Here is a 72,089-nt window from a genome sequence, read left to right as displayed (position 1 = left end):
CAGCACTAAAGGCACAATCCACAAACAAAAAATTTATAAGCTGTATGTTAAAATTAAAAACTCCTCTGAGAAAAGACAGTAACAAGAGAATGAAAAGGCAAGCCACAGAATGGAAGAAAATATTTGCAAAAGATATATTTGATAAAGGATTTTTTGTGCAAACTACACAAAAATCTCTTAAATCTCAAAACAAAAAAGAAACAACCCAATTTAAAAATGGGTGACTATCTTAACAGATATCTCATCAAAGAAGCGATACAGATGAAAATAAGCATATGAAAAGATGCTCCACATAAGTCATCAAAGAAATACAAATTAAAATAACAATGTGATACCACTAAAAACCTGTTAGCATGGTTACCATCCAGAATTCAACAACAAATGCTGGTGAGGATGTGGAACAACAGGAACTTTCATTCATTGCTGATGGAAATCAAAATAGTTTATATATATATATATATATATATATATATATATATATATATATAAATTTTCCATATCATTAAGATGTTTTGACATCTTAAAAAATCTTTCTAGCTAGGACTAGCCAATTCTTAGAGATAACAAAAGACCCAGCTGCAAGCATGCCTTTGATATATGCACACTACAATCCAGAGCCATTCCTCCTCTAGTTGGCCTATACACCCCAGGAGGCAGTATTCCTCTGCCTTAATCATCCCTGAGCCAGGTACCCAGCAATTAGTGACCACCTTTATAACTTAGAGGCCACCAAATTATTCAAATTATCCAATCTTAAGTTATTCACCCTGCCTTGCTTTGCCTTTCTTATAGAATCCCGGTTAAGGCTCTGGCCTAATGCTTTCCCCTTGCTCCTCTCTTATGCATCCTGACCACCCTAGTTTTCTTCCATACCTCCAGTCTCTAAGACCTGTGGGAATAGCAAACCTTGTTTATTCCTGAGCCCTTCCCCTGTCTCCTCTTGTGGCCACACTTAACTGACAACCTCATAAAAGGACATAGAACATATAGCCCCTTAAGAAGGCAGTTTGGTGGTTTCTGACAAAAGCAAACGTACTCCTACCGTACGATCCAGCAATCATACTGCTTGGTATTTACCTAGAGTTGAAAACTTATGTCAACACAAAAACCTGTGCAGGGATGTTCGTAGCAGCGTTATTCATAGTTGTCAAAACTGGGAAGAAAACAAGATGTCCTTCAGTAGGTGATAAACTTTGGATAAACTGTGGTACACTCAGATAATAGAATATTAAGGGCTAAAAAGAAATGTGCTATCAAGCCATGAAAAAACATAGAGAAAACTTAAATACATATTACTAAGTGAAAGAAGTCATACTGAAAAGTTACATATTGAATGATTCCAACTATATGTCACTCTAGAAAAGGCAAAATTATGAAGAAGTAAAAAATCAGTGGTTGTCGGGTTTGGGGGGAGTGGGGCTGTGGAAAGATTAGGTGGAGCAAAGAGGATTTTTAGGGCAGTGAAACTACTCTTCATGATAGTATAATGGTGGATACACATTATTATACATTTATCCAAACCCACAGAATGTATAACATGGAGTGAACCCTAACATAAACAATGAATTCTGAGGGATTTGATGTATCAAGGTAGGTTCATCAACTATAAAAAAATACCACACTTGTGGGTGATATTAATAATGGAGGGATATGCATGTATGGGGTCAGGGGGCACATGGAAATTCTCTATACCTTCTGCTTAATATTGCTATAGACTTAAAACTCTAAAAAATAAAGTCTATTAAAAAATTCAAGTGTTGGAAAATGTACTATGCAAAATATAGCAAGAGTTCAAATGACTCAGTAACAGGATAGACTTCAGAACAAGAAATATTACTAAGTGATAAAGAAGGGTGGTTCAAAATAATAAAAGGGTAAATTTATAAATAAGTTATGTAAATAATGATAATGAAAAATAATCTTTTAATATTTGAGGGAGATCTTAAAGAAAGCTTTATAGACTGAAATATTTAAAATTGAAGAAAAATCTCATGAAATTATCTACTTTTGTACCTTTAGAGGCTATGAAACAAAAATATGTTAAACCTAAAATAAATGAAGAGAACTAATAAATAAATAGCAAAAAGGAAATAGAAAATTTAAAAATACAGAAAAACTATGAAATCCAAAGCTGTTTATTTTTAAAGATCAAAAAATCTATAAATTTCTAGTTAGATTGATGAATATGAAAGGAGAAATGAGGCATATTACCAATAGCAGAAACAAAAGAGAGGCAGCCTTAGAAATCCTAAAGATATTAAAAGGTTAGAAAAGGAAATATGATAAACTATGTGCCAGAAAAATTGGTAAATCAAAGGAAGTGGATAATCCCCCAAAATGTAACAAATTACCAAAACTTACACAGGAAGAAAAAAATATGTGAATAGAGTTTACTCTACCAAAGAAATAAATGTGAAGGCAAAATCCTTACCAAAAAAGAAAGTTTGAAGGCCATATGGGTTTATTGGTAATTTTACCAATGTTTACCAAAGAAGAAATAACTACAATCATATGTACAATTTTCCCAGAAGTAGTGGAGAAGAAAACCCTCCTTAACTCATCTAGTGAGACCATCATTATCCTGATGCTGTAACCCCATAAAGTATATAAAAGAAAAAAATATTGCCAATATTTTTCAGCATCATGAAAGTAAAAGTCTTTAACAAAACATTAGAAAATTGACTTCAACAATAAAAAGGATAATACATCTTGAACGAGCAGGAGTGTAAGCTTGGTTAACCTCAGAAGACTAATCAGTGTAATTTATCATATCTAGCCACATGATTATCTATATAGATGCAGAAAATTTTGACAAAATTCAACATCTATTGACATTAAAAATTGTCAGCAAGACACAAATGAAAGGGAATTTTCTTAATTAGATACAGGGCATCTAAAAATAACTATAGCTACCATCATAGTTAATAGTAAAGTTAATCAATTTCCCCTAAGATCAGTAAAAATGCAAGATAAAGAAAAGTCTTGTGCATTTAGAATGAAACTCACTAAAATAATTTTGAGTGAAAAATCCAGATATAAACACTTTATTTAAAGTTCACACTATGGCAACACCAAAGTGTTTGGTATGTACACTTAAGTGGTTGTATTTTAGAGAAAAGCAGAATAGTGATTATTATAAAATCTAAGATAGTAACAAATTTGGGGTATGAGGGGGACAACATTCTATTTACTGATCTGAATAATGATTACATGCTTGTTTACTATAAGTAATTTTTAAGTTGTATACCTTTTTACACATTTGGAAACAGGAGGTTAAAAAGAAAGTTAAATGAGAATTTAGTGGGGTGCACAGAGAGTGCACCTATAAAGGCTGTTTAACCCTATGCTAGTCTAAAAAAGTAGAACAAAGTTTTCCATGTTACCTAGTCTCTCTCAGCTAGGGAGGAGTTCAGATGGAAGTAGACTATATTTCTAACCAGAAATTAAGTGTGACTGTTGTTTGAAACATTCTTTGTGTCATATTCCTGGGGCAGCTGCCATATATTACAAAATAATATATAATATTACACATTGCATATGCTATATTATATGCTATTTTATATATCATTATATTATAATATTCTTTATTTTTTATTGGAGTACAGTTGATTTACAATGCTGTGTTAGTTTCTGCTATACAGCAAATAAATATACAAATATCCACTCTGTTTTTAGATTATTTTCCCTTATAGATCATTACAGAGTTGAGAAGAGTTCCCTGCACTATACAGTAGGTCCTTATTAGTTATCTACCTTATATATAGTACTGTGTATATGTAAATCCCAATCTCCCAATTTATCCCTCCCCTGCCCCTGCTCCCCACCCCCCACCCTGGTAACCATAAGTTTGTTTTCTACATCTGTGACTCCATTTCTGTTTTGTAAATAAGTCCATTTGTACCATTTTTTTATATTCCACATACAAGCAATATCAAATGATATTTTGTCTTTCTCTGTCTGAATTACTTTGCTCAGTATGACAAACTCTAGGTGCATCCATGTTGCTGCAAATGACATTATTTTGTTCCTTTTATATGGCTGAGTAATATTCCATTGTATACATGTACCACATCTTTTTTATCCATTCTGCTGTTGATGGACATTTAGGTTGCTTCCATGTTCTGGGTATTGTAAATAGTGCTGCAATGAATATTGGGGTATATGTATATTTTTGAGGTATCGTTTTTTCTGGATATATGCCCAGGAGTAGAATTGCAGGGTCATATGGTAGCTCTATTTTTACTTTTTGAGGAAGCTCCATACTATTCTCCATAGTGGCTGTACAAATTTACATTCCCACCAACAGTGTAAGAGGGTTCCCTTTTCTCCACACCCTCTCCAGCACTTATTTTTTGTAGATTTTTTAATGAAAGCCATTCTGACCAGGTGAGAGATACCTCATTTTAGTTTTGATTTGCATTTCTCTAATAATTAGTGATGTTGAGCATCTTTTCATGTGCTTTTTAGCCATCTGTATATCTTCTTTGGAAAAATGTCTATTTAGATCTTCTACTGTATTTTGGTTGGGTTATTTGTTTTTTTGATATTGAGCTGCATGAGCTATTTGTATATTTTGGAGATTAACCCCTTGTCAGTCTCTTCATTTGCAAATATGTCTCCCATACTGTGGGTTGTCTTTTGTTTTATTTATGGTTTCCTTTGCTGTGCAAAACTTTTAAGTTTAATTAGGTCCCACTTTTTAATTTTTGCTTTTATTTTCATTGCTCTAGGAGGAGGATCAAAAAATATCTTGCTGTGATTTATGTCAGAGAATTTTGCTTATGTTTTCCTCTATGCATTTTATAGTATTCAACCTTACACTTAGTTCTTTAATCCATTTTGAGTTTATTTTTGTGTATGGTGTTAATTTCATTCCTTTGCATGCAGCTGTCCAGTTTTCCCAGCAGCATTTATTGAAGAGACTGTCTTTAATTAATTGTATAGTCTTGCCTCCTTTGTCATAGATTAGGTGACCATAGGTGTTTGGGTTTATCTCTTTCTATCCTGTTCCACTGATCTATATTTCTGTTTTTGTGCCAGTACTGTACTGTTTTGATAACTGTAGCTTTGTAGCATAGTCTGAAGTCAGGGAGCCTGAATCATCCAGCTCCATTTTTCTTTTTCAAGATTGCTTTGGCTATTCTTGGTCATTTGTGTTTCCACACAAATACTAAATTTTTTTTGTTTTAATTCTGTAAAAAATGTCAGTGGTAATTTGATAGAGATTGCATTGAATCTGTAGATTGCTTTGGGTAGTATAGACATTTTGACAATATTGATACTTCAATCCAAAAACATGGTATATCTCTCCATCTGTTTGTGTCATATTTGATTTCTTTCATCAGTATCTTATAGTTTTCTGAGTACAGTTCGTTTGCCTACTTAAGTATGCTTATTCCTAGGTATTTTATTCTTTTTGATGAAATGGAATGGGATTGTTTCCTTAATTTCTCTTTCTGGCCCTTCATTGTTAGTGTATAGGTATGCAAGAGATTTCTGTGTAATAATTTTGTATCCTGCAAACTTACCAAATTTACTGATGAGTTCTAGTAGTTTTCCCAAGCCTCTAGGATTTTCTATGTATTGTAACGTCATCTGCAAACAGTGAAAATTTTATTTGTTCTTTTCCAATTTGGATTACTTTTATTTATTTTTCTTCTCTGATTGCTGCAGCTAGGGCTTCCAAAACTATGTTGAATAAAAGTGGCAAGAGTGGACCTCCTTGTCTTGTTCCTGATCTTAGAGGAAATTCTTTCAGTTTTTCACCATTGGGAATGATGTTTGCTGTGGGTTTGTCATACATGGCCTTTATTATTTTGCAGTAGTTTCCCTCTATACCCACTTCCTGGAGAGTTTTTTTATCATAAACTGGTGTTGAATTTTGTCAAAAGCTTTTTCTACATCTATTCAGAGGATTATATGGTTTTTGTCTTTCAGATTGTTAATGTGGTGTATCTTGTTGACTGATTTGCGTGTATTGAAGAATTCTTGCACCCTGGGATAAATCCCACTTGATCATGGTGTATGATCATTTTAATGTGTTGTTGGATTCTGTTTGCCAGTATTTTGTTGAGGATTTTTGCGTCTATGTTCATCAGTTATATTGGCCTGTAATTTTCCTTTTTTTGTGATATTTTTGTGTGGTTTTGCTATCAGGGTGATGGTGGTCTCATAGAATGAGCTTGGGAGTATTCCTTCCTCTGTAATTTTTTGGAAGAGTTTCAGTTGGATAGGTGTTAACTTTTCTCTAGATGTTTGACAGAATTCACCACTGAAGTCACCTGTTCCTGGACTTTTGTTTGTTGATAGCTTTTTAATCACAATTTCAATTTCAGTAGTTGTGATTGGTCTGTTTATATTTTCTATATTTCTTCCTGCTTCAGTCTTGTAACATTGTACCTTTCTAAAAATTTGTCCATTTCTTCTAGGTTTCCCATTTTATTGGCATATAGTTGCTTGTGGTAATCTCTGATGAGCCTTTGTATTTCTGTGGTATCAGTTGTAACTTCTTCTTCATTTCTGATTTTATTGATTTGAGTCCTCTCCCTTTTTTTCTTGTTGAGTCTAGCTAAAGGTTTATCAATTTTCCTTATCTTCTCAAAGAACCAGCACTTAGTTTCATTGATCTTTGCTATTATTTTCTTCATCTCTACTTCATTTATTTCTGCTCCAACTTTTACGATTTCTTTCCTTTTGCTAACATTGGGTTTTGTTTGTTCTTCCTTCTCTAGTTGCTTTTGGTGTAAGGGTAGGTTGTTTATTTAAGATTTTTCTTGTTTCTTGAGGTAGGATTGTATTGCTCTAAACTTCCCTCTTAGCACTGATTTTGCTGCATCCCATAGGTTTTGGATCATCATGTTTTCATTTTCATTTGTCTCTAGGTATTTTTTGATTTCTTCAGTGATCTGTTGGTTGTTTAATAACATACTGTTTAGTCTCCATTAGTTTGTGTTTTTTACAGGGTTTTTTTTTCCTGTAATTGATTTCTAATCTCATAGCATTGTGTTCAGAAAAGATGCTTAATACTATCTCAATTTCTTAAATTACCGAGGCTTGATTTCTGACCCAAGATGTGATCTATCCTGGAGAATGTTCCGTGTGCACTTGAGAAGAAAGTGCATTCTGCTGCTTTCAGATGGAATGTCCTATAAATATCAATTAAGTCTAACTGGTCTAATGTGTCATTTAAGGCTTATGTTTCCTTATTAATTTTCTGTCTTGATGATCTGTCCATTGTGGTAACTCCCACACTATTATTGTGTTACTTTTGATTTCCCCTTTTATGGCTGTTAGCATTTGCCTTATATATTGAGGTGCTCCTATGTTGGGTGCATATATATTTACAATTGTTATATCTTCTTCATGGATTGATCCCTTGATCATTATGTAGTGTCCTTCCTTATCTCTTGTAACAGTCTTCATTCTAAAGTTTATTTTGTCTGATATGAGTTTTGCTACTCCAATTTTCTTTTGATTTCCATTTGCACTGAATATCTTTTTCCATCCCCTCACTTTCCATCTGTATGTGTCCCTAGGTCTGAAGTGGGTCTCTTGTAGACAACATTTATATGGGTCTTGTTTTCATATCCATTCAGCCAGTCTGTGTCTTTTGGGTGGAGCATTTAATCCATTTACATTTAAGGTAATTATCGATATGTGTGTCCCTATTGTCATTTTCTTAATTGTTTTTGGTTTGTTTTTGTAGGTCTTTTTTCTTTCATTCCTCTTTTGTTCTCTTCTCTTGTGGTTTGATGACCATCTTTAGTGTTGCATTTGGATTGCTTTTTCTTTTGTATGTGTGTATCTATTGCAGTTTTTTGTTTGCATTTCTCATGAGGTTTTGATATAGCAGTCTATATGTATCCAAGGTTGTTTTAAGTTGCTGGTCTCTTAATTTCAAATACAATTCCTGTTTCCTGCATTTGTACTCTCCTCTTCACATGGTTGATGATTTTGATATCATATTTGTGTGTGGATGATTTCCTGCTTTTACAGTATGTTTGCCTTTACCGGTGAGCTTTCCCATTTGTGATTTTCTCATTTCTACTTGTGACCTCTTTTTATTTATTTTTTCCCCTTGCCTAGAGAAGTTTCTTTAGCATTTGTTGTAAAGGTGGTCTGGTGGTGCTGCATTCTCTTAGCTTTTGCTTGTCTGTAAAGCTTTTGATTCCGCCATCAAATCTGAATGAGAGCCTTGCTGGGTATGGTATTCTTGGTTGTAGGTATTTTCCCTTCATCACTTTAAGTATATCATGCCACTCCCTTCTGGCCTGCAGTGTCTGCAGAAAAAAATCAGCTCATTGACTTATTGGGAATCCTTGTATGTTATTTGTTGATTTTCCCTTGTTGCTTTTAATATTTTTTCTTTGTATTTAATTTTTGTTGTTAGTTTTATTAATATGTGTCCCTCCTTAGGTTTAGCCTGTCTGGGACTCTCTGTGCTTCCCAGACTTGGGTGACTATTTCCTTTCCCATGTTAGAGAACTTTTTGACTATCATCTTTTCAAATATTTTCTCAGGCCCTCTCTCTCTCTCTTCTTCTTCTTCTGGGACCTCTGTAATGGGAATGTTGGTGCATTTAATATTGTCCCAGAGGTCTCTTAGACTGTCCTCATTTCTTTTCTTTTCTTTTTTATTCTGCTCTGCAGCAGTGATTTCCACCACTCTGTCTTTCATCTCACTTATTCATTCTTCTGCCTCAGTTATTCTGCTATTGATTTGTTTGAGTGTATTTTTCATTTCAGTTATTGTGTTGTTCATCTCTGTTTGTTTTTTTAATCTTCCATCTCTTTTTTAAACATTTCTTTTATCTTCTTGGTCTGTGCCTCCATTCTTTTTCTCAGATTTTGGATCATCTTTACTATCATTACTCTGAATTCTTTTTCCAATAGATTGCCTGTCTCCACTTCATTTAGTTGTTCTTGTAGGTTTTTATCTTGCTCCTTCATTTGCAACATACATCTCTATCATCCCTAACTTACAGTGTTTATGGTCTCCATTCCACAGGCTGCAGAATCATAGCTCCTCTTGCTTCTGATGTCTGCCTCCTGGTCTGTGAGATTGGTCCAGGGGTTTTTTCAGACTTCCTTTTTGGAGGGACTGGTGCCCGTCCTTTGGTGGGTGGAGTTGTTTCTTGTCCCTCTGGTGGGCAGGGCCATGTCAGGGGGTATGTTTTGTGATGGCTGTGAGATCAGTATGACTTTAGGCAGCCTGTCTGCTGATGGGTGGGGCTGTGTTCCTGTCTTGCTGGTTGTTTGACCTGAGGTGTTCCAGCACTTCAGCTTGCAGGCTGTTGGGTAGGACCAAGTCTTGGTGCCAAAATGGGGACCTCTGGGAGAGCTCATGAAAATTAATATTCACTAGGGCCTCTGCTACCAGTGTCCTTGCACCCATGGTGAGGAACAGCCAACCCTCACCTCTGCAGGAGACCCTCTAAGACCCCTTTGGTAGATCTTGCCTAAGTTTCTGTGGAGGTATTGCTTTGTTCTGTGTTCCAGGCCATGTGAGACCTTGTGTGCACCCTCCAAGAGTAGAGTCTCTGTTTCCCCCAGCGCTGTGGAGCTCTTATCCTCAAGCCCCACTGGCCTTCAAGGCTAGAGGCTCTAGAATTCTTCCTCCCAATGCCAGACTGTCAGACTGTTTTGGAGGGCTATTTTTATGTGGGAACATCTTTGTGTAGTCTGCATGTGTTAAATATTATTGTTATTATTATTTTTTTTTTTGGTGCAAGGGCTCTTTTTAGTGTGGATGTCTGCCACCTCTTTCCTCAGTGTATGCTGGTCATTATCTCCTTGTTAGGGGGTTTGACTGGTGTTGTGGTGATCACAGCCTGCCCTGGACATTGAGCAGGACCTCCCCTTTGCTATGTGTTTGTCACTGACTGTGAGGGGTGGGGTCTGCTCCCTAGTTGGAGTAGAGGTCCCCAGATTTATTTCTTGCTGAGTTTCTGATCTGTGGTGTGAGGTAGGTGGGACTAGAGCACTGCCACTGGGAGAGAAGCCACTGACTATTCCTCTTCTGGAGCTGTTCACCTGTGAGCATGCTCTGTTGTGCCACCTTTCACCCCTTATGTGAGCTCACAAGTTACTCTGTTGTTGGCACTGCTCTTGTCCCCACCTTAAATGTGGATATACCAGTAATTGGCCCTGGTATCTCTCAGACATTGTTTTCACCAGGCCCCCAGCATAGATACACTGAATTCAGGTCCCAGGATTGCAGTAATCATGGATCTGGACCCATTGTGCGTGCTACAGGGGCAGCTCAGACTCTGACCTCACCCCATCCCCACATGTATGTGCACACAAAGTCCACAGCTGCTAAAGCTAGACCTGTATCTGTTGTGGGAGCACTTGTTGTGTGTTCAGATGTTCTGCAGGTGCTCAGTTTACCAAGCTGGTCGTGATGGTTTAATCTGTGGTTCACACAGCTGCAAGGAGAGATTTCAGCTCTTCTTCCTTAGTCACACAGCCCCCTGGGACTCAGCTTTGGTATCAGGTCCACCTCTGCATATAGGACACACACAGGTGTCTGCCCCCCACATAGAAGAGAGGGGGACAGCAGCAGTGACCAACTGGGGCACTTGTCCTCACTCAGGCAGGATGGGGAGGAGGTGGCAACCGACTAAGGTGACTTACTGACATGCACAAACCCGATCCGGCGGGAGTCCCCCTCCCCAGGTCTGCTCTCCAAGTCCCACATTCCAGCATCCAGACTCCATCCACACCAGCGGACATGCACCTCAGTCTGGGTTGCACAGGGCTGTGGCACAGACCATCTCTGTAGGTCTCACTCTGTCCTGCCTGCCACAGACCGGTTGCTGCACTCTCCTCTGGGTGCGAAGTTCCCCTTCTGTCTCATCTAATCTCCCCACTGGTGAAAGGGCATCCCTGGGTGCAGGAACCTCTCCCCTCCTTCAGTTCTCCCCCAGGGATGAGGTCCTGTTCTGCTTCCTCTTTTCTTTGTTTTTGTTTTCTCCCTTTCATTTTACCTGGCTACATGGGGATCTTTTCTTGTTCTTTTAGGTGTCCGAGGTTCTCTGCTAGTGTCCAGCAGGTGCCTTGTGAGGACTGTTCCATTTGTAGATTTATTCTTGATGGCCCTGTGGGAAAAGGTGAACTCCACGTCATCCTACTCTGCCATATTGACCCCTCCTATATATATTATATAATCACCCAATGAAATATTAAAATGGAGTGAAAATTAATGAACTTCTGTTATAAACAACAACATGAATAAATCTTAAAATCATAACATAGAGTGGAAAAAGCAAACACATAAGATTACAAATAGTAAAGTATTATTTTATAAAACTCATACTAAGCAAAACTAGACAATATAATGTACACATACACTTATACACATACATATATACATATATAAAACTGAAAACTGATTAAAAAATCTAAACAATGTGTTCAAAATTCCAGCTAGTTCTTTATTCCATCCTAAAAAAATTAGGATGGAATAAAGAACACACAGGTAGAAAGGCAAAGGCTTTGAGAAATTCTAGTTCTTGGGTTAGATAGTAGGTTTACAGATTTTTTTTCTGCTACAGTGTTTCATGATATGCATGTATAGAATGCATATAAGTAAAGAAAGAAGTTTTGCCTGTATCAAATATTTCTTGTTGAAAGTTTTAAAAAACAAGCAAAACTAATAATATATTTCTTAGTGATAGAGACAAAGAAGCTCCTCCATTAGAGCTATGTCAGGTCACTTCCTGTCAGTCTCATTGAGCATTATATGGCAAAACCAAATCACACATGGCATTTAGTAGAGTTCCTAATGAAGACATTTATCATTACAAAAACAGTACTAAGTTCAGTGCCAAACCACTGATTTAATGGTTGAGAAAATAGACAGAACTATTTTACTTAAGTAGCTGCTGTTAGTGAGCTGAATTTAGATGATTTCAGACAAAATAGGCAAAGACTTGTCAGAATGGCATGCAATGACTTTATAATATAAAGAAGTGGAAAACAACTGTAGTGCAATCTGTTATGCAGAAATCAGATAGGCCTTTTAAATTCATTAAAAGGTACTGATTTTCCTACCATAGAACAGTTAACAATGTGTCTTATAATCTTTTTATTACAGTTGCTAACCAAATGAGAACTTTCCAAGTTTTCTATTGGAAGGCTTTTTTCTTGGTCATTGAACTTTTTTAGCAAAACTCATGCATATGAAACAAAATCCTCCTAACAAAATTCTTTAAAAGGCTCCAAAACATCTAATTTCAAAATTTATTATTTAAAAATCAGTTTGCTTTTACAATTTTCAGGTAAATACTAAATGCTTTCACACTGTAGTGGAGTATATACATATAATTTCACAACATAATCATAATAATGATTTGAACGGGGTTTTATACTCTCTGATCAAACTTAATTATATCTCAGTACCAATTAATAGAAAAAGACAGTAGGGACATAGTATTGGCTTATTTTAAAATATTAGCATTAATTCAGAAATAGCAAGTGGGAAAATTCAAAGGAGAAAATGTGGAGAAATATTTCATGACAATAAACATTAAGGGAACATAAATTGAAATAATATGGTACCACTTTCCCTCTGATATTAGAAAAATTATAATATGATATGTCCATGATTACTGTAAGTCTATTGAAACTGATGTTCTGTGCATTGTTTGTGGCTATGTGATTTAGTGCCATAATTTTGGAAGACGTTTAGAACTTGAAATATTCATAATTTAGTCTATCTTAAGGAACTAAGCCAAAATGTAAATAAAACAGTCACAGAGAAATGCACCATATTCATGACTATAACATAAGAAACAAAATAGAAATCATCCAGATGACCTAAAATGGAGAAATAATTGTATAAAATATGAAATATAGCATATTCACTCTGTGGAATATAAAAAAAGTACTATGGTAATAAAGCACTATGTAGAAACATAAATATTTATTATAAGTAAAATATTTTTAATTGCAGGATACAAAATTTTGAGAAATTATATTTATAATTAGGTAAAATAAATATGTAAAAGCAAGTTGGAAGTAAGGCAAAAGATTCTAATGATGTTTGTGTAACTAGTACATATTTTTCTTATTCTTATAACTTCTTTATATTATTGGATTATTTTTGTACACATTCCTTAAAAACTTATTGAAAGTGAATTACAAGCACATTCCACATAGCATGAGCTTTAATAAGATGCCCATTTATTACAACAAATTGAAAACAGTTAAAGTACATATTACAGTTACCTAATTTCCTGTCCCTCAAAAAATATTCATTCATGTGTCATGGCATTTTACCTAAAACATCGAAAAATATAATTAAATGTGTTTTCTTGATTTTAATCAGTGACTAAAATGAAATATTGATAGTTAATACCCATTTTGTGAAGGTACTCAGGAAGGAAATTTGAAGTCATAGGCCAGCAGAAGGAGGAAGACAACTATATGAAGTGTAAGGTACTTTCTGAGAGCACTGTGTCAAGAAAGTGAGTGGGCCTTTGCCATCAAATGCAGTGATTTTGCAAGTGCCTGTCCTTACCTCTCAAAGACAGGGATTGAAATTTGTTCATCTGTGTAGTCACAGCTCCTGGCAGAATGATTGGCATAGAGTAGGCATTCACAAATGTTTGTTGACTAATGTATATACAGTTAGCTGAAAATTAAATAAGTAATAAAAGACCTCTTTCCTGCCACCACCCCGGATTTTTGGATGTAATAGACCAGTAAAATTTCAACAAACATTTCCAGTTTGCCTGTTGTCCCAGGGTAATTACTAATTTTTCTCTCAAGTGTGTCCTTTTTGGATGGTAGAGTATATCTGACCTCAAGCCTATCTGGTGACAGGAAGTGAGGCACAAAAGGATTTTTTGTTACATTTAGGTCTTTAATCCATTTTGAGTTTATTTTTGTGTATGGTGTTAAGGAGTGTTCTAATTTTATTCTTTTACACGTAGCTGCCCAGTTTTCCCAGCACCACTTATTGAAGAGTCTGCCTTTGCTCCACTGGCCTCCTTTGTCATAGATTAAGTGATCATAGGTGTGTGGGTTTACCTCTGAACTTTCTATCCTATTCCATTGATCTATATTTCTGTTTTTGTGCTACTACCGTACTGTCTTGATTACTGTAGCCCTGTAGTGTAGTCTGAAGTCAGGGAACTTGATACCTCTTAGGGGAAAACATAGGCAAAACACTCTGACATAAATCTCAGCAATATCTTTTTTGACCCACATCCTAGAGCAATGAGAATAAAAACAAAAATAAACAAATGGGACCTAATTAAACTTAACAGCTTTCACACAGCAAAGGAAACCATAAACAAGATGAGAAGACAACCCTCAGAATGGGAGAAAATATTTGCAAATGAAGCAACTGACAAAGGATTAATCTCCAAAATATACAAACAGCACATGCAGCTCAATAACAAAAAAACAAACAACCCAATCAAAAAATGGGTGGAAGACCTAAATAGACATTTCTCCAAAGAAGACATACAGCTGGCCAACAAACACATGAAAAGATGTTCAACACCACTAATTATTAGAGAAATTCAAATCAAAACGGCAAAGATATATTACCTCACACCAGTCAGAATGGCTATCATCAAAAATATACAAACAATAAATGCTGGAGAGGGTGTGGAGAAAAGGGAACCCTCTTGCACTGTTGGTGGGAATGTAAATTGATACAGCCATATGGAGAACAGTATGGAGGTTCCTTAAGAAACTAAAAATAGAACTACTATATGACCCAGCAATCCCACTACTGGGTATATACCTTGAGAAAACCATCATTCAAAAAGAGTCATGTTCCACAATGTTCATTGCAGCTCTATTTACAATAGCCAGGACATGGAAGCAACCTAAGTGTCCATCGACAGATGAATGGTACAGAAGATGTGGCCCATATATACAATGGAATATTACTTAGCCATGAAAAGAAATGAAATTGAGTTATTTGTAGTGAGGTGGATGGACCTAGAGTCTGTCATACAGAGTGAAGTAAGTCAGAAAGAGAAAAACTAATACTGTATGCTAACACATATGTATGGAATCTAAAAAAAAAGAAAAAGAAAAAAATGGTTTTGAAGAACCTAGGAGCAGGACAGATATAAAGACACAGATGTAGAGAATGGAGTTGAGGAAACAGGGAAGGGGAAGGGTAAGCTGGGACGAAGTGAGAGACTGGCATGGACATATATGCACTACCAAATGTAAAATAGATTGCTAGTGGGAAGCAGCTGCATAGCACAGGGCGATCATCTCAGTGCTTTGTGACCACCTAGAGGGGTGGGATAGGGAGGGTTGGAGGCAGACTCAGGAGGGAGGTGATATGGGGATATATGTATATGTATAGCTGATTCACTTTGTTATAAAGCAGAAACGAACACACCATTGTAAAACAATTATACCCCAATGAAGATGTTTAAAAAAAAATTAAACTCTACACATTAAAATTATTTTTTCACATGTGTATGAAAATTACATTCTGCTAGAATAGTATAATGTGTAGATCTAATTCATCTATTGTGCCTGATGCTCAGTGGAATTTTTTTTTTAATTCTAGAAATTCAAACACTTCACATCTGTGCAATTATCTGGTATGTGTCCATTGATGATTTCCTTTCTTTCATGCTTTTTTAAATGTCCTCCCTCAGCCTCCTCTTTATTTAAGATGCCAAGGACAACATTACATTGAACCTACTGGATTGATCTTCTAATTCTCTCATTTTTTCTCCCTATACTATCTCATTTTCTCTTTGCTCCTTTTTTTCAAAGATTTTCTCAGCTTTGTCTTCCAATATTTCTATTGAATTTTTTATTTCTACTCAATTTTTTAAAAAATCAACATAATTTTTGTTGTTCTCTGATGTTATTTACAGCATTTTAAAATTATTTTATAGATTCAGTATCTTATCTTTTTGAGAATTATAATAGTTTTATTTTCAGTTTTCCTCAATATTATTATTTATCTAAGTTCATTTTTTATCTTTGTATTTTGTTACCAGCTGTAGTCATAAAACAATTACAGTATTAATTTTTGGTATTGATATAATGCTTACTAAGTATGTATTTCCAATTTGCTCATTAGCTTCATACCACTCTATGAGCTGGGAAGTTAATAATCTTCATTTTAGAGATAAAGAAAATTAAATGTATTGCCCAAGGTACCCACAGCGTTAGTAATAAAGTTGCAATTTTAATCCAGACAGTGTACACCTGAAATCTAGGATGTTAAACATCACAAATTTGTATTTCCATTGGAAGATCATACATGGTGTATACTGTATAAGGAAGGAGTAATGCAAATTCTGTTTTGGAAGGTCTGGGTATTAGGTAAGATTTGTCAATTTGATTTCCACTGTAAGATCATCTGAGGGGGCCATCTTTTAGAGAACCCAAATGCCATTATATTTAGGTCTTTCACCTTTGGATAGAAAATTCCAATACCCTGCCTCAGCTGTAATTCTCTGGTTGTGTCAGTGTTCTGGGAGCTGATAGAGCGAGACAGTTGGGGGTAAGTTTGGCATTCAGCATTCATTTGGCAAAATCAAGTGCCTCTTTAATGGAAGTCACCAAGAAAATTTGAGACAAAATTAAACAATCTTATATAACATCTCTTTGTTCCCTTCTTACCAAGATTCTGTCTCAAAATTCTCATCTCCCCTAACTGTGTCCTCAACTCATTCTGACAGGCTTCAATTTCACAATTCTTTTGAAATTGTTATTTTTAAGGTCACTGGGAGCTCTATGTTGTCAATGTCAATGGTATCTTTCTTTCTCTCAACTTTATCTACTCTCAACCATTTTTGACATAACTGAAAATTCCTTATTTCTTGCAATTTCCTTTTTTTCTTTCATATCATATCCTTAGTTTCTTTTATATTTAGAAAACTTTATGTATTAATTATGTTTTTCATTTTCTGTATCATTTGATGCTTTGACAACTTAGGACTTTGCTGATCTAGGAAAGCCTGCTCCTCACAGGGCTGACTAATTCCTAAAGATAGCAAATTACTGCTCTGTGAGTGTGCCTTTCATGAACCAATCAATCCAAAGCCCATACCTCCAACCATCTCCTTTACTGGGCTCTCATAGGGCTCTTAAACTGAAAGCCAATATTCCCCTACTCTAATTACCCCAAGGCCAGGAACCAGACAACTAAGGACAACCTCATACCCCAGAGCTTGCCAAAATTATTCCAACTAGACATAGTTTAGCTTTTCTTCCTGTAAAAACCACATTCTTTTCCTTACCTATTTCTCCATTTCTTCTCCCTCCTGACCAACCTTGGAGCTTCCCCGTGTGGCTATGCCTCATGTTCTAGTGATCTGTAAATATAAAAAGTCTTCCTTCATGACAGTCATTTCTGTGTCTGCATGTCTTATCACGATTTATTAAAACAAATTCTGGGTACTTTGTAAAACATCGTATCTTCACATTTCCCTTTTACAAGGTTCTAATCAACTGCTCAAGTAACAATGTCAGCATGACCTCAATATTGCTGCTGAAACTTTCTCTCTTCTCTTTCAGCTAGTGAGTTCCAGCTCTATGCATCTCCTCTCTCAACTTCTTCAAATGTATATCTCCACTCTAGATTTTCTCCCAGAGCTATGTATCTAATTATTTAATTAACAACTCCATTTGGAGGTCTAACAGGAATTTGAAATATAACATGGCCAAAATAAAATTCTTAATTTTCCCCAAATTGTATTCTTCTTCCAAAGTTTCCTTAGTAAATTTTATCCTGTACACTCAATTAGTCAAACCAAAACCTTGCCATTATTCCAGAATATTTCCCATTTCTTACCTTTCAATCTGTTCCATGTTTACTGCTGTCACTCTACCTTAACATTATGTCCTATCTAAACTGCTTCAGTAGCAACCAGAGTGATCTTATAATGAAGATCATGGCACTGTCCTGCTTCTAACTGTATATCATACATTGAAGACAATAAAGACAGTCCAAGTTGTGCTCCAATGCCTTCTAGGATTTCTACTATCTAGTCCTTGCCTACCACTCTCTCTCTCTCTAATAAATACATGCTGAGTTCTAGGCACAAAGGCTTTCTTATTGCTGTACACCCAAGCCAGCCCCAGCTAGGTAATCTGCCAAGGCTTTGGCACTGGGTAGCTTCTCTCTCTGTAACTATTCCCTGTAAAACTTTATGTAGCTTTTTCCTCCTGGTCAGGAGGAAAACTCTTAGCCAAATATAAGCCTAATATAAGCCCTTCAAAAGTTTCTCCTCTGAGCAGTTTTGTTTTTTTGCTTTATATGACATTATTTTCAGAAATTATTTTACTTCTTTACTTGACAGTGTCTATGGAACCTAATATATGTAAGTCACTTATGAACCAAGACCTTATTTTAACTTTACATCTCAAGCATGTAGAACTATGATTGACACATAGTAGCTCCTTAATATAATTTTGAAGATGAAATGAATAAATTATAAATACAGTTGCCTAGTTTCAAATGGAGCCAAATTTCAATAAATTTAAGCCTTGAATCATGTATGCATTTTGGTTTGGTATAAAGTATTTCTTGAGTATTTGTTTAACAATTTTAGTACACTGGCATTTCCTGACATTTGAAAATTCCTTTTAAATTTCCTCAAATTCATTCAGTCCTGAAACAGGAAGCCCAATGTATTTGCTTTATGACTCTATGATTCCTTTCTTATTTACTGAACCATTTTCCTCTCACACCAGGCTTATTTTTTGAATATGACAGTTTTAGAGAGGTTATGGATGTTTCAGAAAAATCATAATAAGCACTTATGGATGCTAATAACACATCCATTAATGTTACAAACCAATGAGTATGGAAAGCAGGACATGCATGCAGAAAGTTTTAATCCTGATTTTTAAAATTCTAATCATTATAATTGATGTTTTCCTCCAGTTTTAGTATAGGAGGACTGATATTAAAACTGATATCTTTGGAATATCTTGAAGGCAGTTTCTTTCCTAAAAGCATTTGGGGCTACAGAATGAAAATAAAATACTATTTGTATTGCAATAGAACTAATATGCATATATTATTAAAACTGTATCTCAAATGGTGAGCATTAATTTGATTGTATAGTGAAGGATCAACTTATGGAAGCTCCAAATTTGTAGAGAGATAAGAGGGGAGAAAGAGTGATTCTGTGGTGTAGCAAGGTTTAGGGGACAATAAGCTTTTTGGGAAATTAGATGCCTTATCTAATTTGTATTATCACTTGAAATCCATGTGCTACCTGGTGGCCATTCTGGTCCCATAAGGAGTGATGAGACAGATACAGTTTGTACTAAAAAACTCTAATCTTCACTTTTGTGTGTGTGTATTTATGTATGTTTAAAAAATGATGGTATCCGTATTCTTGCTTATTGTTTAATTACCATCTATGAAATACAAATATTGATATAGAACACTTGGAACATAGAAAAAGAAGTATGGTAAAAATATTTTAATTATATCACTTTCTGTGTTTTGCTATCTATCCTAACACTTTTTTGTGTTTACTACATGAAATACAAAAGCTGCAAACTCAACAAGAAGATTTGTGTGCAAACTGCCTTATACAATATTTCCTAAATGTTGAACCACAACTTTATATTCTAAGATGGTCGAGTTCTAAAGAGTTTTGGTTCTGAAAAGAGCAACGATATGCTTCTGGGACTGAAATATATAAAGTTTAGAGAAGGGTGAAAAAATTAATTGTGAACACTTGCATAGCACTTACAGTGTGATTATCACTGTTTTAAACACTCTGCATACGTTGCTGTAATTAATTCTATCAATTGCCTAATGGTGTAGGCACATTAATAAAACCATTATACAGATGGAAAAACTGAGGACCCAGTGGGGTTTAAAAAATTGCATAAGACATACAGTGAATGCACCTTAGAGAGAGGTTTATAAGTCTCAACAGTCTAATGCCAGGCTCTAAACCACTACGTTATGGTTGCTCTAAGTTCTGCTCCTTCCTTCTTTCCTTCCCTCCTTACTTCACTCACTCATATACTCACTCATTCATTCTCTTTATTTACCAGGCCATAAAGATTCATTGAAAAAGAGCATCTGTGAAAATGTTCCCATTCATTGACAGATCCAGAAATACAGATCCTAGTAAACCCAGCTATAGAATTAATTATCTAATGCATTATCTAATGCAGTATCTTCACATATGAATAATTGCATTTTACCAGAAATTCCTAATAAAAGATTAAGTTTCTAATATTTTTTTAATTAAATGCCTTGAGCAATCTGATTGTGCATATTTTTGTTAAGAGGATTCTTTTGACTATACTCCCCAAATCAAAGCAAACACTTACCTTCTATAAATCTATTAAGCCCTCTATAATTTGTTGGCTATTATTTTATTCAATCTTCCATTCATTAATTTATTCATTCAGTAAATAGTTTTCAACATCCATTATGTGATATTGCAGGCACTTCTCTGGAACACAAAAGTGGGTAAAACTAGATATGTTCTGCATACTCACATAATTTATGGTATTTGTGGAAGACTGATATTCATCCAATACCTACTGAAATAAGGGTAAAATTCCGATGTGATAAGTACTACAGAAAACGAGAAGGAACTCAAGTTATCAGAATTTTTAAGTGGGGGATTCACATTTGTTTGGAAGATAGAAAAGTGCATCTCTGTACAAGTGACCATTGCAATGATATCTGAAACATAAATAGGAGTTAACCATCTACCATCTACATATTGCTGTTTGTATCGTATAAGCTCTTAAAGAAAAACAGTTTGAAATAGTTATCTCAGTGTATACACTAATTATCTGGGAGAACTCATCAATAATTTTCCCCCTAAAGCTGAGTCACTGATATTCCATTTAGGAAATAACTGCCTGGATATTTCAGGGGTCAGTCTACTGAATCTGAAAGGTTGAAATCTCTCCAGAAGACATGAGGATAAATATTGAATTTGGGATCTCAGGGCAACTGAGCCTCAGTGATCTTCATGGCCATATAGATGTGTGATAAAAGAGATGACAGTTGTATGAATGTATTTGCCCTTTTATGTTACACTGCTGAAGTTACAGGCATCACAGCTGAATGAAAATGTCAGAATCATAAAGCAAGCCTAGGGGCTGTACCAATTCTCATTACCCAAGTCTTGTAAACCTGGTGTATATCTCACAATATACAGAGTATTAGATACTGTAACAGAGAAGGAGACAAATGCAGTATTTACCAGGGACACTATAATTTTGAGACAAAAGCTTTACTCGTTACACAATGAATAAGTCTTATAAAAATTGACTGTATATTTTACTGAGGCCAGACCATTATAGTTCAGAAAGTCTATTAGTCTTTTTTCTTACAGGTATGACATTTATTTGCAAAACAATTCCCCAAATGCCTTCTGGGTGGCATTTTAAGTTCAAAGAAATAAACTGAAGGCATTTTTCCACTATTAGTCATTAGTCAGGATCTCTTCACATCAAGCCTGTTTTTTGTCTCTCTCCCTCCCTCTCTCTCTTTCTTCCTTCCTTCCTTCCTCCTTCCCTCCCTCCCCCTTTCTTTCTTTCTCTTTCTTTCCTTCTTTCTTTCTTTCTTTCTTTCTTTCTTTCTTTCTTTCTTTCTTTCTTTCTTTCTTTCTTTCTTTCACGTTCATCCCTCAATATAAATTTTACCCTGGCTAAAATGTTTCCCTTATGTTTTGGTTTACTCTTAGCGAACTAATTATATTTGCTACTTAGATAAAAATCAAATATGAAACTAGGCAAAATTATGTCCTAGTGTTCAGAGCTCATTCAAGGGGATCACACAAATTTTCACTTCTGTTCCAAAGCATCTGAAATACAATCCAGTAATCACAATAAGAAAATACTTACTCTAATGTACCAAGTGCAATAAGGTTATCCTCAGTATCTTAATTAAGTGCAATTCTAAGGATTTGACTTTGGAAAATGGACAGCAATCTGAATAGAAAACCTTAATAACTTTACCCCTCTTTTCTTGCAGTCCTCCTCAACTGACTGACTATGACTTATTCCTAATGTCTTGGCTTACACACCACTTGCTCAGAGATGTGTTTTCAGCATCCCCAGCCCCCCTCCAGCCCAACCTTCTACATAAGACTTCCCATCTCTGCTTTCACAGCATATTCTACTTCTCTTCTGCAGTATCCATTATACTAATTACCTCCTTGGCATATGTATTTCCTATTAGATTGAAAACTCTGTTAAGGCCTGGACTTTGGCTCATATGTATTCATTGCCCTGTCCTTATACTTAATATAGTACCCCTTGACATAGTAACTAAGTTCTCAATAATGCTTGACTGAATAGATGAGTAAAGGAATGAATGAATAAGTTGATATGGACCCTGGAATAATTCTTAATTCACTGTGGTTTGTCTTCTGCTTTCCAGTCAATTTTTTCTTATCACTTCTTCTAATAATTGATGCCAGGTGTCAGCTTTACTTATGCTTAGGTCTCTCGGTGTTTTGTGTTTTTTTTTTTTTTTTCCCTTTTTGAAAACTGCTTTTTGGAGCTGAAAGATTATTTCTACAAAATTGTATATGAGAGCTGATAGTATATAGAAGTTTCCCTTATATTATGAAAAGGGTCACTGGCTTGAAATAAAGGAATGAGGCAATTTTGGGAATGACCTGTAAGAGGGGTCGGCTAATTATGGACCACTATCCAAATTTAGCCAGACAGCTGCTTTGGTTAATGAAGTTTTATTGGAACACAGCCATGCCCATTTGTTTATTTATGGCTGTTATGACTGCTTTCACACTACTATAGCATAGTCGAGTAGTAGCTGCAGAGCCTAAAATGTCTGCTAACTGTTTACAGAAAAAAGTTTCCTGACACCTGATAGAAGCTGAGAGACTGGTTTGTTTCAGCTAGACTTCCAAAAATCCCTGTATTCATACCAGTTAAATTATTTCCCACTTTCCTTCAGAAAAGACTGGCTCCGAGTAATGGAAAAAAATATTGGCCCTTGCTACTCAGATTTCAGATAGTTGAATAAAGCAGCAGGCAGGGACATACTGGGATATTACACAAACTTCCAGAGAGCTAAAAATTACTAGACATTGCAATTGGTATGGTAGAACTGAGTGAAGAATTCTGAAAATCAAATTTAGGATTTTCAGGTAGACTGTACACAGTTCCAGTAAATATAAAAAGGAGCTCTGTAGTGTGGCAATGAAATATGTATGCCTTCAAGAAATTTGTCAGAATAACCTACTTTCTTTTCTTTACTCAGAATATATGGTCTGGAATGAAGAATACCCAAGAGAGTATAAGCTGGGCATACTACTGAACAACATTTTATCACCAATAAGGTGATTAGGAAGCCTTCTCATGCTTCCTGAACTTACACCCCTTTGGGTGGAATCAGGGAGGAGGAGTGAGAAGTCCATACCTCTCCTCCATCTATATTTAAGTGTTTTTCTAAACGCTATCAATTTTTCAGACAGACCAGACTCAGAGCTGTTTAAAGAATGATCTAGTATCTTTTCTGTCTGAAAAAGATGCCTGCTGTTGCTTTGTATAGCAACTAAAAGAACCCCAAGACTCCTCATTACGGTGGTCCATACAATTTTGTAAACTATTTTAAGCTACTTATTTTGTGTTGCTTTGATTACGCTTTTCTCATTTTGATAAGTTTGAAGTCTTTTATACATCTGACTTATTTGCACATTACACTGTGGTATAAACTGAGATGTTGTTTGCTGTACAACTTGGGTCTCCTTGTTTAGTCATCTCTGAATATAAAGAGAAGTTGTTCAGTCTGTAGTTGTGAACTTTGCCACCTGTGCTTTAAATATAATAACTTATTTTAGAGGATATTTGAAAATAAAATGATCACAATTTGTAGCTCAGGAAGTTCTGATCCTGCTTTCACTGCTTGGTCCATCCTACAATGGCCCCCAAGTGTAGGATAATCTTAGGAATAATTGAATTGCCTTGGTCCATATGGTATGTGCTTGCTTCTCTGATCGTACTGGACGAATTTAGTACTCAGGTGCAAAAAATGGTGGACTTCAAATAGAAACAAAGAAAAGCTCAGGTGCCAAAGGATCATTTTTTTGGTACTTAAATGGAAAACTCCTTTCAAAACAAATTATTATAGACTGAAAAATATAAGAAAGACTTAGAAAATTGATGGGATGGAAGAAAGAGACAAGTTTAATTTAACAAGAAAATACAAGGAAACCTGATGGTCCACAAAATATATAAAAATGTATTTTATACCTATGGGGGAAAATTGTATCCACATGAATGTGAGTATAAGTCAGTGAAACAGGAATTCAGGAATGCAGAATATCAGGAGACTTTTAACTTTACTCCCCTAATTCAGGCATGATGCCAGTGAGATAGTATGGGAAAAGAGAAGGTGAAATCATGATAAAAAGGGAACAAGTACATAGAGGATGAGGCTTCTTGTAGTGTTAGAATGTCTATAAATCAGTATTTAGATATTAAAATATTATATTACTTAAGGACAGATTAGACAGTAAAATCTCTGATACCACAATTATAATAGGCATTTCTCAGGATGCCTTTTGTAAGAGTAATTTGGAAGAATGTATTGTAATTGAAAGTCAGTTGTACACATAATTCAGGGAATCATGAGAGACTAAATATATATAGCTTGCATAGCTGAGACCAAAAGTCTAACTGTGTATTATGAATGAAGTTTAATTTATTTTATTTCATTCTTATTATAGAAGTAATTCCTATTCATTATAGTAAGATGAGAAAATTTTATATATGTATATGTATTAAACTTACTATACAAAAACAATCATTGTTTAAAATATTCTCCATTCTTTTTCAATAGAGCACTAGTGATATAGTAAACATGATCTGCTTCAAAAGCTGAGGAATAAGATGAGGTCACATTTTTTAGGCAATGTTTTGTTGACAGATTACATTCATCCCCCAAAGTGTATAAACTATAAATAAATTAATTTTCACAAAGTGAACACACCTGTATAACTACCATCCTGGTCAAGAAAGACTATCTCCAGCACTCTAAAAACCCCTTCATGCCCCTTCACATAAACTACATCCTGACCCAGAGAACTACTCTCCTGAAGCCTACCTTTGTAGATTAACTTCGCTTCCTTGTGAAATGTATGTACCTGAAATCATATAGTAGGCATTTTTGTTTGGTTCCCTTCACTTAATATTGTTTGTGAAATTCATCTATATTGTTGCATGTATGTATATTTCAGACTTTTTCATTGTTTAAAAGTATTCTATTGTATAATTTAACTTAATTTATTTATTCCTTTGAATGTTGATAATCATTTAGGTGGTTTCCATTTGGGAGTAGTTACAACAGTGTTGCTATAGATATGCTTGTTTATGTCCTTTGGTGCACATATGGATATATTTCTATTGAAAAAGAATTACTGAGTACATATAGTGCATATATTCTCCTTTGGTAGATATTGTCAATCAATTTTCCCAAGTGGTTGTAAAAATTTATACTTCAACCAGTGTAAGAGAGTTCCAGCTGCTCCAAGTCCTTAATAATACTTGTTATTGTCAGTTTTTAAAAAATGGCTATTTCTGATGAGAAAGTAGGAGTATGTTATTGTGATTTTAATTTTCATTTTCTTCATGAATATTGCCATATGTTTATTAATTTGAGCACATTTTCCATGTGTTCATTGGAAATTTTATATCACCTTTTTTGTGAAATCCCTGTTATAATCTGTGACATATTTTCATGTTTGAATTTTCCCCATTGGTTTGTAGTAGGTCTTTATATATTCATATAATGTCTTTCACACGTATGATTTGTCAAGATATATATCTTCCCTCAATGTGGAAGCTGATATCTATTGATAGAAGATTCTTAATTTAAATGAAGTCAAATTTCTCCCAGGTTTCCTTTAGAGTTAGTGCCTTTTTTTCCTGTTTAATAACTCTTTGCTTACCCCCAAGGTTTCCTATTGTTAATGCCAAAAACTTATTGTATAAACTTGACCTTTTAGATTTAGATTTGCACTTTTTTTAGGGATTTGTTTTGAATATTACGTGAAGAATAGTTCAAGAGTTATGCTTCCTCTAAGCATTTCTGTAAGACTTGGCACAATTTATTGAAATGATCATACTTGTTGCATAACAGTGTTACATTTGTCATAAGTCAAGTGGTAATATATATTTGAATCTGTCTTTAAACTCTCTAGTACGTGGTAGGTAAAATTTTTTAAAGGCCAGATATTAAGTCAATCATATGTCAGACACTGTGGATCATATGGCAGACATAAACAATATGTAAGTGAATGGCTATGACCGTGATCTAATAAAACTTTGTAAAAAGAGACAGCTGATTTACAGGTCACAGTTTGCCAACTACTGTTCTAGTCACCTCCGTTGGTCTATTTATCTATCCTTGCACAAGAACAGCCTTTATTACTCACTGGTATGTATACATACATATACATATAATGTATACAATATATGTTATACCATAGATGATGAATTAGCTCAGTTTCTATTTGATTGAGAATATTTTTATTTAGCCTTCATTATGAAGAATATTTTTGCTGGGTTAGTTTTTTTGTTTGTTTGTTTTGTTTTAGCTATGTAAGGTTGTAATTTCATCTTCTTCTGGTTGTAATCATTTTGGCTTAAAACTCAACTATCAGTGTTTTTGCTTCTTTGAAGGTAATGCATTTTTTTCTTTCCTATAATATCCTTCTCTTTGTTTGTTCCTTTCTTTCTTCCTTTTTATTTTTATATTTTTTTATGATATGCTTTCATGTGATTTAAATTTTATTTATTCTTCTAGGTAGATCACAGAGCTTCTTTAATCTTTGGCTTAATGTTTTCCATCAGTTTGGAAAAGTCTTGTTCAATATATTTTCAAATATTATTTCTATTTTCTGAACACCAATTACACATATGGTAGAAATTTTTATCTTATCTTATTTAGTTCTGATGTTTATTTCTATATTTGTGTTCTTTTTACTCTCCCTAATTCAGTGCAGATATTTTCTACTGACCTACTAACTAGAATGCTGTTAACTCTTCTATTGATTCCTTAATTTCATTTATGCTGTTTTTTAGTTCTAGTACTTTCATTTAGTTCTTCTTTATGGATTCCATTTTCAAGTATAATTTTTCATCTTTTTAAAAATATACTAATCATAGTGTTCACTGTACATTTATCTTTGTAGCCAGGAATACATCAATACCAGATTAGCACAATGTTTGTTATCCCCAGTATCTGAATAACCTGTAGATCTATTTCTATTTTCTGTTTCCTTCCACCTTGATTTTCAGCTACTTGATCTTAACTCTTGGCATATCTTATGGATTTTAAAATTAAACCCCAGACATTGTGCATAAAAATATATCTAGCCTTTGAATGATGCCAGTTTTACTAAGGGAGGATCTATGTTTCTTTTGGAAAGCAGTTTAATTAGTGGGAAATAACCTTAATCTAGTCAGCAATTGAGATGATTAAAGAGTATTTTCAGGGTTTTTTAAAGGCTTCTTTATTTTGGTTTGCTCTTACTAGTAGGATGTGGTCCTTCAGTCTTGACTGAAGGTCTAGGTTTGATTACCAGAGCCCATTTTCTTTGGAAGGCCATGAACTCTTTTTTTTTTTTTTTTTTTAATTTCCTCATCTTAGTGGGACTTCTGAAGTCCCTGATTAATTTTAGCCTCTCATATGTCAATTTCTGTTTAAGTTTTCAGTATCTTGTACACAGTTTAGGAACTGGCAGAATGCCTCAAGGGAAAAAATAGCCCAAAATATTTTTTAAAATCTTATCTTTTAGTGTGGTGCCTGCCTAGGTAACCCTAAACTTCAGTTTTTATCTACCCACCCTTATGAGACTGTGGGAGACACTGAGCTGCAGTTTTCTGCTTGGTCAAAAATTCCTGGATGGGAAAACAGACAATTTGAGACTCACCAAAAGGTATTTCCTTTCTTCCTGGGATCTTAGCCCTTTAGGTCTAGCTGCTTTGTTCTTTCTAATGCCTTCAAACAGCTTTTACCTTATTTTCTGTTGTTTGTGTGTACGTGTGTGTGTGTTATCTAGCTTCTCTGTTTCTCTTGGTGGGAATATTGATCTTACAGAAGCTAACCTTTTTAGCCAGAGCTATTCAAACAAAATAGATCCAAGCCTCCATCCTACCTATTACAAAATACATTCCTCATTTTCAGGCATCCTCCCTCTAATGATACTTTTAGGGATTTTTATGGTGTATCCAAATTGGCAATCTTAGTTACCATCATTTCAAAGAAAGAAGGAAATCCTGTGGGGAGTTGTGAGAATGATTGTTGTTACTATCATGTTAGCACAATTTCACTTGAGGTCCTGAGTTCAATGCTATCTCTGACATCAGGGTACCAATAAGATATATTCTTTATTATAGAATTACCACCAGTAATATTCAAAACATATTTTGGCTTTTTTTTTTTTCCTAAAATACAATTTGCAGAATTCTCCTTCTTATATACTGGCTGAAAGAATATAGCATCCCCAAAGTCTGAGAAGTAGAATAGCAAGAATCAAAGAATAAGGATGCCATATATGAAAGTATCATTCATGCTTTACTTAAAAGTAATATAGGAGCAATTGGTCAAGGAGGCTTAGAGAACATCTAAGATTGGACCTAAGTCTTCTCTAGAAATGTTCCTAGAAGATAGATTCTTGGCTTGTGCAGGTACAATTTTGTGGTGGATCATTCTCTTCCTAATGATGTAGTCTATTCTACTTCCAAAAAGCTCTAGTTATTAAAAAGATATTGACAATGTATTGAACCAAAACCTCCCCTGGACTGAGTACTGTCTCTTGGGACCACATGAACCAGGTTTAATGTCCTGTAACCTGATACACTATAGATATTTTAAGACAGTCACATTTCTTACATGTTTATCTCCACGAGACCACAGTTCTGGCTTCTGAATTGGCACAGTCTCAGGTTTTCACTTGCTGATTTATTCTCTTCTGGAAGTGCTCCAGCTTAAACATGCCTTTTTTGCTACTGTGTCCAGAATTGTACTTAATATTCAGGTGTGTTCTGAATAGCCCAGGATATCATAACCCCCACCACCTTTAAAAAAAATTCTCTATACAATGTCATTTACTCATTTAAGAATGTAATTAGCATGTGGATATTATACTATTAAGACATTCTGTCTCTACTACAAGCTAAAAAGAATTGAATAGATGTGTCTCCTAAAATACTATATTCTTATTCTGTCTCTTTGTATTTTTTAAATCACGTTATCCTTATTAAATTTTACATTTGAAGAATTATTTTAGTATTTCTGTCCATTAAGGTGTTTTTGGAGCTTCAGTTTCTCATAAACCTTTTAAAAATACATTGCTATGTCCATATAGCCAAGAAGTCCCATTACCTTTTAACATCCTCCCAAAAAACACATTTTTGTGATCGATTTCACTGCAAGTTACTATTCCCAATGCAGCTTGTTGTTATGTGATCCTAATACAAATGGATGAAAAGTGATCTTAGCTTTCATTTTTCTTGTTTCTTTTTAGAAAATAATTTTGCTTTGTATTAAGTCAATAAACATGACTGATTGTAATGACTTAATATATACATAGAATTAGCCTATTTTAGAAATTTGTGATGGTGTTAAAATGTAAACAAACTCATCTTTTAATAATATCTGTTGTCCATGTAATTCATTGAAGTAATTAGTTCTAACATCTATAATATAAAGACGCTAGTCATTCCATTAGGACATTTATGTAAGAGAAAAATAAATTTTATTTTACCCGAATCACTGTGGCTTTGAATCTCTAGTATGACTAAACATAACTGGTAGGTGGTACAGGAATTTGTTTGCAGAATGATGACCCCTACCAAAGGAGTTCACACCCTAATCCCCGGAACCTATGAATACAGTACCTTATGTGGCAAAAGGAAATTAAGGTTACAAGTGCAATTAATGTTTCCAATCGGCCAAATTTGAAATGGGTAGATTACCCAGGATTATCCAGATGGAGCCAATCTAATCTCATGAGTCCTTAAAAGAGGAAGAGGGTAGAAGAGTTGTTCAGAGAGAAGTAACGTGAGGACTCAGCCCACAACTGTTAGCTTTGCAATGGAGGAAAAGGTCATGGGCCAAGAAATGTGGGCAGCCTGTAGATGCTGGAAAAAACAAAGAAAACAATTCTCCCTTTTCGTTTCCAGAAGAGGATCCAGACCTGCCATCATACCTTGATCTTAGCCTGGTGAGACCTGTGTCAGATTTCTGAGTTCCAGGACTGTAAGATTATACTTGCGTGAGTGTGTGTGGTGTGTGCGTGTGTGTGTATTTGGCCCTGCCATGCCGCTTGCAGGATCTTTGTTCCCTGACTAGGGATTGAACTGGGGCCCTCATCAGTGAAAGCGTGGAATCCTAACCACTGGACTGCCAGGGAATTCCCTGTGTGTGTGTTTTTAATTAGTTTGTGGTAGTCTGCTATGACACCAAACAGAAAATGAATACACAGTCTCACACCAAATAGCACAAAATTCATTGTCTTTTCTTTTATCTGAAAGTGTGATGAGAATTAACTCTGCAAACATTTACTCCAGGTAGGAAGAAGCTGAGTAGTCAAGCAAAATTCTTTATCACCTTTTAAAATGTCAGTAAGATGTTAATTAATTGTGAAACCAAATGATCTTGGCTGTTTCTGATATTTCTCTAAGCTGTCAGCTGGAAACCAAACCATTGCTTCTGTTGTTATATTATAGGCAAGCTGCACATTGCTTGCCTGCCTTGAAGCCTGTCACCCATGTCTGATACACTCAGATAAAACCTAAATTAAAATTACAGAAATCTTAAAAAAATAAATAAAAACCTCACTTCAGATTTTTATTTACTTAATATTTTTGAAGAGACAGTGCAGTATTTACTAACTTATCCCAATGCTGCTCTCCGTTCCCTTCTTCCTATCCTTGCTAAGCTGCTCAGATCCAGGATACTATCCGGTAACCCACCGCTCCCCATACAGCCTCTGAGGAGCTCTTGCCTCCCACTCTTAACTGATTTTTTTTCCCCTTCTGGCTCATTGTGTATCACCCTGAGAATATTAGCACACATCTTAAATGTGAGACAAACATTATCTAAGCCACTTCCTCTATTTTTATGTTATTTCCTGAAGAAAAGCTGAATGCTGCTGATACTATACAAAGCCAATGATGCAGTTGTTTAAGAGCAATCAGAAGTCTTTTTGTGCCTCATTCATCACCCAAATTGTCAGCTGAGTTCTAATTGCAGAACCTTACTACTCCTGTGATGTGAATGAGAAAGAACACAGCATGATTCTTAGAATTCGGGTTCAGTTCACTGCCTGGCATGAGAAAAGACAACATTTTATCTGTAAACAGAGAAAGTTCATTGACAGGTTGAATGCGTATGATTTTACTTTCCAGCAAATAAATACTAATAATTTTTATGTAATAAGACAATAACATCTTTTAAACAGAATGTTGTTTTAAGGACCATTTAATTTCTACAACCAAGAGGACAATTTTAGTTTCTCTTACAGAAAAATGCCATAAATTCTGATATTACTGCAAATTACAGGTTAAAATTAATTGATTTTTACATATCTCAAGGAATTCCTTATTTAAAAGAAAGTGGGAAAAACTTACACTACTAAGTGCCATCTCAAATTCTGTAACTCTCTGAAGCTCATGTTTATTTATTATAAAGCGGAATTCCCCTTGGTCAGATAATCATTTTGAGTTTCAGTGAGATGAATGTCCTAAATAGTATTCTGGTTAAAAAGGCTCTGTTTCCCAACTTGAGATAAGAAAAAAAAACATAAGGCATGTATCCTGGGTTTATGAGTTTCTATAAAACTCATTATTCTTAATATCTGCACATAAACACTATGCCTCTGGATTCCGTGTCTTTGCAACCACACCTCACATCAATATTTCAGCTTGAAATAAAATGTGAACATCTTACAGATGTTTTGTTGGTTTTGGGAAACCATGAAGTGAACTAGCAGTAAGATAGCCAACTGCTTTTGCCCAGTCATTAGAGTAATTATAATATTAAATAATTGCCAAATCAATTAACCGATGTTACTAATCTGCCAGATGTAAAGCTGGCTCTAAGAATGTCAACTCTTTGAAGATTTCTTAAAACACAGCTGTTGCATTCTGCTTTAGCTAATTTTATTTCTAAAAATAAAATTTACTTACATTGAATATATGTTCATTACTGAAAAAATTCAAAATATAGAAAGGTATTAGAAGGGAGACTTTTAAAATGATATTTGATGTTGAATCTGTAACTAATTTGGGTAATGAGAGTTTACAGAATACGATGTGCAACATTTCTTTTGTCATTTTAGGATTCACAATATATTTTATATATAAGACATTTTTAACAATTCTTGAAAATATCTGCAAATGCCCAAGTGTTTCCTTAAGTATGCTCTCCCAATATAACCTTATAAGTTGGTCTCAATGCCTAAGAAATTATTTGATGGAAACTGCTTGTAAGTTGAATTCCTAACTTGGATGTCACTAATGAAAATTATCAAATGATATATAAAATAAGTCAATTCTAATGGGATAATGTATGAACAAGATATAGCACAAATTTTGGAAAAATGTAAACCTTAAAAATTTCAGTTCCTTTACTTAGAATTATAGTTGTAGCAGGATGTTAAAATGAAACTTCTGCTGTCTCAGTATTTCAGCTGAGGTCACAAAGACTTGAAGAATGGGTGTTAAATACCCACTAATTTGAAAGTGAGGTACCAGACCAGCTGTGTAGAACTTGCTAAGGGGTAACTCATAAGACAGATGGATAAACACTTGTCTGTGAGCTACCTCAAGCCAATAGGAAGGGAAGTACAAAGATCAATAAGAGAAAGATCATAAGAAATAGGTTTCTGTAGGAAGAGTTGTACATTTCTCCTTTCTTCTCCATATCTGAAGCCAAGTGAGAAAAGTAAGAAATTGCCTCACAGAGCATGGTCATGCTTACCACCACAAGGGAGACTAATCTGGGGCAAGGAAATGGAGAGACCCTCAGTACTTGACCTTGTTTCCTGGAGTTGGGGGAACAGGCTTGGTGTTGACCCATTCTTGGTGAAGTCTGATGCCAAGAGGCTGGGCTGCCTATAGCTGCCTGACTGGTGGACTCACAGAGAGGGCTTTGGTGGGAGCAAATTCTATTTTCACTGACCATAGGCAGCAGTGCATGAGGCCTCATGGAACTCCCAAAGTTAACTAGCCTTGAATTATTTTGAAAATAGTCCCACCCAAAGGGCTTCCTACCTGAGGAAAGATGATCCTGGCTGTAAGAGGCAGGGGTATACTGTCCAATGCAGAAGGAGCGGGCAAAGGTGGAAAGGGCAAGACTTGCAAACTCCCAGCTGGGGACTACGTTATTACTTTAGGCAATAGTGCTAAGCAAGATCTACAACAAAGATGGGGAGATTTCTGGCCCTCCATAATTCCAAGAAAAGAAAGAGCCAGCACTGTGGCCATCAGCCACACCATTCCAGATTATAACATTCTGGCCATGCCTTCTCTCTTCTTTCTCTGCTCCAACCCTGAGGAGCCAGAGGCAGCAGAGTGAGTGGAAGAGGAGGAGAAGAAGAGTAATACAGTGTCTGGGAAAAAGTTTTCCTCTGCCCTTCTAGGTTACTCTGGCTAGTCTAAGAATTAAACTGACATGAGACAGATTAACAGAAGAAATATCAAACAAATGTTTAATAACATGTATACGTGGGAGAGACCCAGGAAAACTGAATAACTCGCCAAAATGGCCAAAGCCCTCACCTTAAATACCATCTTCAACTAAAGGCAAAAGAGGATGTTGAGGGTAGGGGAGGTTACCAGGAAAAGCACAGTAAACAAGGGTAAGGTTGGTATGCAGATTTAAGTCAAAGCCTTTCCATTGATAATGTTTCTAGAGATTTGGTCATCCTCTTCTTCCTGGTACAGTGGAGGGAGACCCTTACAAAATGAAGATTTACCTTGTAAATATAAATATTTCTCACTAAAGGGCAACTCCTACTTGGTTTTCAGAGTTTCTTCCATGTCTACTGTTTCTTAGGAAATAACCAGCTTAAAATAATTAATATACCAAAGACACATACTTTGGAGTGGCAAATTTTGTTCTCCTACAGCAGATAAATAGAAAAAAAAAAAAAAAAAAGAAAGAAAAGAAAAGAAAAGAAACCTTGCCTCTTTCTCTAGTGCTGATTTCTGAGTCTGATCAGTTTCTATCTGGGGTTGCAAAAATCACAGACTTTAATACTTAAGTATGACACTGTTTATTAAACTTGAAAGTGAACAGAAAAGTTATGATAATTTCACAAGCTTTTACCTAGAGACAGGGGAGAATTGGCATAATAAGTTTAATAGGATTGCAGTGAAGGAGGAAAAAACAACATTGCTTTCTATTTGCACCTGGCAGAATCCAGCTCATTCATTAAATTCACTGCATTACATTCATGAAAATTAGGAATATTTGGATAGACAGGAATAACTGCTATCCATTTTCTAATTCAAATAAGAATTTTTATTTTATATTTGTATCCCCCAGAAGAAGACCCTGGGGCAAGGATTAAAATCCAAGTTATTTATTTTGGAGGTGATTCCAAAAAGCATCAGTTGGGGTTAGAAAGTAAGAGAGAGAAAGTAAGGCAGCCAAAAAAGTGTTCATTTTCAAGCAAGTTTTACACTGTTGGTTACTAGAGCTTAATCCTGCTGGGAGAACTCTGGGAGCCAGTGTTCTTACATCAACTGCTATCAGTCCCTGCTAGAGAGCTACCTCTCTAGCAGTGCCAGTCTGTCATGTAGATGGACAAGAGGTACTACCATCAAGGGCAGGTACTCAGCAAAAATACATGTGCTGGCAAGAGCCTGCACTGTGGTAAGGTAGGCAAGAACATACAAACAGGGCACTGACAAAAATCAAGAATGTGCAATGGATCACATATTAAGATGGGGGATAATACACAGATAGTTCAATATTTTTTACTGGAAAATTTTAAGAATGATTTAAGTTCTGTCTTGGGGAACTTTCTCTGTATGGTGTCTGAAGCAAAGGATATTGAATAACTCCTGTAGTTTTCTATCAGAAATTTATAAAAAGGAGTCATTTTTATTTGTACTAAAGATTTGATTTTTAAGCTTTAAAAATATTTTTTACTAGAAATGTTTTAAAAGAGAAACGTTTCCTTTTGAACAAGAATATAATTTTCTTTGATACTTAAAAACCAGTGGGAGTTAACTCAGGTCTTTCTAACTCTTGTGTATGTGATAAAAATGAGTTAAGCCAATGCATCAAAGTATTATAGAATACTCACTGACACAATTTTTAAACAATTATTTCTGTAACTACCAATTTAAATCATCCATTTATTAATTGCATATTCAAGATATGAACACATTTAGAAAGCATATTAACATTAAATAATCACATATTTCTATTAGGTGTTATACACTAGGCAGAAGCAATACAGTGGGGAAGATAGACAGGATTCCTGTCCTCTAGTGGTGGAGGCAGATACAATAGTAAGCAAATAATCTAATGTCATACAGTCACGTAATGAATATGCAATTACAAACTGAAAAAGTGATATAAAAGAAAAATGGAGTGCACTTTGGAATTTTAAACATTATGATAGATTTTATTTTTCTTATAAATTCATATCTTTGGGACTCTCCCACGTACCATGTTAAAATAACAGAATGGGGAGCATACTCTTAAGCTCATGACTCAAAGCATAAAGCATATGCCAACAGAATTAAGCAGTATCAAAAGTCAGACTACCATTTAGAAACAATACCCATAGGCAGCCAGAATGGCTAAAATTTTTAAAATGTAGTGACAACACCAAATGTTGTTGAGGATGCAGAGAAAGTGGATCACTCATACATGGCTGGTACAAATGAAAACTGATATAGTCTCACTGGAAGAAGTTTGTCTTTTTTTAAAACTAAACGTGCAATTACCACATGACTCAATAATTTCACTCTAGGGTATTTGTTCCAGAGAAATAAAAACTTAATGTGCACACAAAAGTTTAGACTTAAATGTTTATAGTAGCTTTATTTGTAATAGCCCCAAACTATAATTGGCCCAGGTATCCCTCAATGAATAATGAATTAAACAAATGTGGTGCAGCCATACCACAGAATATTACTCAGCAATAAAAATAATTAAAACAAACAAGCAAAACTACTGATACACATAATAATCTCCAGATAATTATGTTATGTTGAGTGAAAAAAGCCAATTCCCAAAGGTTACATACAGTATGATTTCATTTATACAATGTTCTTAAAATGGCAAAATAATAAAAATGAAAACAAATTAGTGTTTGCCAGGCATTAAAGAGAGGGTAGAGGTGGGAGAGAAGTGAATGTGACTATAAAAGAGTAACATAAGGTATTGTTGTGATGATGATGTTTTGTATCTTGGCTGTATCAATATCAGTCTCCTAGTTGTGATATTGTACTGTAGTATTGCAAGATGTTACCATTGGGGAAAACTGGGTAGAGGGTACAGGGGATCTCTCTGTATTATTTCTTGTAATAGCATGTGAATCTATAATTATCTAAAAACTATCTTAAAAATTATTCAATTTAAAAAATGACAGTGGCTTTTAAATAAAATCATAAGAGGATATTTTTGTCTTGGTGGCAGGCAAGGTTTTTTTTTCTTCATATAGTTTACAAAAAGCAATAATCCTACCAGAAAAAAGATAAATTAAACATCAAAATTAATACCTTCTGTTGATTAAAATATGCTGTTAGAAAATCAATGAGCAGGCCACAAAAATATTTTGAAAAATATTGAAAAAACATATCAAAGTACTAATATCCAGGATCTATATCTATACCTATGATTATACTTAATTTCTACTTCTCATTAATAATAAAAAATGTATAAATGAAGCAAAAAAAGATGGAAAAGGATTTAGACAGAAACTTTACAGAAGAAGATTTACGGATATCTGAAATAAACACAAAAGTCTTCAACCTCATTTACTTATCTGGCAAATGAAAAGGTGAAATGCCCTCTCAATCCCTACATATTGGGCCATGAGAATAAATGCATATATTGACAAGAAGACTTGTATAAGAATGTTCATGGCAGTTTAATCTCTAATAGCTGTAATGAAAATCCACCTAGGTATTCGTCAGAAAAACAATGTAAAAACTAGCTTTGGTATATCCATATAACATAATATTTCTTAGCCAAAAAAACAGAAAAAAGTATGACATACTGATATAAGCAACAACATGAATGAATCTAGAAGATATTATGCTGAGTAAATCATGCCTCACACAAAATAAATTACACTCTGTAATTCTATTTTTATGATATCCTGGAACAGGCAAAATTATCCTGGGAAATAATCAGAACATCCATTTCTGGGTGTGAAGGCAGAAATTTATTGGGAAGGGGGAGAGAGAATTGTTGGAGATGAAGTTAATGTTCTGTATCTACAAAAGATTTTACTAAGAGAATATGAACATACATTTGACTCTATTTTGATTTTACATAAAAAAATATCATAAAAAATACAGTATTTAATGACATAAATGTTTAAGTATTTAGGGAAGAATGTTCTATTGTTTGTAATTTAAATGGATTAAAAAAACTGATTAATAAATGGATATAAAAAGAATAGTTTGATAGATACAAAACACAGCGAGTATAATAAAATCAAGTTGGTGACTGTAAGGTCTTTATAAGATTCTTTCAATTTTGCTTTTTGTTTGATTGAATACAGTTTTTAAGTAAACAGTATTTTTTTAAATTAAACTTTATACCAATATTGAAGGACCAAGTGACTCTACCTCTTTTTCACAGTTTCTAACCTCCAGATTACAATTTCTAGACATCCTTAGTATTTTCTTTGCATAGTGACTAGTTGTTCATTGCTTGACAACCATCACTTTGTTGATTTCATCACTTCACCATTTCATCATAGCTTTGTTTCTTAGTGTATTATATAATGTTCATCATATAGTATTTCTTTAGTGATTTTTATATTTGAAATTGAAGTAAAACAGAATCATTCACTTTTATTAACTGCCCATACCTTCCCCAACTTCACATTCTATACACATTCCTATAGTACACAGTATTCTGAATATGGAAACATTGGTTAGAACACTTTTTAAACAAATTAATTAATTAATTAATTAATTAATTTTTAAAAACATCTTTATTAGAGTATAATTGTTTTATAATGGTGTGTTAGTTTATGCTTTATAACAAAGTGAATCAGTTATACATATACATATGTCCCCATATCTCTTCCCTCTTGCATCTCCCTCCCTCCCACCCTCCCTATCCCACCCCTCTAGGTGGTCACTAAGCACCAAGTTGATCTCCCGCTGCTATGCAGCTGCTTCCCACTAGCTATCTATTTTACGGTTGGTAGTGTATATATGTCCATGCCACTCTCTCACTTTGTCCCAGCTTCCCCTTCCCCTTCCCCATATCCTCAACTCCATTCTTTAGTAGGTCTGCATCTTTATTCGCATCTTGACCCTAGGTTTTTCTGACCATTAATTTTTCTTTCTTTTCTTTTTCTTTTTTTTTTAGATTCCATATATATGTGTTAGCATATGGTATTTGTTTTTCTCTTTCTGACTTACTTCACTCTGTATGACAGACTCTAGGTCCATCCACCTCACTATAAATAACTCAATTTCGTTTCTTTTTCTGGCTGGGTAATATTCCATTGTGTATATGTGCTACATCTTCTTTATCCATTCATCTGTTGATGGACACTTAGGTTGCTTTCAGGTCCTGGCTATCGTAAATAGAGCTGCAATGAACATTGTGTTGCGTGACTCTTTTTGAAGTATGGTTTTCTCAGGGTATATGCCCAGTAGTGGGATTGCTGGGTCTATGGTACTTCTATTTTTAGTTTTTTAAGGAACCTCCATACTGTTCTCCATAGTGGCTGTATCAATTTACATTCCCACCAACAGTGCAAGAGGGTTCCCTTTTCTCCACACCCTCTCCAGCATTTATTGTTTGTAGATTTTTTGATGATGGCCATTCTGACTGGTGCGAGGTGATATCTCATTGTAGTTTTGATTTGCATTTCTCTAATGATTAATGATGTTGAGCATTCTTTCATGTGTTTGTTGGCAATCTGTATATCTTCTTTGGAGAAATGTCTATTTAGGTCTTCTGCCCATTTCTCGATTGGGTTGTTTGTTTTTTTGATATTGAGCTGCATGAGCTGCTTATATGTTTTGGAGATAAATACTTTGTCAGGTGCTTCATTTGCAAATATTTTCTCCCATTCTGAGGGTTGTCTTTTGGTCTTGTTTATGGTTTCCTTGCTGTGCAAAAGCTTCTAAGTTTCATTAGGTCCCATTTGTTTATTTTTGTTTTTATTTCCATTTCTCTAGGAGGTGGGTCAGAAAGGATCTTGCTGTGATTTATGTCATAGAGTGTTCTGTCTATGTTTTCCTCTAAGAGTTTGATAGTGTCTGGCCTTACATTTAGGTCTTTAATCCATTTTCAGTTTATTTTTGTGTACGGTGTTAGGGAGTGTTCTAATTTCATTCTTTTACATGTAGCTGTCAAGTTTTCCCAGCACCACTTATTGAAGAGGCTGCCTTTTCTCCACTGTATATTCTTGCCTCCTATATCAAAGATAAGGTGACCATATGTGCATGGGTTTATCTCTGGGCTTTCTATCCTGTTCCATTGATCTACATTTCTGTTTTTGTGCCAGTACCATACTGTCTTGATTACTGTAGCTTTGTAGTATAGTCTGAAGTCAGGGAGCCTGATTCCTCCAGCTCCATTTTTGTTTCTCAAGATTGCTTTGGCTATTCGGGGTCTTTTGTGTTTCCACACAAATTGTGAAATTTTTTGTTCTAGTTCTGTGAAAAATGCCAGTGGTAGTTTGATAAGGATTGCATTGAATCTGTAGATTGCTTTGGGTAGTAGAGTCATTTTCACAATGTTGATTCTTCCAATCCAAGAACATGGTATATCTCTCCATCTGTCTGTAGTATATTTACTTACTTTCATCAGTGTCTTATAATTTTCTGCATACAGGTCTTTTGTCTCCTTAGGTAGGTTTATTCCTAGATATTTTATTCTTTTTGTTGCAATGGTAAACGGGAGTGTTTTCTTAATTTCACTTTCAGATTTTTCATCATTAGTGTATAGGAATGCAAGAGATTTCTGTGCATTAATTTTGTATCCTGCTACTTTACCAAATCCATTGATTAGCTCTAGTAGTTTTCTGGTAGCATGGTTAGAACACTTTTACATATTTCAGTGTAATGTGTTTTATAATCAATTCAGTTAAATGGTTGAGTCATGAATCTCTTAATAAATAATTAAATTTTATCTTTCAGCCACACGAGGGAAGTATGTAACACTAATTATACTTACACAATTATGTGTATTGTCACATTTTAAATTTTGAAGTTCTTGTAAGATCTCTCTGAGGATAATGCTAAACAAAAAGAAGTAATAAACATCTTTTATTCATTAATTTAAACATGCATGCAACCAGTATTTACTGAATACTTAACACTACTCATCCGGGGCACCTTGCTGATACTTGACTAAGATAAGTCTTATTTCATAATTATCTAATGTGCCATTAAGGTTAATATAATATTCAAAATGGAATTTGATTTCCTGTATATAAAACACAGAACTCAATAGGAAAAATGAGAGCCATTTTCCACTTAGACAGTTGATGTACTAAACCATGTACATTTAGGTCCTTTCTCTTAAAATGTGTATTACTCTTAGTTTGTAACCCCTCTAAGCAAAAGATTCATCTAATTCTTCCAGTTGGCAGTGTCCAACATGTTTTCTGTCTCAACAAATCTCAAATTACAAGTTGTTATGTTGTTGTCTACAGGATTCTGCCTATTATTGTGTGGGATCCATAAGGCATTAAATAACTTCATTTTTCATAAAAATGAAAATATGATCAAATTTTATATAAAAATTATGCAGAGGTTTTACTTACACTGTGGTTTAATTTTTCTTGCTTTATTAAAAGCTAATAATGTATGTATGAGGCAAAATGCCTCTCACTCCCCAACCTAATTCTCAGCAAACCCACCACAGTTCAAAAGGCAATTCAAGTTGACACATGGTTATTCTAATAAAGTCATAATATGCAATGTTCAGTATCCTGATACCTCTCTTTCTCCTTCACTCATGGGGTTGATTGGGACCATGGCTTCATGAATTTACAGGTACATAGTTAAGAGTTTAATCATAATAGAATGTATTGGCTGCAGTTTATTTCAGAAATAATTCTTCTAGTTTCATTGGATACATTATACTCAAGCCCAACCCAATAATGCCTAATTACTGCCACAGGCTTCAGCATATCAGTATGTGGTATTCAACATCCATAAATCTGGAAGATAAAGTGAAGTGAATCTTTTCGCCAATCTAAAATCCTCAGGCCTTACCAGTCTTTTGTATAAATGATGTCTTAGCATTTGTGCTAGTTTAGCTGATTAAGCCCTCACTTGTGATTATAGTACCCTAATTCCCCTTGCAAACTCCCTCTGTGCCACGTTAATGATATTCTCCAGAGCTGTCTCATATGTGCTCAAAGATCTTATGGTGGTGATTGTCATCTTTTAAGAAATAAGTATTTCTATGTTGAAATTTTATTTAGAATTACAAATTCACAAAACATATTTAAAAAACATGGATCCCTTGAAAAGTTTAAATCTTTAATCAAAAAACAAAAACAAAACAAAACAAAAAAAACCCTCTTGGACCCCCAGGCTTCTTCAAAGCAATTTAAAAATCACTTCTGTGATATCTTGGAAAGTTTATAGTTCAAGAATCAGTGTTTATGAAGCTATGCTTGGCACAGTTGCTAAGATTTCTCAGTGAATTTCAAGACAAGAATAATGCTCTTTCCCTACTGGTAAGTTTATTTAATTAATTCATTACTTTATTCATTCAGTTAACATTACTGTGCTTGTATTACTCCCCATGCTTTGCCCTAGCATTTCTATTTTATTATGTCTGGCAATGATTTAGTATCCCTTCTTCACATCTAAACCAAGACTTAAGAACAAACAAAATTTTCTTATTTTTTACTCACAAAACTTATAACTTCCAGACTTTTTTTGAAAGAATGAAATAATGACATGACTGTTGAGTTGTTTGTATTGTTAGAGTTGATGCAAAGCACTGAGTGTCAGAACACGCTCTTTCAAACTTGATGAGGTATTATTAGAAAATGAATTTTACTGTCTGAAAATTTTCCAATGATTTAAATTCTAAACTCAAAACATGTATCATCATCATAGGATTTCTTACTCATGAACGATTATTTATTCTGGTTGATCTGAAGTTAGATTTCCTAAGAGCACCATCCATCCATTACATACATACCCAGTCTGGGCTTATTTGTATAGGCAAAACTTTTGTTGATTTGATTTTAGTTAGTTCCACATGTATCAATAAACCCCTAAAACCAGCATGTTATTATTTTTCCTTACTTGTACCTGTAGGACTTGATTCCTGGGGATTCTCCATAAACACAGTCTGCTTTTATTTCTTTACTTTCTTTCAAAAATGTGTCTAGAATACATGATATAGGTGGAGATGTGTCTGAGTTAGAGAGGCAGTGTCCAGGAATGTCTTGAAATTCCTAGAGTTCCAATGAAAACATTTTTAAAATCCCTTTCTAAGGATAACATATTGTATTATTTTACCTCCCACTACTTCAAAGAGTAAAGACACACTTTATTTTCCTTTTTCTGGCCCCAACTCTTCATAGCATTAATACTTTCCCATTTGTTCTATTTATCTATACAGTTGGATAAATATCTATTTATCAAATCCTCCATTTAAAAAGTTTCAGGTTATTTATGAGCTTCCATATCTTTTCATATTTAATAAGGAATATAATAATAAATGTTGAGAATTTAGTTTCTTCTCAATATGAAAATGTCTCCATTCCTCAGATAATTAACATATTATTCTCTGGACCATTTCTTGGTTCCATTCAGTTTTGTTGTTGTTATTAACACATTTCCACCATAATACAGGATCTGATGCAGTCTAACTGTACCCTTTAGGAAACACTGTTAAGTCAACCTTAGTAGAAAAAAGAAATAACATAAACATACACAATTTCTAAAACCTTCATGAAAGTACCGGTGTTAACCAGATGTTCCTTTCTTTCCATGCTGCATTTATAACATACATTTGCAGATACTAATAAGATCTGCAGAAAAGACCTAGAGGAGTTCAGCACATGTGCTTTGGCATCTGAATGACTAGTGGGCATCTTGGTTCTTGGGGAGATTATTCAACCTTTCCAGGCCTCAGTTTCCACCCTCATTTTTTTTTGACGAGGTTGTTAAATAAGCTCAATGCAGTCTAATCTTCATTCAGAGAAAGATTCACCTGAAGCTTTTGGAGCTTAAGCCTCTGGGATTTTTACTCAGAAGTGCCCAATTCCCAGATAAGGGCCTTCTGTATATGATTTCTCATGTCAAGTTGTGTTGGACTGACCATGGTTATATTATTTTTGGAATTTTGTTTTCTTTAAAAAAGGGCCCCTGATTTTATAACTTTCAGCCCCCCAAAAACTCTAGGTCTGTCCTTTCATGAAATAATTATTCAGTAAACATTATTGTTATTTGCTATTAAAAAACTCATCCAAAATAATGTGTTTTCTTCCTTTCTTTTTCCCCCTTACTCCCTTCCTTCCTGTATAGATCTTTATGATCTAATTTTATAGCCCTTACTGGCTAACTTCCATCATAGGCCATGAGACTCAACTTTTCTACTTTCCTCTCAAAGAACATGGATTTTGAGGGTGAAAATCAGGCAGCATTTTTATGATCAGTAAGATATTGAGAATGTTCAATTTCAAATTTTGATTACAGTATGGTTTCAACTCTGTAAAGACAGTTGAACTGACTCAGCCAGCTTTTGCTTTCCCTGATCAAGATTGCTTAACTTTCTCTTTGAATGACAAATGAGGAGAAAGAATTGATAAATGAATTGGTCTGAATTCATATCCTGCAAGAACTTTCAACACCCCTTCCTTACCCTTCATGTTAAAGAGGATATCCATTCCTCAACTTTCTATGCTCATACATAGAACAATTTAAAATAAGTAAATGCAGATCTTTTAGGGCCTGAATTGAGCTAGAGGAACTAGAGAGACCACACTAGATTTTGAAATTATGACAACACACTTAAAAAAATTAAAAACAGAAAAAAGGAAGGAAGCAATAATTATGATATAATCATGATTATTTTGCTTTAGAATGTATACAAATTTATTAATAAATATCACATGATCACACGGTTGCTCTTTATCCCTGACCTCACATATAATTAGAAGACAAAACTCTCACTTATTGTAGCAACTATACAGCTTTCTCTGTTGCAAGAGTTAGAATCATAATCCCTCCACTTACTAGCCATGTAACGTAACCCTACTTAAAACTACCCAGACTCCAATTTTCTCATGTGAAAAACAGTAATGATAACATTACTTACACATTCTAGACTTTTAAAAAAATATTAAATGAGATAATACATAAAAAATGCTTAGTTCAGTGCCTGGTACCATAGAGTAAATTATTAATAAATGTATGTATATGGCCCTCAAATTATATATATTATATAAAATTATATATATATAATATTATATATATATAATTTTAATCTTGCTCTCTATTACATTGCATGACTCACTAAAGAAATGTTCCATGACATATATTGTCACAACAAAATAAACGATATACACATAGATGAAAATTTAGTAGTACACATCTGAAGAATTCTTGCATAATGGTTAAAATAGCCATGCAGATTTAGGGTTTTGACTAAAATAATAATAATCCACACTGTCACATCAACATTTATCTGTAGGATCTATGCTCAGATGACTATGTAAATGTATTTCATGTTTTCACCAATGATTTTATATACCACCTATTTTATTGCTTTGATCCAGCTGGAGGCATAATGAAGTGTTTTAGCCCCTATCTGCTTTAACTCTGGAATACTTAGAAATGTTTCTGCTGTTACCTATGTATGAAGAAAATCAAAACTAGTAATGTTTCTGCTGTTACCCATGTATGAAGAAAATCAAAACTTCTCGTTAATGATGTATAATTACTTTGATGGAGGGCTGAGTTTAGAGTAAAATGTTTACTTTCATAAACTCCTGCTCTAGTCATGCAGTGGCGTTGTTCATCCCTACTCCACCCTGGCTAAGGATCTATTATATCATCAGCATCTAAGAATCCAGCCTCAGTGGAGGTACCGACATAACTGTCTAAACAGGGCACAAGCCAAAGTTGAAGTTATCTTTGAAAACACTCAATGTTATAGGTAAAAGAATAAGCCGAATTTATGATATATTTATGTCAGTGATTCTATGAAGGCCCAATCATAGTGTTAACCTAGCAAATTCCTTTGATGGAATGTTTATGAGTATTTTTAAACTTAAGCATTGATTAAATAAAACTTTCTCTCCTCTGGAAATACAGATAAATTTTCTTCAGAAAAAATAAATATATAAAAGAGGTTTTGCTTTAAAATAAACCTTAAGTTTGAACAGTTTGAATAAGGATCATTTCTATTTAACATTTTTAATGAAATTAATAGACAGTTAATCCATCTTTCATAAAGTATATTTTTAAGTCTAAAAAATTGTCTCCAGTTTTCAATCTAGCATTTCACGTAAGTCAATACAAAGTCAACGTTTTGAAGTTAGATGAAAATGAAGCTGTATAAAAATAAAGACAGGCATCCAAGAATTGATGTAAAGTGTATTAGAATAAATGTTTTTTATCTGTTCAGAGAACCCCAAGGTAATGGCTTACTCCCCAACCTGATCTTAATATTTCGGTCAAAGAACTATTTTGGCTGAACCACAGGCCCTTATCTCAGCTTTCCAGACGGGCCCTATAGGTGCTTCTTTGACCTTAGAAAGGATAATTGCTTAACACTTGAGGGAGGATGGCGCATGTGGCAACAAGAAGCTGAAAAGAATAATTTAAGAAGGAATAATAGGATCTGGATTTTAATAATTCATAAGATTTCTTAACAGGCAAGATTCTAATTACATCTTTATCAGCTGTCCCTTTCAAATTCGAGCACCTCACAACAATAAATAGCCTAACATTTTTAATGCCAACATACCATGGACACATTATTGAATGTATTTCATGCTCTTCATGCTAAAATTATGTGAGCCAAAATGGATCCTCAGATGTTACGGGATAACATTAAGAAAGAAGCTTTTTTGGCAGTGAGTTTTTAATAAAAGCAAATGATTGAATTAGATTTTCATGTCTATTCTATTAGATATTAAAAAAGACCTACAAAGCAAAATTAAACAATTATGCTATGAACTAGATCATCCACAAACTATGCTCCCCAAAAATCTGCATTGTAAACATATTTAGTCAAAAAATCTTCTTCCATTTTGATTGTTACTCTGGAAATACACATTATATTTGAAGTATATGTATGAGATTTACTCCATTTTCTTTTATCCATACCTTGGAGAAAGACCTGAGATATTATAACTGCTAACACCTCAAATTATGCATTGGTATGTTAGAGTTGGGTCTATATTTTATTCACCTCTCCAATTTTATGGGATATGGTATATATACTCAATCAATATATTTTACTGGATAACTAGAACTGAAATCCTTGTCCCAAAACAAACTTCCAAAATTATCCTAGATTATTTATTCCTCATTATGCTAAAACACTTGGAATGAAATCAATCTACTGATTGCCCGGTCTGCATAATACCAAATTGATATAAATGCTGCTATATAAATGCCATCAAAGTAACTAATTATTTTGGCTTCACTAGATGCTTTGGGGAAAGATTCTGAAATTAGACCTTTTTTCTTTCAAGGTTGTGTGTATATGAGCATTGGGTTATTTGTGGTGTAACCAAACAATCATGAATAAATGTCTCAGTACTGTTTCTTTTCCTTTTACTTGGTGTACTCTTAGCCCTTTTAATTTGATTTCATGTAAGTCATCAAACAGGGCTTGTTGGTATGCATAAGAAATTGTATATTTTAGGAAAATTTTGGCTAGAAGAGATAAAAAACTCAGTTCAAATTTTCTTGAACAATATCATCATCATCATTACTCATCTCACTGAAGAAGAAAGCCAGAATTAAGGCAGGCTGTTGCCATGGTCTAATCTGAAATTTATTAATATCATTGAGAATCCAGATGTTTTTCCTCCTCTCTCTACTCTGTCACCCTTAATGTGTTAAATACTTGCCCTTCAATATTCCTTCTTCTAAGAGTTATAAAGTAGCTACAGCAGTTCTAGATATCACTTCCCAGGACAGCAATCTCCAGAAGAAGAAGACAGTTTTTCTTTCAGTTTTTTTTGAAGATAAAGAAGTGTACCTACAAAGACCCCAAGAAAAATTCTCCTCCTGTCTCTTTGGCCACAACTGGAGTCCACACCCAATTCTAAACAAGTCATAGGTAAAGGGAAATGGAACTGGCATGAGTGGCCTAGATGGATTAAGATCTCTCCTGTGTATTTGGGAGCTGCCAATCCCCATGAAACCACGGCTCCATGATGAGCGGATGGTAATAGGAAGCAGAAATGAGAAATGATTCATAGGCAAAATATGATGTTAATAAAAAGATGTAGATACTTTCAACTCTTTTTAATAAAGAGCTTCTTCAACTAACTCATTTACTTAGATTTATTTTGAGGTCATTCCTACATCTACATCCTGTGAGACATAAGTTTTGAAAAATTTAATTATAAATAATGGTAATCTCTATTTGAAAGTACTACAGTTACAGATATATTAATGTTTTGTCATCTTTCAAGCATTTGGTTAAAATTTTGCATTTGTCTTAAGAATTTACTTTGGACCTATCTAAATCTTGAAATTCCATCTCCCTTCAGTTACTTTTATTACTCACTTAATATTATCTAAAAACATTTATATAGTGACTTCAATCTACACTCCTCTAGAAGACTGATATATTATTAACTGAACAAAGATGTTTCATTATTACAAGTAAACACACGATTGGTTTTTAAAATGTCAGGAAAATGGGTAGGAAGTTATTAATTTTAATAATGCTTTTATTTTTCAAACACAGTGTCTGTTATAATGCAAAATAATTGAACAAACTCTGAGATAATAGCTTGTACTTAGCTTACTTTTTTCATGATCAAGTGTGTTTATGTTTGTAATTTCATGTGATACTTATATATTTCAAGTTTGCATCATTGTAATTTATCCACCTTTCTTTGTTTTCCACAAAAGGCAATAAATAGATAACTGAGCCATTTAGAGAACTACGTAGCTAAAGCAAAGATAGTCCCTTGTTGATAGAGTTCTGCTCCCTCAAAAGACCTCAGAACACAATCAAACAAATCAAAACCAAGGGGTAAATAAAAGTATAAAAATGTAACTTATTATACACCATTAGTGATAATAGTAGTATATTATTACTTAGTTTGGGTTCTGGGATTTCTATTACGGCAAATAGAAATATTTCCTTAAGGCAATGTCCAGTTCACTCAGTTAACAACATTTGAAATTCTATACACATTTATATTGCCACTCTTGAAATGTTAACGCAGGAGAAAAGTAAAGCAGTTTCTTATGAATTATAGTAATGAAACAACCTTTTCCAGTATAGGCAGACTAAAAGGAAAACAGAAGAAGAAAAAAACACAAATAATTATTAAAAGTAGGATTTTATTTGATATTTATATATTAAAAAAAAATCTAAAATGTTACAAAGAAGAGATTTTGTTCATTATTGCTCAAACAATTGCCTAGACTATTTATACTAAGTGAAGAGCTAGAGGAAAAATTATGCTTTATATGTAATCTTGTGGCTTTGTCTCACTAACTGGGCTCAGAATTCTTTATGTTCAGCCCATACAGAGACAGATTCCCAGAGGACTTTTGCTGCATTAGCAGTAGTCCTGCCACTGGTACTAACAAAGTAATGATGTGGGAGATACGGAGGTGACCCAAACACTCACCAGATTTTCTGGTGCTTCTCTATGTCCTACATTCAAAGGAAAGAGCATTTTGGAGCAGAGCTATTTTCAGTATTGCCTACTGCAATCACTATTGCTATTTAGTGTCATTGGAGGAGAGCTGGTGTAAGACTCAGAAGTTGAAATGAAAGTAATTACTTCCCTGAAAAATTGTGTACTTTTGCCCTCAAAGGAAGATATCTACCCCACCCGTCTTTCTGTTGGAAGGCTTATATTTCAAGGCCATTTCTTTTTCATTCATTTGTTAATAATGAGTACTTGAAATGAGATTTTAAAATATGGCAATAAAACAATTTTTTTTTTTCCTTTCAGATTTCTCACCCGTGCTGACTGATTCACAGAGACTGACTCTTGATGGAAGCCCTGTTTTCTGTTTGGGTTCTGCATTCTTTCTCCTTTCCTGAAAGCTCCTCTATGGATGATTTTCCTTTGCCTTTTTACTTCCCTGTCTCATGTTGGTAGATATGAGATACCAGAAAAATAGAAACTTGGGAAAAAGTATCAGAATATTGACTCATTGTAATTGCAGAAAATCTTAAGAAAGAAAAAAAAATAAGTGCATTTGAAAATCTGAAGTTTCTTACAATAAATGGGCTTATTGTTTCTATACTTGGATTGGATTTTTAGAAGCACAGAAGGCAAAATATTTACAAAAGATGTTGACATAGTCACAAAAGAATAAAAACAATAATAAAAATCTATTTTAAAAATAAGAATAAAAGAATAAAAATAAAGTGGATTAAATGCAAATCCACATCAAAACATTCCAAATGACCAAGAGAATCAAAATACATTTTGGAGGTAATTGAAGTCTGCGATGTTTTGTCAATTATCTTGACACTGATATATAAAAACATGATTCTAGATTATTTGAAAAATTTACTTTGTTCTCCAGTTTTCTTTGAAGTTATGATTATAGATGAAATTGATGCATGGAGCAAGTGCTCTATCCATTTTAATGAAAGTAAAATTATTATATTCATGTATAAAATAGCCGCATATCACCAAAACAGGACTCAAAGGGAGAAAAGGAGTTAAACTGCAACCTTGGCATGAAAAGGGGCACTGTTATAGTGTTATGGTTCTTCCATTTCTATTCTTCCACCTTCTACTTATTTCCATCCACACTTCCACCTTCCAATGCATTGGATAAATGAAAAAACCTGTGGGTGGAAATAGAAGCAAAATATTTACAATCATTTAGAATGAAATGGATTAAAAAATACCCCTGGCATTTCGAAACTTTTTCTCTTGCTTTTCTACCCCCAAGCAGAAAATGTGAGTTCTCTTTGAGAATAAAGAAAATATTGTTCCCTTACTTTCAATATTATCCATAATTTGAATAAATTTTCTTTATATATTGACAGATATTTGCTGTGTGGAGAAAATGATCAGTACCTATTAGTTGAGCTAGTGAAATTGATATCTCAAACCCTCAGTAAAGTTGCTTAAATATTTCCCTAATTTTCCTTCAAATTTTAGTATTTGAGGGAGTCCCATAAATACCACTTCTATTTCCTGCCTGAGTTCTGAATCAAATATGAGACAATACAAGATAGTCATTAGATAAAAAAGACAAATATTTCCCTTGCTTCTTATTAAGACTGGGTAACAGGGCACAGCTAAGTGTGACAGCTAGACCAGGTTTACTAACACTTTGTGCCCCACTGTTGACCTTGGAATTACCTACCTGAAAAGGAGTTTGAGTTGTTGGAACATTATCTAGTCTTTATTTTTCACTGGTTGATGTGGACAAGGAATGAGGGATCAGTCTCCTAAGGCTTAAGTCATTAGGTAGATTTATTTCATCCAAATGAGAAAAATGGATCAATGGTGGTTGCTTAATCCATCTATTTTTGGGGAGATGGAGCAGGAGTGTTCAGAGAACACTGTACATCATGAAAACTGGAGAGAGGAGTGCTAAACCAATTTCTAGTAACCTTCTTGAGATATTACAAGAAAACAAGTTCCACTCCAAGCTGGCATGTTTAAAAGCAGAGAGACAAGAGGAAAATAAGCATATAAGTTTTTAAGGGACATGTCTGCCTAGGGCAAGTAATGTGCAACTATTAAGGGCTGTGCACTTTACTTAGCTGCAGAAGATAGATTCTTTACCAGATCCTAAAATTAATGAGTAAGATAGGAAATAGTAGGATCTTGGATTAGGAAAGGAGACTACAGAAACTCCTACATAAATCGGGAATCAATTTCCACTCCAAAGTGCTTTCTGCTATGACTACACCACACCTGGGAGGGGATGAAGTGGCAAATAGTTTTAATGCATATTTTTCATTTTCTTTACTTTATATGTCAAGTGTTTTCAGGATTTCTATATTTGTATTATAGCTCACTAGTTGCAGTATGTATAAGAAGCAGGATCTGGAATTGCCCAAGATTGAATAGTATAAAATAAAATAAAATAAAACAAAACAAAATAAAATTAATGTCAGAAAATCTGGGCTATTAGATCACTGATCCGCAAGTATTTAAGCTTGGAATGAGTTTGGGGTGTCTCTTTTTGGAAGAGTGATACACACTGCATCAAGTTGGGTGAGAATATTTTTGGAAATGTTGTAGAAGAGTTTGTACCAGTTTGTGTGTAAGTGTGTGTTTGCTGGGAAGTCAAGCAATGGACTAGAGTAGACTCTTATTTACATTTGTTTGCCGTCCACCTCATCTTCTAAAACAGTACAACCCCTCTTCAGTAAATTGTGCTTTCCCTCACTCTATCCTCATGGTCCTTTTGCCACTTCCGTCACAGAGGGTTGGTTTTGAAATGGTGACTTGAACCAAAGTGGTCTATTGAGAATACTCTCTAATCTCCAAGCTTTAGTTAATGAATCCCTTAGCCAATCCTTGCAAAATCTGCTTTGACCTCAAAACTCTTTAAAGTTTGATTTTAATCTAGACTGTAGTTTAATTTTAATGTATTTTGTTATTGCAGAATAATTTAGTATAATAAAAAACACTTCGTATACATAAACACTATGTATTTACCGAAAACATTGATTTGAAGACTTGCTTTGGCCAGTATTTTTCATTCTTTTATTGTGGCTAAATAAAGAAAACTATGTGACAAGAAAATCGATCTTAAATTACAACAGACATCTAAACATTTTATATGTCAATAATTCATTAATATAGTATGAAAGCTCTCCCAAAATTGACAAAATTGAAATTATCTAAAGTACGATGATAGGTTAGATATTTTAGGTAGTGTACAACAAGAACAATTTTAAGATGAGGCTAGAAAGCAAAATAACCCATCTGTTTCTACGTAAAGAACAATTTTTTAAAAAAAAACAGTAAATGTACTTTAAAAATAAAGAAAATTTTCGATCATTATAAACAAACTGGCTACTAAAGAATATGTATTAAACTAAATTCAGAGTGCTATTATTATTTTTATTTAGTGCAGAAATGGAACAAGAGCATAAATTGGAAAACAATGAGTTTTTGGTATGTTTTTATTTTGATAAAGGGCTTGAATATAATTATCAGCATATTACCAAGTTGTATTAAAAAAACACTCCAAAATTTGGAAAAATATTGAAGATGCTGCAAAATCTTCATTAAAATAAAAAATATGAATAGTTCAATGCAAAGATATTGATATTTTATAATGACCAATACAGTTTGATGAAGACTGAATGTTTATTGAGATGAAAAGTAGGAAGAAAAATTCCCAATTAAAGTAAATATTTAAATATGGCATTAAATAAGTAAAGGCTTTTTCCTTGAAATAAACAGAATGAAAATAATTTTCCATATGTTCACTGCTTTATATATATATATATCTTAGATTTTCTGGCAGTGTAAACAGCTCTAGGATCTTGTTGCCTAAACTATAAGAACATTGGCATTTATAAACTTTATATTATTTGGCATTCATAATGAACTGAACTTAAATTAAAACCAATTATTTTAAAGTTCAAAAATTAGAATATACATTCTAATAGAATTTATAACTAACACATTGTTTTACTAAATACATTATTATATTTTACTCTTTTTAATGCTTTACATATCTTGTTTTAAATAATCTTAAAGTCAGTTCTACAAAGTAGGAACTATCATTATCCTTATTTTAGAGATAAAGAAACTGAGTTACTTAGGGTAATGAACTTGCTGAGGTCACAGATGAAATGGTGGTGCAACACCAAACCACCCATTCTGCTAAAGGAACTCCAGCATTCTACTAAATAAAATTGTTTGCAGAAGATAATTACCTGATATGGGTTTAAGGAAAATCACCTACCATTTCCAGATAACACTTTATCAGTAAAGTAAGGATTTTCAACTAGATAACCTCTAGATCAGTTCCTAGTAATCTCCAGTTTCTCCAGCTTGCAGTCTGAAGATCTAGTAATCTCCAGTTTTCAGCTTGTGCACCATGTTAAATGTCTGATCCTTCAGTCTGAGCAGTGATTCTAGTGGTGAAGAGAAATTTCCAACTGTTATTCCTACTGGTGCCTCCTACACTAACGCCCCAGCTTCTAGTGAACTCTTATCTCGTACTGTGACAGGTGGTATAAACAACTGATGCAAAACAACAGCAATAACACAATTCATTTTGGATTATTAAATACAAATTATTAGAAATTAATCAGTATAGGGAATAAACCCCATTTCAAATGGGGTTGTATAAAAAATCTAATTCCGATATCATAGAAACACATCAAAATCCATCTTTGTTTGAATGGAAAAATCATTCCAGAATTAGATATATTCCAGATATATCTATATGTCTATCATATATAAATATATCAGCAGCTTAGGACACAAAGGAAGGAAAAAATAATCAGTTTGAAGGAGGGACTACACAAAGATCCAATAAGGTCATCCATATGGAAAATGACTTTCAACTTCTCTTCTCTTCCCATTAATTCTGTACCTTTGTGCCATAACCTACTTCTAGATCTCAGTACTCCATCCTGTCCTTACCCTATGGTAGAATTCCTGCTCCTAGAAAGTGAAATATTAAGCTCCTTATTATGTTAGAAAATTTAGTCAAAAACAAACCACAAGGTAAGCAATAATGCAAAGCATTATTAAAGACAGAGAGAAAAGAGAGATAGAGGGAGAAAGTTAGAATTCATACAATTCAATCCTTCCAAATTAAAATATTTAAACAATTAAATTCAATCTTGAGATATACCCCAAGCAAGAATAATAAGAAAATACAAACTTTACTTAAAAATTTGCAACCGTCAAGACTGAAGAGCCTAGAATTTTAATCCAATAATATGATTGACTAATTAAATGTTAACTCAGTTACTGTAAGCTCAGCTTAACTTTAAATTAATAACAGTTGTTAACCTTTATGACTTTAGTGCTTGTTCTCTCAAGACCTAATAAGAGTATATTAAATTAATAGAAACTTTACTAGGAAATAAATAATATAAGGGAAAGAAGCTGTAAGTCATTTTTATTTAAAAATCAGGACCTCAGACCTTGCATTTAAATAAGTCTAAATCTTAATATATGTTTTCAGTTGACAAATCTTAATTACTAAGACCCCGCATTATTAGAATGTGTCCCTTATATTTAACTAAACTTTATAAAAATAATTTATGGTGGGATAAAACAAGCTATATTATTTTATGCTTGCTATGGGAGGCTGGGAGTTTCTTTTTACGGGAAAAGAGCATGCATTTTCCTTTATAAATAAATATCCATGCTAGTTAGCAACACTGAAGTATCCTAGAGCATTGGCCATGTGGTAGAGCTGTTGCTGAATATTTGAGGGTTAGTATCTAAGATTACACCTGAAGCTGAGGGACCAGCAGGACAGGTAGTTTGCTCCCTCTGACGGCCTATTTCCTTCTCATTGGAAGAGGGAGAAAGGCAAAGGTTGTTCACAATGGTGGGGAAGCCAGAGCCTCTATCTTGAGACCCACTGGATACCTTCTGGCAATTCAGTTATTCCTATCCTGGATCCAAAAAGGGCAGACCAGTTAGATCCCTCGCTGCTGGCAGTAGTGTAGTGCTTTTCAGGAGTCGTGTGCCTAAGAACCAGTTGGGAAGCTGGTTAAAATTCAGTTCCTTATGTTCTGAATAGGAAGCCTAAGGTCAACTCAGGTACCTTTTTTTCTTTTAAACAGTACTCCTGGTGATTCTTATACTTGTCCAATGTTTGATAAACTAATCTAACTCATGTCTTAAACCTCTTCAAATAATAATGCTATTGGGGATATATTGTTTAAGGGTACAAACTTAAAACTAGTTGATAAATAAGTCCTGGAGGGTTAGTGCAGAGCATAGTGATTATAGTCAACAATACAGTACCCTTGATCCTTTGTTATCAGCAGCCTCCACATCCAAGGATTTGACTAACTGCAGATTGTAAACCTTAATTAAGAAATAATAATCCAGAAAGTTTCAAAAAGCAAAACTTGAATTTTCCGGATGCTGGCAACTATTTACATAGCATTTACATTGTATTTACAACTATTTTCATGGTGTTTACATTGCTTTAGGTATTGTAAGTAAACTAAACTAGAGGTGATTTAAAGTATATGGGAGAATGAGAGTAGGTTAGAAGCAAATGCTACACCATTTTATATAAGAGTCTTGAGCATCCTCGGATTTTGCTATCCAAGGGCGTCTGGGAAACAATCTCCCTCCGATAATGGGGGACAACAGTATTACAAACAACAAAGTTGCTAAGAGACTAGATCTTAGTTGTTCCCCCTTCAAAAAAATTAATATGGTTAGTTTTTCTTTTAATTGTATATTTGTCTTAAATGTCATAACATGGCTATTTAATTTTAGATACCTAAATTACCAGTGGGCAGATGTACTGTTCATAAGACCAAAGCAATTATCAAAATAAGTGGTAGAAAAAGAACTTTTAGAATTTAAAGTACCTTGTTGATGATTTGCTTAGAATACAAATAGCAAAGCATTCTTAATGATTAACTGGTGACTGGGTGGTCATTATTACAGAGCAGTTCTGAGTTGAAAAATCTTATAAATGAGCAAATCAAAGGACGAATGTGTACTTCCTCCTATACTTCCAAATTTAAAACAAAACAGCTTTCATTAATTAAATGATACTAACCATTCACTAATTTTTGTGTTAATATTAATCAAAATAAATACAAATTAGTAGGATATGCAATAGATCTTAATTTTAGTCTATTGAAGACTTTTGTTTTCTGTAGCTATTTTAATCAGATTTCGCTGCCACAATCAAAGCACAATTTGCTTATTTTCATGTAGTAACTTTTCCTGCCCTGAGTAATTAAGATAACGTTGTAGCTCCAAAGGAAAGTGATCAAAGGATATACCTTGTTTAGTATCTTCAGTCTAAAACATAGCATGATAGACCAAAAATTTATTCTATTTTTATTATCAGTTTCTTCTCTCTACTTTCATTTTCTGGTGTGGTTGAAGGGAAGGGAGTTGGTGAGAACAAGATTACTTTTAAAGAAATATGAAAGGTGATATCAGATATTAAGGTGGGCATGCTCATGAGAGCTGTAGGAAGCCAGAAGGCTCGAAAAAATGTTGTACCAGAGATTAATAAATTTTAGGACTGGATGAAACCATAAAAATATAACTGAATTCTCTCCTTTTACAAAAGAGAGAGAACTCCACTCCCCACTCCCTCAAAAATAAGCTTGCAACTAGCCCAATATCACATTTTGTGATGTTTTCTTCAGCATCTTTTACTAATTTCCTATCTTCCATTAGCTCTTTTTTAAATTCAACAATTGGCCTAAAATAATTCTCTCTTCATTGATCTCTTATAATTTATGAGGAGGGCAAGATCAAAGAAACATTTCTGCACACAGTGGTTGTGGTCAAAATCAAATAGGTCTAATGGAAAACTACTCTTTAGGAATTAAATTGCTTCAGGATTTCAATAAGGCATCTTTCTATATGGGTTAATAATTTAAAAAACATGCCAATGTTACATTGAATCAGTCCAGAGCATTTTTGGTATATAGACAGGTCCAAAGGATGGAAACTCTATTATTTGCCAGAGATTGGCAGGAATAAGTTAAATACACCTTGGGAAAAATTGCACAGTAAATATTTGTGGGAAAAGAGAAAGAGAAAGAGAAAGAGAAAGAGAAAGAGATTGATTCAGACTTGAGACAGAGACATAGATATGGATAGTGAGAGGGAATAGAAATATTTAAATATAATCTGATGCTTAAACTCAGAGGTGAAAAAATACACTTGGTAAGCAGCCAGATTCCCCCACCTTGAACTGTAAACATTTACAATACACTAGAGATTAAGAAGTTCCTATAAATATTATGTCAGCATTTCTCTCTCATTGTCTTTATTAGAAATGGACCTACCACTGTGTGAAGACATCTGGAGTACTCCCAGCGCATGCTTTTGTAACCCTTATGGCATTTAACAGCTGTCAATGGGGGAGGCACATTGCAAACATCCTGGTTGGAAACTTGGAATTAGACTTGGCCTCTATAGTGAAGGAATTAGAAGCCCATTGTGGGCTGATTGCCATGAAGACTGTTTTGTGAGAATTTCTGGACCTCTTTAGTGCAACTCTATAACAATCATCTGGTTTTGTGAAAAAATCTGTTTTCAGTGGGTATCTGTAATGGAAAAATTTAGATTAGAATATTCACAACTTCAAACGTTCCCTTACGGTACTTTTGTCCTGTGGTGATACTGTGTAAACTCATGGTTTATGTTTGTTGATACTCCAAGTAGGTGTGGGGTGGTCATGAATTTCTGAGGCAGGGTTAATATTTAGGATTTCCATAACCTGATTAAACTGTGGATGGATGGTTGATTTTAAACACAAACAAAAAGTAGACTTTTCAGGAAAATGCATGTTTTGAAGGAGAACAAGCAAGCAAACAAACAAGAGCCTTGCAATTTTGGTATTTCATGATGCATTTGAAAATAAATCTACTTCAATAAGAAATTCTAAAGTAGCTAGAAAAATAAACAAATAGTTGATGAATCTAAACAAATGGTGTGAGAAACATAGCTTAAGAACCTAGTTTATCCTTAAATGTCCTTGTTTTGCTATCCTATTCCTGCGCTAAAGTTGTTTTTGTGGTGTATGATTTCAGGATGTTTTCATTACATTGCACATCTTGATAAATATTAGATGTGGTTTACAGCATGCCTTGGTGCATGCTGATCGCTGGGGTCACACAGCCTCAGTCTCTTCAAGAGTGAAAAGTCTCTTATTGTCACCACATATCACCCAAATTCCCAGCACTGAATGAAATGCTACAATTTGCTTTTCCCCTCAGGATTTACTAACACTCTCTGCAAAGTGCTGTAAATCTTATTAATTTGCTCTGTTTTGGGTAAAATTATAGATATTCAGACCTTGAACTTTGTATTTTCTTCAGTCTCATAACTATTTTTTGGCTCATAAATGCAGAGATGATTTAAAGTAAACATTGCAACTTTTTACTGCTAGGTTTATAAATGTGTACTACAAAAATAAAATTTAAAAATCTATAGTCTTCTAATTTCTTATCCCCTCTTCTACCAAAAAAAATTCCTAAAATTACAAACATACACACACTCAGCATACATTATATATATACTCAGTCCTCTATATTATGCTAATAAAAGAGAGAAGCCAAATGAAGTCTTCTGTGATTAGGTATAAGGTTAAAAGAAGTCTCATTCATTTCCTTGACATATGCAACATAACTGAAGAAAGAAGACTCAAGAACTCGATGGATTGGTATATATTTAACCATGCAAAACTGAAACAATTTTCTTGTAATTTGAATAGGCCCACAAATGAAATTAAAATCTGTTGATTATAATTCAACCTAGTCCTAACACTTAAGTAGGTGCTTACTTAAAGGTCAATGAGAATTATACATACATTTCTAAGACAAATAAAAAGTAACCATGGCTACCAGAATATTTCTAGTGAGCACATGTGAAAACACTTATTGGAAAGAGAGGAGAAGCAAGTGGAAATATATCATTTGATGCAATGTACCAAACTTTTTCCAGGGAAGGGTCCTTACTTAACAATTAGATTCAAAAAATGTACAATCCTAACCTGAGTATGAGCATGGTAGAATTGTGTTGACCTGCCAGATGTTTCCACATCTATGATACATCTGTTTATACAGAACTATAGAAGGGGATGCAAAGAATAAGACTCCAGTAAAGTGTAAATTTTTTTATAGATGTATGCTCTGTCATATCCCAATTTGTTTAAAATCCCTAATTCAATGTTCCTGTAATGAAGGATTTACTTTAAAGACATAACAGTGCTCCATTTTTTAAAATCAAAATTAGGTCATGTTTTACAAACTTAGTAATAAGTAGATTATTTTTTAAGATATATACATCAGTGAATTGAGTGAAACAAAGGCTGCTAGAACTCTGGATGTTAATTTTTCTCCTGGTTTGCTAGTTACATACAGTCACATGTAATTGTATATATTATAACATCATAGGATGAGGTGGATATCATATTAAGGAATAGAGCAGTGAAGGCTTACACTGGAAATCTCTGTGAATATCCACTTCTGCAAAACTCCTTCCTTTCTCCTTTGAAAATTGCTGTAATTCCTCTTTCTGGTAAAATGCAAAAAATAAAAATAAAAACAGGACAGAGAGAGAGAGAAAAGAAAGAAAAGAAACATACACTTAACAGCGCTTATTATCAGCCATGAACTCATTTATTCCACAAAAATATCCAACTCAATGTTCAAACTCCAAATAAATAGCTTATAAATCTCAAGAGTATGAATCTGAGTCTTATATTCATCCAACATTTATTCAGGTATTATTGATCACTTATTAATCAACAGGTGTTGTGTTAAGGCTCTAGAGTCTAGGTACACAAAATTTAATAAAATGAGATCCTATTTGAATCCTTACTTTGGTTCCTTCTTGAAACGTGCTCTAAACTTGTGTCACATGCATCTTTCAATCAATTATTATTTTCTTTTCTAGATATCCCATGAAAATTATGATCAAAATTAACACTTTAGTCAATTAGTTAGCACATTGGTTCATGTTTAGAATGTTCTACTGTTACTGAACACTAGTTCGTGTGCCTAAAATCTATATGAAGGCAGCCACAGTCAGACACTTCTCTCCCTTTTTAAGACAAAAACTTCTTTTGCATTTTTCTCCAACTTGTGACTTATACAGTAGCAATCCTGTGAACCTGATAGTGAATTCTTGTAATGACCTAGGAAATCTTGCTTCCAGACTCATGGCTATGTGCCCAATTTCAAATTACTGTTTTCATAATAGCTCTTGGGAATAACTTCTTTTAAAACTTTAATAATTGTTACTTAGATTGTTTCAACCCTTCTTTCTCATTATTTCTTTAGTTCGTTTCCAGACAGTTCAGGAAATTCAATATTCTTTGAATCCTCCTATTTCTGTGAATTTAAATGTTTATTTTCCCTTAACCTGTTTACAAAGGCTATCTGTGTTTATTCCATTAATTCTTCTTTATGTCACTCAATTTATCTGTTTGCTACATTCTTCAACAGAGAAGAACAAACCTGACTCCATATTGGATCTATTCCTTTAACTCTAATCTTTGTGCTCTGTTTCTTGTGCTTAGTCATGCTTGCTCCGCACCATTGTAAAAGAATGTGACCTATAGACTGAAATATGTGTAATAGCCCTTTCTCAATGCTCTACCTCTCAGGTTTGACCGTTAAATGTATAACCCTTTTCCATTCAGAACAGAGAATAACATTTGTCTTGTTGGAAGTTTACAGGAACATTATGATCAGACCTACGCGGACAGCTGCAGGCACAAAGAATTCTGTCACGAAGAAGTTTGTGACAACCAGCTACACCCTCTTGCCTTTTAGTAATAAAGAAACCTGTATTCTAACTTGGGTAAGATGGTTCTTTGGGACACTAGTCCACCATCTTCTTGGGCTACTGGCTTTCCAAATAAAGTTGCTATTCCTGGCCCCAACACCTCATTCTTGATTTACTGTTCTGTGGTGAGCAGTAAGAGCTTGGACTCTGTAACAGTTCTTAATTATACCATTTTGGTTAATTTCCTTTCCCTGTCATCTCTTCTAATCATTAATTATTTTACTACAGCCAGTGGAGAGGGTTGGACAAAGATATGAAAGCATAAAATATATATAAAGTTTAAAAAGTAAAAATGACCTTTAGTGGCTAGAGTACAAGGCACATGTAGAATAGTTGTAGAAGATGTATCTTGATTCCAGAAAGTTGTATGGGGTTTAATGTAAACAATCTTGAACTTTGTACTTGGAATTAAATACATTAAAGGAAAAAGAAAGCCAAAGTCTTTAAAATGGTTAAATGATATTATATATTTAAAAAAAAAAACACATAATTCTGGCTACCAGGAAATAAATGATAAATAACTATCTATCTCTTAGAAATACTCCAAGTGAGTTGAAAAGTCACAATGAATTAAGAGAAAGGAAAGAGACTCAAATTAATCTTGGAAAAACTAAATGATTGTTGAGGGGTAATATTTTTATATGTGTAATAATTTGTTCTGGTGTATGTTTTAGACTCAGAGAAATTCTGACTCCCTTTTAGAAAAACTGGGAAAAACTTGCCAAATAAATAAATTAAGTATACTGTAAGAAACTGAGGCAACAAGTCCACTTTGTTTGAGGAACTAAAAATTAAATATTTTAAAATATGGAGAAGTTCTATTTTTATGAGTTATATGGTTGGAGAATTACATTTTGGCAATGTGTGAGTAGAAGGTTAGTCAATGTTCTTATGGATCTTACAGTCCAGTGAGGAAGAATATATTAAAAATACATAATAAAAAATAATCATGAAGAACCTAGTGGCAAGACGGGAATAAAGACACAGACCTACTAGAGAATGGACTTGAGGATATGGGAAGGGGGAAGGGTAAGCTGGGGCAAAGTGAGAGAGTGGCATGGACATATATACACTACCAAACGTAAAATAGATATAGCTAGTGGGAAGCAACCGCATAGCACAGGGAGATCAGCTCTGTGCTTTGTGACCACCTAGAGGGGTGGGATAGGGAGAGTGGGAGGGAGGGAGATGCAAGAGGGAAGAGATATGGGAACATATGTATATGTATACCTGATTCACTTTGTTATAAAGCAGAAACTAACACACCATTGTAAAGCAATTATACTCCAATAAAGATGTTAAAAAAATAATAATAATCTCACATATGTGGAATCTAAAAAAATAATACAAATGAATCTATATTGGAAACAGAAACAGATGTAAATGTAAAAATGAGATATAAAAGGTACAAGCAAAGGGTAGATTATATACTGGAGACAAAACTTAAGATATGTTTGGAAACATAGTGATAAAACAACTGCTGGAAGATAGTTCTCCATAGGTATTTCTTCCCATCTCCCGAGCTTTTGAGTTGCTTCTGAGTCACAGAACAGGCAGTTTTTTAAAGAATGTGTTTTATAGTGAATGGCTATGGGAGATAGAGGTAGTGTCTCCCAGTGCGGCAAAGGCAGATATGTTTGCTTTCCAGAATAATAAAGATATTGTCTCCCTCTGAGGCAAAGCGGAGCAAGTTTGCTAGCACGTCTGTCACAGATTAGAATTTTCTAAGCTCAGGGTCTCTCAGCTGTGACATGGCCTACTGAGTGTATACACCTACCTGGGAAGCTCTACATTGTTCCTATGGGACTGATACAAACATGAAGTTCATTCTGCCTACTATGCCTTGAATAATAAAGTCCTGTGTCTTTGACCCTGTAGTCTTGCGTCTTCTTTCGGCATCCATGAAACTCTAGAAGACTAACTTGTTAGCCTACAAGAAAGGTAAAATCTCAAGATACTTGACAGTTCTTAACAACACCTATTATGCTTAAAATACTAATATAAAGAAGACACAGGAACTGTAATTAGTTAAAATTTCCTCAGTGGTTACTAAGTAGCTGTTTTCAGATTTTCTCAACTGCTACTGGTAAAAAAAACTGTTTCACTCATACATAGCAGGCATGATAGCATGAAAATTACTTTTGTAAGAAATTTCCAAAAATTGTAGATAAGATCTAAAAGACAGATAAAATGTTTAAATATTCATATGCATTTTCTAATATTGGCAGCCTCATGATACCAAAATATGTAAAACAGATCTCAATTAGAAGTTATAAACTAATACTACAAATGAAAATATATTAAATTAAATTTAACTGAATATTAAGATAATAATCTACCATGGCCAAACATAATTTGTCCCCAAATCAACTCAGTGGAGATTTGAATTAATCAATCTAGTAACAAAACATATCACAGCAGCTGGTCAAATGAAGCAAGCCTACAATGATCATAACATTGAATATATGACAAAACCTTTAGAAAAATTAAAAAAAATAAGAATGAGAAAATTACCTCACCACAAAAGTGAATGTTTATTTCAAACAAATAATAGTGAACTTCTACCTCTGAGTTTTTTAATATATATTTAACCAAGATTCTATTGGAACAAAAGTGTTCCATGTTAAAATATTATACGATTTAGAAATGCATTTTATGTATTCTCTTCTGAGATAAAAGCTGAAATCCAAATTATATTAGAGCAGAGTTATAACATGTTATCAGTTTGGAATATTTTATAAAAGAGAAAGGAAATAAGAAATGGTCAAAATGTCTCTCTTTGTCTCCTTTTACTTCACGTCTCTGCCAAAATGATAAGATTTCCCTCTGGCTGGGTGCTTGTCCAGAAGTGATAGTTATTTTCCTTTATATACTTTTATTTAAACTTTCATATTTGGTCAAAAAAATAAGTATGACTAGATAAGAGAACAGCTTGTGCTTAGTATAGGACAAACGACTAGGAGTGAATTGTGCTGAGAAAGGCCTTCTCCTTGTTTTCCCTGAGACATATCTGTACTAGGGTAAGGAAATTATAAAATGACCATTTAAAAGTTTTGGATGATGTTGTCTAAAGTTAATTCTACTTATCAGATGTGAAGTTTAGCTACAAGAAATCAAAACATTTTGTGTAATCCTAAATATAACAGATTTCCTGACATCTTGTGAATCTTGTCCTAATACACATAAGAGGACTGCAGTACATTTCAATGAGCTCTTTTAGTACAATCCAAAAGGAATGTCATCAATCACTTGCATAAGTAATTCAAAAAAATTTTTATCAGTGTCACTGTTCATTAATACGTTCTTTAACTTTGATTTAAGCTGTGTCTTCAAAATCCAGCACCCTGAGGTTGATGGTAGATAAGAAATGGATGAGTGTTCACATGATTTGAAACCCCTGTGTCTTTCATGGTACATGTCTTAAAGCTGTTCTAGAAGAATGTAACACACATCCTCTCCTGAGGAAGGTATCGTCACCTAGTTATCCATTAATTCTAAAATTATTCATACATGTCAATATCTAGTAAAAATATTCAAAAACACACAAAAAAATGTAATAACTTATAACTAGGAGAAACCAGAAACAACATAAACAGACTTGCAAGGACATCATATATTGGAATCAGGCATAGACTATAAAATAACTTCATTTTACACGTTTAAAGATACAGAAAATACATATTAAAATACCAATAGCAAATAGGAACTACAAAGAGTGGAACAGGAAAAATGATAAAGAATGAGATATAACTTCTAAAATAAAAAAATAAATAAATAAACAACAGTAAAAACTCAGTGGGTATTAAAAATCTTCCAACAAACAAAACCCCAGGACCAGATGGCTTCACAGGTGAATTCTATCAAACATTTAGAGAAGAGCTAACACCCATCCTTCTCAAACTCTTCTAAAATATAGCAGAAGGAGGAACACTCCCAAACGCATTCTACGAGGCCACCATCACCCTGATACCAAAACCAGACAAAGATGTCACAAAGAAAGAAAACTACAGACCAGTATCACTGATGAACATAGATGCAAAAATCCTCAACAGAATACTAGCAAACAGAATCCAACAGCATATTAAAAGGATCATATACCACAATCAAGTGGGGTTTATGCCAGGAATGCAAGGATTCTTCAATATACACAAATGAATCAATGTGATACACCATATTAACAAATTGAAGGATAAAAACCATATGATAGGGCTTCCCTGTTGGCGCAGTGGTTAGGGATCCGCCTGCCAATGCAGGAGACATGGGGTCGATCCCTGGTCCAGGAAGATCACACATGCGGTGGAGCAACTAGGCCCATGCGCCACAACTGCTGAGCCTGCACCCTAGGGCCCACGAGCCACAACTGGTGAGCTCGTGTGCTGCAACTGCTGAGGCCTGAGTGCCTAGAGCCCGTGCTCTGCAAGGAGAGGCCACCGCAGTGAGAGGCCCATTCACTTCAGCGAAGAGTGGCCCCCACGTGCCATCGCAGGAGAAAGCCCGTGCACAGCAACGAAGACCCAATGCAGCCAAAAATAAATAAATTAAATAAATAAATTAAAAAAACAAAAAACATATGATCATCTCAATAGATGCAGAAAAAAACTTTTGACAAAATTCAACACCCATTTATGATAGAAACCCTCCAGAAAGTAGGCATAGAGGGAACTTATCTCAACATAATAAAGGCCATATATGACAAACCCACAGCCAACATTGTTCTCAATGGTGAAACACTGAAACCATTTCCACTAAGATCAGAAACAAGACAAGGTTGCCCACTCTCACCACTATCATTCAACACAGTTTTGGAAGTTTTAGCCACAGCAATCAGAGAAGAAAAAGAAATAAAAGGAATCCAAATCGCAAAAGAAGAAGTAAAGCTGTCACTGTTTGCAGATGACATGATACTATACATGGTGAATCCTAAAGACAATACCAGAAAACTACTAGAGCTAATCATTGAATGTGGTAAAGGAGCAGGATACAAAATTAATGCACAGAAATCTCTTGCATTCCTATACATTAATTATGAAAAATCTGAAAAAGAAATTAAAGAAACACTCCCATTTACCACTGCAACAAAAAGAATAAAACACCTAGGAATAAACCTACCTAAGGAGACAAAAGACCTGCATGCAGAAAACTATAAGACACTGAAGAAAGAAATTAAAGATGATACAAACAGATGGAGAGATATACCATGTTCTTGGATTGAAAGAATCAACATTGTGAAAATGATTCTATTACCCAAAGCAATCTACATATTCAATGCAGTCCCTATCAAGCTACCACTGGCATTTTTCACAGAACTAGAACAAAACATTTCACAATTTGTATGGAAATGCAAAAGACCACGAATAGCCAAAGCAATCTTGAGAAAGAAAAACAGAGCTGGAGGAATCAGGCTCCCTGACTTCAGACTATACTATAAAGCTACAGTAATCAAGACAGTATGGTACTGGCACAAAAACAGAAATATAGTTCAAGGGAAAAGGGTAGAAAGCCCAGAGATAAACCCATGCACATATGGTCACCTTATCTTTGATAAAGGAGGCAAGAATATACAATGGAGAAAAGACAGCCTCTTCAATAAGTGGTGCTGGGAAAACTGGACAGCTACAGTAAAAGAATGAAATTAGAACACTCCCTAACACCATACACAAAAATAAAGTCAAAATGTATTAAAGACCTAAATGTAAGGTCAGACACTATAAAACTCTTAAAGGAAAACCTAGACAGACACTCTATGACATAAGTCACAGCAAGATCCTTTTGACCCACCTCCTAGAGAAATGGAAATAAAAACAAGAAGAAATGGGACCTAATGAAACTTAAAAGCTTTTGCACAGCAAAGGAAACCATAAACAAGACGAAAAGACACCCTCATTAAGGGAGAAGATATTTGCCAACAAAGCAACTGACAAAGGATTAATCTCCAAAACTTACAAACAGCTCACGCAGCTCAATATCAAAAAAACAAACAACCCAATCCAAAAATGGGCAGAAGACCTAAAGAAACATTTCTCCAAAGAAGATATGCAGATTGCTAACAAACACATGAAAAGATGCTCAACATCACTAATCATTAGAGAAATGCAAATCAAAACTACAATGAGATATCACCTCACACCAGTCAGAATGGCCATCATCAAAAAATCTACGAACAATAAATGCTGGAGAGGATGTGGAGAAAAGGCAACCCTCTTGCACTGTTGGTGGGAATGTAAATTGATACAGCCACTATTGAGAACAGTATGGAAGTTCCTTAAAAAAACTAAAAATAGAACTACCATACGACCCAGCAATCCCACTACTGGGCATATACCCTGAGAAAACCATAATTCAAAAAGAGTCATGCACCACAATGTTCATTGCAGCTCTATTTACAATAGCCAGGACATGGAAGCAACCTAAGTGTCCATTGACAGATGCATGGATAAAGAAGTTGTGGCACATATATACAATGGAATATTATTCAGCCATAAACAAATCAAAATTGAGTTATTTGTAATGAGGTGGATGGACCTAGAGTCTGTCATACAGAGTGAAGTAAGTCAGAAAGAGAAAAACTAATATCATTTGCTAACACATATATATTGAATCTAATAAAGAAAAAAAATGGTTATGAAGAATCTAGGGGCAGGACAGGAATAAAACACAGATGTAGAGAATGGATTTGAGGACACAGGGAGGGGGAAGGGTAAGCTGAGATGAAGTGAGAGAATGGCATGGACTAATATATACTACCAAATGTAAAATATATAGCTAGTGGGAAGCAGCCGCATAGCACAGGGAGATAAGCTCAGTGCTTTGTGACCACCTAGAGGGGTGGGGTAGGGAGGGTGGGAGGGAGATGCAAGCGAGAAGAGATATGGGGATATATGTATATGTATAGCTGATTCACTTTATTATAAATCAGAAACTAACAGACCATTGTAAAACAGTTATACTCCAATAAAGATGTTTAAAAAAAAATCAGTGGGCAGGCTTAAAGGCAGATAAGAAACAGCTAAATTAATAAATTTTTGAATTAGAAAATAAATTGAAATTAATAATCCACAATTCAACATGAGGATAAATGGACAATGCAAGATATATATTAGACAAAGTAGATGGAGTAAAAAGGACTAATGTGTCCTTAATTGAAGTTCCAGAGGAAGGAGGAGATTAATGGTTCAGAAGAAATATTTGAAGCGATAGAGGCTGAATATTTTCCACACTTGATGAAAGACCTTATTTCACAAATTTAAGAAGTCCACAAAATCTAGCTCAAATATACAAGGAGAAGTCCAAACCTAAACATTTCATAGTGAAACTTTGTACAGGAAAAGGAAAAAAAAAAAAAAAAGAAAGAAAAGAAAATCTCTGAAGCACTCTGACAAAAAAGATAAATTCCCTTCAAATGAGTTGCAGTAGAGTGACAGCTGATTTTCTACCTGTGGGAAGGGTAGGGTTGCTTCTGATAGCTGAGAAGAAGAATTTATTCCATGCCTCTCTCCTAGTTTCTGGTGGTTTACTGGCAATCTTTGCTGACCCTTGGCTTGTGGATGCATCACCTGAGTCTCTGCCTTCTTCTGCACATGGCATTTTTCCTGTTCATGTGTGTCTGTCTCCAAATTTCTCCTTTTCCAAGGGCACCATTGGGTTAGTGACCTACCATAATGCCACATAATAAGGGGCATTACGACAAAATTTTTTCTATCTCAGCAATTCAAAAGGTATAAAGATTAGAAAATTAAAATATCAAGAAATAGATGTTTTATATATATATATTTCAAAATAATTTACAGATTGGCCTATATATAAAGAGCAAAGCAATAAAACTTTAGAATGTATTATAGAGAAACATTTGTATGATTTCAGAGTAGGGAAGATTTCATAAACATGGTGTAAGGAGTACTAAACAAAAAGAAAAATACCGATACATTAAAATTTCTTTATAAGTTTTCATAAAGAGTAAAAACACAAATCATACAGTGGAAAAATATATTGGTAACACATTTTACCAAAAAGAGACGTATTCAAATATGTAAAATATCCTACTAAAGGAAAAACACCCAAAGGGGGGAAAAAAGACAAATACTAGAGAGGACTGAAACAGATATTCTGAAAACAAATAAGCATTTAAACATATGTATTTAATCTTTTCTACATATATTCAAAAGTGAAAGGACAATGAAATGCAGAGTAATGAAAGAAGTTATGGAAAATAATGACTACTGTATTTCCCTTGTAAAACCACCAGAAATAAAACCTTATCTAGAAGACTAACAAAACTAGCTTTTGTTCTCTTATTGTACAACTTACTGAACTTATGGTATAAGAGCTTGCTATAATCTTATGGAGAAGAGATGCAATGTGATTGGAGTAATGTTAAGTGGTGACATTATAACTGGCACTGTCTCCTATATTCCTCTTGAAATAACTTTATTATCAATGGTTCCTTTTCAAATGCACTGTCTTTTTATACTTTATAAGATTTTTCAGCTGTTTGTGTATCTATTAAACAATGTTTGTATTCTTTAGTAGCCTCTTCATCTTTCATAATCATTGAGAACAATTTAATATAACATCATTTATTTGTCAATATGCATTCTGATGTTCTTATTATGGTACTAAAAGTATTGCTGCACTTAGTAACCATTTTATATATAGAAATGTTGCTGTGAACTAATGTTTTTGCCTCCCCAAAATTTATTTATTGAAGCTTTAACTCCCAATATGATGGTATTTAGAGGTGGGGCATTTGAGAATTCATTAGGTTTAGAGGAGGTGGGTCCCCATTATAGGTTCTGTGTTCATAAGAAGAAGAAGAGACTGGAGTTTGCACTCTCTCCACCTTTTGAGGATACACTGAGAAGGTGATAGTCTGCCTGCCAGGAGAGCCCTCATCAAAAATCCAATCTGCTGGCACCTTGATTTTGGACTTCTCAGCCTCCAGAACTGTCAGAAAATAATGTGTGTAGTTTAAGCCACCCAGTCTGGTATTTTGTAACTGAAGCCTGAGCTAAAACAGTTGTCATTTAAAGATTTCTCCCAAATTTAAAATTATTTCTTTAGTCTCTAGAAGATCAGCCTTCCTACTGATTATGAACTATAACTTCTCTCTTTTGGGAGAGATGAAACTTAATACATTTTCTTTTGTAAATACAACAGTATATTTAGAAGTTCTTATTTGCAATTATTTTTCTGACATGAGATAAGTTAGTAAGTGCAGTTATATTCCTTAGATTGTTGCCTTCTTGTACAGGAACATTTGTTTTTGGTACTCTGTATTCTGTTCTTGATTTAATATAATTTATTTTTTTCACATGTTTCACATCCATTCCAGGTAGAGCTATTCTATTTTTTGCAGAGTTATTGTATGTATATTAGTGATGCAGCTAACTTATTCTGGCATAACATAGTCAGTTTTTTATATTAGTTAAATGCCAGAGAGAGGGCAAAGATGTTAGAGCCAAACTTTGTATTCACTATACTTCAATATAACTGTTTGCTTTCACTTTTTAAAAAACAAAACACAGATAATATTAAGAAAGCATAAAATGTTTTAATGATGAAATATATTTAAGTTTTACTTTATTTTAAAAATTAAAAACTAACTTATGGGAAGTAACTTACCAGTTGCCTCCCGAAATTACAACTCCATGCATATTTTAGTAATGGAGACTTCTCCATATGGCATAAAATCAGGAACTGATAAAAAAAGCTGATAATATATTTTTGACATGATTATTAACATATTTTTAATATGCTAGAAATTATTTGTGGTTTTTCAACTCTCAACTGGGCCTTAATTCAGAAATGAATTTCATACCCCAGGTCAAAGACTGGTTACTTTCTACATTACAATGACTTTTTAAAATTTTATGTAAAATTATAGCCACATCTATCACTCTTGGTTCAATTTTTAATACAGAAATTATCTTTGATTTTAACAAAGGAAGGTATATTATGCAAACAATTAGACATTTAGAAAATGGTTGCAGACTGGAGAATTCAAAGTTGTAAAAGTCAGATCTACCACCAGCTTCAGATTTATTGCAGAGGGGTCAGAGATTTGATATATCACAGCGTTCCACTGTCAGCCCACGGCCTTAGAAAGAAGAAGGTGGTGTCTGCTTCTTTTCAGCCTACCACATCTCCTGTGAATCCATCTTGTTGGTGCAATGTAAACTGTACATGCAACCCTGGAGGCAAAGATTCTCAAAACTGTTACAGACAGTTAGCCCCTAATACTGAGGAAATTGTAGATGGGTTGTAAAGTTCTAAGAACCAACAGAGAATGTCCAGGACCCCCCTACTCAAAAGTGAAGTGTTGGAAGATAAAAAGTGGGTATGATTCATAAACTCTGCATGACAAGGTTGAATTACTACAGTGTAACTTTTATGAAATCAAATTTATTCGTTGAAATAAAGACCAGGGTTTCAGAATCTGCCTCTTCTTTCCTCTCCTGACTATACCTCCCAATATGATTATTTATCACATGCATCTGCCCTCAAATACATTCAAATTTTGTAGGAAAAACTCATAAAAATGATTCTAAGGCACTGTGCAGGCACTGAATGAAATCAAACTGTTAGTGAAAAAATATGTTCCATGATTATAATGAAAAATGCATATGTAGACAGAAAACCAATTTGTTTCTTGCTGTGACTGATTTTCAGTGATTAAAAATAATGTATGGCTTATTCTTTTTTTTTAGAGCATGAGCTGACATTAGTAAAAAAATATTCCTTGTATGTGTCAGCAAGATATGTTACTAGGCATTCTCTTTTTTTCCCACACTATTTATTTGAAATGATATCATACTTTTATAATGTATGATGTAAAAAAGCCATATGTTTTGGCACAAATATAACATTTGTTGGCTACAGAATTGAACATTTTTTGGCTCTCCCATCATATTCTGTTTTCATATTATTAGCTAACCATACAACTAAAAACTCAGGCAAAGCCACCACACAAGAGGAACCCCAGGCTTGATAAATATAACCAGCTGCCACAAACCACTAGCTCTTTTCTCTTCTTGGCCCTGAGCCATCCTTGGAAATGCATCATTTCTGAAGGATCATTCTTACATACTCAAATATATACAAAGGAATTGCCCCTTTCTTTTTAATATATCTACAATTAGGACTCACAAATTCACACAAAGCAAAGTAAATCCAAACTCTGTCTTCAAGCTGATTGTATAAAAATATATGAATAAAATGTGGTAGAAATGTGGGGCCATTGTACTTCTCATTTCTTGAGTTTACA

At 34.2% G+C, this 72,089-nt stretch overlaps 1 long non-coding RNA gene across 1 annotated transcript; it reads right to left on the bottom strand.

Annotated features, from left to right (window-relative positions):
• Positions 1 to 16,642: 16,642 nt before the first annotated feature.
• Positions 16,643 to 64,897, bottom strand: LOC309647023. Its single transcript, XR_014255737.1, has 2 exons — positions 45,054 to 64,897; positions 16,643 to 45,009 (listed from the first exon to the last, which is right to left on the bottom strand). It is a non-coding gene; the product is annotated as an uncharacterized lncRNA (long non-coding RNA).
• Positions 64,898 to 72,089: the final 7,192 nt, after the last annotated feature.

Source organism: Balaenoptera physalus (genome assembly GCF_965194825.1).
Source record: "Balaenoptera physalus genome assembly, chromosome: 17".
NCBI classification, from domain to species: domain Eukaryota; kingdom Metazoa; phylum Chordata; class Mammalia; order Artiodactyla; family Balaenopteridae; genus Balaenoptera; species Balaenoptera physalus.
Note: the sequence above shows the minus strand (reverse complement) of the source record. Positions and strands in the feature narration are given on the sequence as shown.